We start from the raw sequence: 51641 nt of genomic DNA, 5'->3' as shown, positions 1-51641 counted from the left end.
CATTTATCATGAATATTAATTAAAGATACTGTGGATTCATTATTATTCATTGGATACCAATTTTCATGGGTTTTGTTGGTACAGGTGAAGCACAAATTCAAATCTTCAATGTATTCAACATTTTCTATAAGCTTTGTATGCAGAAATTAGCAAAACTAAGACCTCAAAATTCCATGAAAAATCAAGATTTCCCATGAAAATAAATGAATCCACAGTATGTTTTTACAGTTTAATAAGATGTGGTCTGCTGAGGGAACACATTGCAGTATAAGCAAACCAATTTATCCAATGGTCAATTCAATTATTCGTACCACACTGTGGCCACATAAATCTTGAAGGTGGGTCTCATTGGGGTCTAAGCGTGACGCAGGATTGCCGATTTTTTGTAAGCGTGACACGTGAAAGTAAAATTATTGTGTCGGGGAAAATGGGAAATGAGGTCTAGCGGGACCCGGGAAATGACAAAAAAATGAGAATTGCTTCCGTACATAGTGTAAGCGGGATACAGGAATTGGACAAAACAGTAAGCGGGATCCAGGATCGGAACCCCCCAATGAGACCCCCTTGAAGTATCTATCTATGCGCTAACTAGAGATGAGGAGTTACTTCATATTCATTTTCACCAATGTCTTGCAACATTGACATTTGTTCACACATCAGCAAATTGCATGACTTATACAGGATTAAATTTTCTGCATTGAAAAATAGGTTTTATTGTTGAAAAATAAAAATAAAATGGATCAGAATCTGGTTAAAAAGGTCACCATTTGGATTGCTGAATATTAAATCTTACAATTATAACATTTAATTTGAGATCATATGATGCATAATCATATGTCGAAGGAAGTACATAATGTTATCTTTTAATTGAGGTTTCCTTTTAAAAGAGGTGACTGCTCTGTTGCAGTAAATCATGTTTAAACTGAATATTTGTTGAAATCTTGTTTGCTTATTTTAAAATTTGAAATAACTGAAATATATATTTGAAAATATATATAACATGTTTTAAGGTGTATAGAATCAGAATTATGATTTAGTATTTGTATGTTGATCATATCTATATAATATATATGTAAAGTTTGTGCAATACAGATTTTTTATGATTGCTTGTTGTTGTGTTTGATAATTCCTCATATAAGTATTCAAAAGTAAAATCACAAAAATACTGAACTCCGAGGAAAATTCAAAAAGAAAAGTCCCTAATCAAATGGCAAAATCAAAAGCTCATTAACATTAAACCAATGGATAACAACTGTCATATATTCCTGATTTTGTACAGACAATTTGAACCGGGTTTTAAAGCCAGCTAAACCTCTCACTTGTATGACTGTTGCATCAAATTCTATTATATTGACAACAATGCATGAACAGAAAAAAAACAGAAACAATAGGTAAAAATGTCAAAAATAGGGGCAATGCAGTTAACATAGTGTTATAATCTTAATCACTTTAAAAACAAACAAATGTAACAAAGAAGCACAAAAAGGGAAACATAAGGATTTTGAGTAATTACATTATTTGTGCCCCAAATGAAACAAACTTTGTACTTGAATAACAATGAATATGAATAATCACATGGTATAACAAAAATGCTCACATAAATCTTAAACCAAATTGCAAGGTGCAAATATCGATATAGGAAGATGTAGTATGAGTGCCAATGAGACAACTCTCCATCCACAATTTATATAAGTAAACCATTATAGGTCAATGCACGGACTTCAACACGAAGCCTAGGCTTTCACAGAACATCAAGCTATAAAGTTCCCCCAAAATTACTAGGATAAAACCATTCAAACGTGAAACCAACGGTCCTCCCTATATAAAAAACAAACACTTATGAACCACATAAACAAACAACAACCACTGAACATCAAACAATTGCAGTGGGATTAAAACGTTTTAATGGTACCAAACCTTCTCCTTTTTCTGAAACAGTAGTATAACATCACAACATAGAAGAACTCACTATGAAATATCAATTGGAATGTCTTAACTCAATCAAAAAGATGTCAAATTTTGAAGAAAAAAAAAATATATTCGTGCATAGTCCATAGGTGCAAGAATATACAGGAAGTTGAAAAGTGATGAATGTGAAAATATCTATTTCCGTGTATATGTCTGAAACTAGAGGCTCTAAAGAGCCTGTGTCGCTCACCTTGGTCTATGTGCATATTAAACAAAGGACACAAATGGATTCATGACAAAATTGTATTTTGGTGATGGTGATGTGTTTGAAGTTCTTACTTTACTGAACGATTTTGCTTCTTACAATTATATCTATAATGAACTTTGCCAATTAGTAACAGAGAACTATATTTGGTAAAAATTTACATAAATTTACCAAATTAATGAAAATTGTTAAAACTTGACTATAAAGGGCAATAACTCCTTAAGGGGTCAATTGACCATTTAGGTCATGTTGACTTATTTGTAGATCTTACTTTGCTGAACATTATTGCTGTTTACAGTTTATCGCTATCTATAATAGTATTCAAGATAACCAAAAACGGCAAAATTTCTTTAAAAATTACCAATTGGAGGGCAGCAACCCAACAACCAGTTGTCCAATTCATCTGAAAAATTCAGGGCAGATAGATATTGACTTGATTAACAATTTAACTTCTTGTCAGATTTGCTCTAGATGCTTTGGTTTCATAGTTATAAGCCAAAAACTGCATTTTACCCCTATGTTCTATTTTTAGCCGTGGCGGCCATCTTGGTTGAATGGCCAGGTCATCGGACACATTTTTCAAACTAGATACCCCAAAGATGATTGTGGCCTAGTAGTTTCAGTGGAGATTTTGTAAAAGATTACTTAGATTTATGAAAAATGGTTAAAGATTGACTATAAAGGGCAATAACTCCTAAAGGGGTCAACTGACCATTTTGATCATGTTGACTTATTTGTAGATCTTACTTTGCTGAACATTATTGCTGTTTACAATTTATCTCTATCTATAATAATATTCAAGATAATAACCAAAAACAGCAAAATTTCCTCAAAATTACCAATTCAGGGGCAGCAACCCAACAACCAATTGACCGATTCATCTGAAAATTTCAGGGCAGATAGATCTTGACCTGATAAACATTTTTATCCCATGTCAGATTTCCTCAAAATGCTTTGGTTTTTGAGTTATAAGCCAAAAACTGCATTTTACCCCTATGTTCTATTTTTAGCAGTGGAGGCCATCTTGGTTGGTTGACCAGGTCACGCCACACATTTTTTAAACTAGATACCCCAAAGATGATTGTGGCCAAGTTTGGATTAATTTGGCCCAGTAGTTTCAGAGGAGAAGATTTTTGTAAAAGATTACTTTAATTTACGAAAAATGGTTAAAAATTGACTATAAAGGGCAATACCTCCTAAACGGGTCAACTGACCATTTTGGTCATGTTGACTTATTTGTAGATCTTACTTTGCTGAACATTATTGCTGTTTACAGTTTATCTCTATCTATAATAATATTCAAGATAATAACCAAAAACAGCAAAATTTCCTCAAAATTACCAATTCAGGGGCAGCAACCCAACAATCAATTGACCGATTCATCTGAAAATTTCAGGGCAGATAGATCTTGACCTGATAAACATTTTTATCCCTGTCAGATTTCCTCAAAATGCTTTGGTTTTTGAGTTATAAGCCAAAAACTGCATTTTACCCCTTTGTTCTATTTTTAGCCGTGGCAGCCATCTTGGTTGGTTGACCAGGTCACGCCACACATTTTTTAAACTAGATACCCCAAAGATGATTGTGGCCAAGTTTGGATTAATTTGGCCCAGTAGTTTCAGAGGAGAAGATTTTTGTAAAAGATTACTTTAATTAACGAAAAATGGTTAAAAATTGACTATAAAGGGCAATAACTCCTAAACGGGTCAACTGACCATTTTGGTCATGTTGACTTATTTGTAGATCTTACTTTGCTGAACATTATTGCTGTTTACAGTTTATCTCTATCTATAATAATATTCAAGATAATAACCAAAAACAGCAAAATTTCCTCAAAATTACCGATTCAGGGGCAGCAACCCAACAACCGATTGACCAATTCATCTGAAAATTTCAGGGCAGATAGATCTTGACCTGATAAACATTTTTACCCCATGTCAGATTTGCTCTAAATGCTTTGGTTTTTGAGTTATAAGCCAAAAACTTCATTTTACCCCTATGTTCTATTTTTAGCCGTGGCGGCCATCTTGGTTGGTTGACCGGGTCACGCCACACATTTTTTAAACTAGATACCCCAATGATGATTGTGGCCAAGTTTGGTTTGATTTGGCCCAGTAGTTTCAGAGGAGAAGATTTTTGTAAAAGCTAACGCCGGACGACGACGGACGACGGACGACGGACGCCGGACGCAAAGTAATGAGAAAAGCTCACTTGGCCCTTTGGGCCAGGTGAGCTAAAAAATGGTTAAAAATTGACTATAAAGGGCAATAACTCCTAAAGTGGTCATCTGACCATTTTGGTAATATTGACTTATTTGTAGATCTTACTTTGCTGAACATTATTGCTGTTTACAGTTTATCTCTATCTATAATAATATTCAAGATAATAACCAAAAACCGCAAAATTTCCTTAAAATTACCATTTCAGGGGCAGCAACCCAACAACGGAATGTCTGATTCATCTGAAAATTTCAGGGCAGATAGATTTTGACATAATGAACAATTTTATCCCCCATGTCAGATTTGTTCTAAATGCTTTGGTTTTTGAGTTATAAGCCAAAAACTGCATTTTACCCCTATGTTCTATTTTTAGCCATGGCGGCCATCTTGGTTCGTTGGCCAGGTCACCGGACACATTTTTTAAACTAAATACCCCAATGATGATTATGGCCAAGTTTGGTTAAATTTGGCCCAGTAGTTTCAGAGGAGAAGATTTTTCTAAAAGATTACTAAGATTTACGAAAAATGGTTAAAAATTGACTATAAAGGGCAATAACTCCTAAAGTGGTCATCTGACCATTTTGGTCATGTTGACTTATTTGTAGATCTTACTTTGCTGAACATTATTGCTGTTTACAGTTTATCTCTATCTATAATAATATTCAAGATAATAACCAAAAACAGCAAAATTTCCTTAAAATTACCATTTCAGGGGCAGCAACCCAACAACGGAATGTCTGATTCATCTGAAAATTTCAGGGCAGATAGATCTTGACCTGATGAACAATTTTACTGTGTGTCAGATTTGCTCTAAATGCTTTGGTTTTTGAGTTATAAGCCAAAATTTGCATTTTACCCCTGTGTTCTATTTTTAGCCATGGCGGCCATCTTGGTTGGTTGGGCGGGGCACCAGACACATTTTTTAAACTAGATACCCCAATGATGATTATGGCCAAGTTTGGTTAAATTTGACCCAGTAGTTTCAGAGGAGAAGATTTTTCTAAAAGATTACTAAGATTTACGAAAAATGGTTAAAAATTGACTATAAAGGGCAATAACTCCTAAAGTGGTCAACTGACCATTTTGATCATGTTGACTTATTTGTAGATCTTACTTTGCTGAACATTATTGCTGTTTACAGTTTATCTCTATCTATAATAATATTCAAGATAATAACCAAAAACAGCAAAATTTCCTTAAAATTACCATTTCAGGGGCAGCAACCCAACAACGAAATGTCCGATTCAACTGAAAATTTCAGGGCAGATAGATCTTGAGCTGTTGAACAATATTACCCCATGTCAGATTTGCTCTAAATGCTTTGGTTTTTGAGTTATAAGCCAAAAACTGCATTTTACCCCTATGTTCTATTTTTAGCCATGGCGGCCATCTTGGTTGGTTGGCCGGGTCACCGGACACATTTTTTAAACTAGATACCCCAATGATGATTGTGGCCAAGTTTGGTTAAATTTGGCCCAGTAGTTTCAGAGGAGAAGATTTTTGTAAAAGTTAACGCAGGACGACGACGACGACGACGACGACGACGGACGACGACGGACGCCGGACGCCAAGTGATGAGAAAAGCTCACTTGGCCCTTTGGGCCAGGTGAGCTAAAAAAGGAGTAAAATTACAAAAACTCGGAAGAAAATTAAAAAAAGGAAAGTCCCTAATCAAATGGCAAAATCATAGGTTTATACACAGAACGAATGGACAACAACCAATATTGGCTTTACTATATCTTGTGAAGTAGCTGTTGATCTAACAGAGTTCACAATCTAGAGCAGATTTAAAGCCATCACTCTGTTGTACTTACAACAGTGTCATCAACATGAGTCTAGTGTTTTATTGTAGACAATAAGAACGAGTTTAAATGTGTTTTGTTCCACTGGTTCCTCACTTTCCGACTACGTTTGATGATAGAAAGTAAATACCATTTTTGGCTGTTATTTAAGAAAATATCAGCAACAGAAGATTATCAAATAAGTCAGCATAGCCAAAATAGTCAGTCGATTTGTTATTGGAGTTATTTTTCTTAAATGGCATTTTTACCCTTACTGCGTTTTTTTACAAATGGGAGATCGGACTTCAGGACTCATATTTTCGTGTATTTGGGGACTTCAAGATCTCTTGTTTCCCTTGTTCATGAATGTGACATACCACATTAGACTATATTTGAACTGACACAAGCAACACGTGGAGCAGGATCTTCTTACTGTTCTAGAGCACCTGAGATAACCCACCGTTTTTGTAGGGATTCATATTGGCTAGTCTTTAGCTATCAGGCTAGTCTTTGGCTATCAATGTATAGTTGTGTATATTATTGTTTGTCTGTTTGTATTTTATTTCTTTTTAACCTTGGCAGAGTCAGTTTATTTCGACTTTGAGTTTGAATGTCCCTCTGGTATCTTTGGTCTTCGGTCCTTTTGTCCAACTTCTTAGACAGTTATTTTGAGGCCTGGTTTAAGTGAATAAAATATAAAGTTTTTATGTTTCATTCTAAAATAGCATTTGTTTCATGGATGGGTACCCCATATCCTTTGTTTTTTTACTAGAGAGAATGGAGTGTGATGTTTATTTTTGTTTGGAGCTTACAGTGTTCTCTTTGTAAACTGCACATTAAGTGATGATTGGAACCATTCAAATCACCAATGAAATTTAAGCGTTGAAATATTTAGAATTGTCTAATGTTACTTTTCGTTGGTCCATTACTCTTACAATTTCATAGATTTATAAGATTAACATATTTTTAAATTACCAGGCTTCTCATCCACAAAATATAAGGTTAATTAAATTTATTATGGCACAACTGATATATTTACAAATAAAGTAAAAGCACAATGAAACCAAACTACAAGGAAAATTTAACTCGGAATGTCCCTTATCAAATAACAAATCAAAAGCCCAAACACGTCAAACGAATGGAAAACAAGAATGTGTCCCCAGTACACGGATGCACCACTCGCACTATCATTTTCTACGTTAAATTGGGGTCAGAACTCTAATTTGGCATTAAAATTAGAAAGATCATACCATAAGGAACATATATACTAAGTTTCAGGTTGATTGGACTTCAACTTCATCAAAAAATACCTCGACCAAAAATTTTAACCTGAAACTTGACAGACGAACGAACGAACGGACGAACGGACTCACAGAGCAGAAAACATAATGCCCCTCTACTATCGTAGGTGGGGCATACAAAATTGTCATATTCTTGACAAAAAGAATCACAAATGATACCAGGCTCATAATAATCTACGTTTATAAATAGCAGGCATCCAAATTTTTGGAAAAAATAAATAAAAAAAATGATCTCGAAATACCGGAAAGTTCAAAACGGAAAAAGTCCTTTATAAAAAATCAAAATCGAAAGATCAAACAGATCCAACGAATGGATAACAACTGTCTTGTCCTGACTTGTTACAGTCATTTTCTTCTATCTAGAAAATGGTGAATTAAATCATCTGGCTTAATGGCCACCTAACTCTCTGATTTGTGTGACAGTCGTATGACGAATAAGTAAGCAAATAAGGAGACAAGCAATTAGAAATAAATCCCTAATGTAAGAAAACTGATCAAATTACATATTTGAGCTAGACGCGCTTAAGACATGTCTTGATCTATAATTACATTAAATAAAAATAATCAACAATTCAACAATATTTTATTCATTAATTTTCATTAATTGATTATTTTTATGTTAAAGCACTTTTTTCTGAGTTATTTATTTATATTTCATTTTACTGAATTTCATTTTTAATTTCCATCATTATATCTGCATGTAGCCCCATCATTATTTGCATTACAATGTATTCGAGATATATTGGAAGCCATGTAAATAAAAATGCACGCTTACTTTTCTTATGTTGTACTGTTACACCAATGTTCCAGGTTACGGCGAAAGTTTGCGCTTTTAAAAGAGTTTTACCTTTTTGAATCTTTGGTTCTCAGTGCTCTTCAACTTTGAACTTGTTTTGTCTCTCGAACTTTTTAAATCTGAGCGTCACTGATAAGTCTAATGTAGAAGAGACGCTCGTCTGGCGAATTAAATTATAAGCCTGGTACCTTTTGATAGCTATTATTTGTGTGTTTTTCTGTCCTGTATGTTCTACTATTTATTTGTATTGTTGTCCTGTCATGTAATGTTTTCATTTTAATGTTTTATTTAACATTGCCATAAAACAGGAGGTTTGACTAGCCGCAAAACCAGGTTCAACAAACAATCTTTCTTTAAATGTGCTGTACCAAGTCAAGAAAATGGCCAGTGTATATTATAGTTGGTTTCTGTGTGTGTTGCATTTCAATGTTGTGTTTCTGTTGTTTCGTTGTTCTCCTCTTATATTTGATGCGGTTCCCTCAATTTTAGTTTGTAACCCGGATTCATTTTCTTCTCAATCGATTTATGAATTTCGAACAGCGAAATGCTACTGTTGCCTTTATTTACCCATTATGTGTTCTACGTTTAGCTTTGCTTATTTGACTGTCAAAAATAAAACAAAATAAAACATATTGCTTCATTTCTGTTGATTTTTCTAATACCCGTAACGTTGTTAGTACGTGAAGTCATAGAAAATACTTTTAAATAAAATTCATCAGTAAAATTCATTCAGTATAATAAATAAAATACAACATAGCTGAGAGGGTGATAGAGAAAATTGGTACCACTTCGTCGCGGTTGACAATGTTTTCTCGGAATAACAATTTGCTCTATCACACTCTCATCTATGTATTATTTATATATTGTTATCATATGTCATTACATATCACTTCGCAATCAATGAATTATATAGCTGTATTTATTTTGTAAATACAACAGTTGTAACGATAATTACTGTAATTGGATTGATTCATCAATAAATCTTATGAAATACAATCAATGTTTTATTCACACGTTGTTGTCAATTTAATGGAATTTCATTCGACTGTCAAAGAGTGAGACTTTTAGCTAGCTATTAACCAGGTTTAATCATCAATTTTATACATAAGGAATTGCCTGTACTAAGTCAGGCATATGACAGTTGATTTCCTTTCGTGTTAAATGTGTTTGAGCTTTTGATTTTGCCATTTGATAAGGGACTTGCCGTTTTAAATTTTCCTAGGAGAAATGATATTATTTTACTTTTACCATCATATTTAAGACTATTCTTCAAATTTATAATTGCACTTACACAATGTATGTGTCTTAAGGTGGTACCTTACACTACAGGGAGATAACTCTGTAAAATCAGCTAAACATTTTCATTACGTTGTGTTGTTAAGGGAATTTTAAGCTTCTCAATGATCAAAATTAGTGTTTGTCAAACTGCTATATAACCAGTGTAATTTTTCTGATAAAGTGGTTGGTTCAAATTTTTTGAAATTTTTATATTTTTGTCAAAGGGTTAAAGTAAATACTTTGTTAAAATTTTATGAAAATTAAACGAGCCAAAATAATTTCAGTGAAGGTGTTTGGTACCACCTTACATGACTAGTTGGTTTTATCCAGATACTTTTGTCTTAATGAGTGCTACTCAAATGATGCGAATTGCTTCGCCAATATTCTTTTAATTGGAAATAATATAGAAACTTTCGATCGTTATGCTCTAATAATGAAAGCTTTGCTTGGTGTAATAATCACTACTTTTTGGCTAACATAACTTTCGAGAATATTCATGCAGTAACAATTTTTGGCAAATGTCAAAAGGCACCAGTTTATTTTGCTAGTTGCGATAGCTATTGAGTACCTGGCAAATGCTAAAACTACTACATAATCATGTTCATCGGGTATATCCCAAACTTTATACATCCAGTTAAATGTATATACTTATATGGTAAAAGCCTAACTTTTGGTTAAATAATTGTTTTAATATAGAATTCTGATGTGTTAAGAATTTAATTAAAAAAAAAAAAAAAAAAACAATTTTGATAACACTTTCGGTTCAGAATTGCACTTTAAATGAAATTGTGTACTTTAATCAGGTTTAGGAATTTTTGTCAAATGCTGAGAGTCCTTAGGTATTTTTCTAAAGATATAAGGTTGAATATTTTGTACATTTCATAGATTGCTTCAATGGGGCAAAGGTCATGTATTAAAATTGAATCAGATTCTAGATTTCTTCTTTACTTACGATTTGAGTCTCAAATAATGACATTGCTAAATAAAAGGTAATAGTCCGAGTCACAATTTTCCCGCCATTTTTAAAAAGTAAAATATCTTAAAGAGATGCATAACCTAGCAATATTTGAAGCTTATTTTGTTCCTTAACGGATGCTCTTCTGATTTATAGTATGCATTTTCAATTTTAGATTTTCTTAATTTCACTTAAGTACAACCTTTCTTTCCGCGCCATTTCAAAGTTATATGCAGATTAAAAGTAAGTCTTGAGTACCAATCTGTAAGCCTTCTTCGATAAGTTGTACAATCTCTGGATCGATTCCACTGCAGTTGGAAATTTTGTCACCACGTGCATCACCGGCCCAGAAGTCAGGGGTTTTGTGTTAACATGGATATTTTTTTTACTCTAAATGTCCTGTTTTATTTTTAAATCTGCAACATTTTGTTTGATTAAATCCAACTGCATGGGTAAAACAATGTGTCATTTAAGATTTCAACATAAATTCAAGGAATTGTTTTAAAAGAATATTATGTTGAATGAGAGTTCCTGTTGAAGGTAAATCAAGAAAAGCGTTTCGAACGCATGAAATTATTAAACGTGTTGTTTTCAATTTTTTACATCACTGGGTCGATACCTCTGCTGGTGGACTATCAGTCCCCGAGGGTATCATCAGCTCACTAGTCAGTACTCTGGTACTGACATGATTTAACAAACTTTTCTAAAATTGTCCGTTTATAAATTTTGAAATTATTAAGAAACTAAGGTTTCAACTCCCTCAGGCAATGTTGACTTTAGATGAATTTGGTTAGTTATTATATTTTCGAACGCATGGAATTATTAAACGTGTTGCTTTCATTTTTTTTTTTATTTCAATTAATATTTGAAAATAATTATATTATGATTACATTTCCATAGATATTAAGTGCCGACAAGTGTAGGAAAATTACATTTAACCTAAAATAATTATTTATAACATAATTATTTTCGATTAGAGTAAAAGCTGTTATCCGTATTACTATGTAACAGAGAACACAACGCCAATCGACTATATTGAAACAAAAATTTAGATTGAAAATAAGTATATATTGGCGTAAGATGTGGTAAGAAATGAATATGTCAAATTCTATTTTCTGATAAAATACACAATGAGTGATCTTTTATTTGCTTTATCCGAATGATAGGATAGAACAATCAACAGTTAAGATACATAATTCAACTCTTTTATCCGGGCAGAAAGTTGTTTGTTTTTAACATTTCAAACGCAATAGTGAAAGCCATACAATGACATAAAACTCAATATAAGGTGTTATATGACCATTGATTTCCCCCTATTAGTCTTTGTTAAATTTACACTTTTCAAAAATATACACCATTGTTTCAAAAAAGGAAATACTTATCATGAGTAGGATTAAGAACCTACAACTGTCAAATTCAAGGAATAGTTTTTTGACCTATTTTCGTATGCAACCGGATGTGACGTACACCTAAATACAGGAATAAATTAATAACAACAAAAACATAGTAAACAGCTTCACCAAAAGCGACTGATACGATCATCTTGCTCAAATAAAAAATGTTTACAGAATGGAAAAGATACCAAAATCTTCGTTTTTCACTTTTGGTTTTCATGATCTTTTGATGAAGGATGTTGGCAGCTCTGTTTTGAAATGTAAAACGTTTAAAAAGACTGTTATAAATTGGAAGACATAAATAACGGAACTAAAAAAGCAGAAAAATGAAAGGTCCGAGTTCTTGTTGAAGAGATATAAACCATTCAAATTTGATGCTAAATTAATCGCTCTAACTTTTAATACATTCAACAAAAAAAAAAAAAAAAAAAAAAAAAAAAAAAAAAAACAATAAGAATTTTACAAATGTTTTAAAATAACCTTTATAAATTTTATTTTTTCTAATTATGAAATGAAAATAGGGGTCAATTTGGTAAATTTTATTTTGACACTACTTCTAGGGGATTCTTTATAATTATCTGACAAAGTGTAAAAAAGATCAGAAAAGCTCCTAAGCGAATCATTGCTGCTACTAATTTGTTAATCACTTATGTAAAACTCACATTGAAAGGGTCGTTTTGGATTATAAAGTCAATATTCATTTGCTGCATCAATTGAGAGTTGACAGACTAGTGGTCCTTTTTGATGAACTTATTAGCTAGAATCCACTGAAACTGATTTGGATTAGTTTATGCTATTAACTATAATTAGCACTTTCCACTTTTAATGGGAAGGATTGCAATGATACGCTGATGCAAACAAGAGTTTGTTCTATATTAAACGATATATTTGATAATGTTTTTTTTTAAATAATTGATATAATATTATTGATACGAGAAGGAGGTTAAAACGTAAATGCGTTTGTTATAGTCAGATTGTCAGAATTTTGAATTATTAATGCTCTTCAACTGCATTATTGATTTTTTTATACTTTTATTTTGATTTCACCGTTGAGTCTTTTGAAGACAAAAAGCGTTTCTGGCGTACACAAAATTTATTCCTGGTATCTATGATGAGTTTTAAAATACTGTTTTGTTACAAAGAACATATCTATGAAATATATGATTCTCATACTAGTAGTTATGTTTTTTATATTTGTGTGTCTGGTGTGTCTACACTTCTAAGCATTTGAGAAAAGAGTATATTATCATTGATGTTTATGATTCAGAAAACAACTTGAGAAACACATTATAACTATTTGCAGTACTTACAAAGCATAAAAAAAATACCGAACTCAAAGACGAATCAAAAAGTAGAATTCAATATATAAAACTTACAAAATCATACACTATCAATCATCAGAACAAAAGAAAAATAATTGCCATACTTCTGACTTTGTACATCTTGTTCGAAGACAGCCTGATTTTCTGAATAGCTAAATAAAGGCAAAAGTTGTATACCAGCTGTTCAATAGTCCTTAATCATATGACTTTGAACATGTATTTTCTAAGAAAATGATTGGTTGAACTTGGTTTTATGAATAACTAAAGAGTAAAATCACAAAATACTGAACTCCGAGGAAAAATTGGAATATTCCTTACTTGGTACAGACATTTTCTTATGTAGAAAATGTTGGAATAAACCACAACGAAGTACTTTTTCCTGTCGCAAGGGATCTTGCATAATGATACAACTCCACCTACATCAAATTACGAAGATTTTCAGCAATTTCAATTGTTAATCTGATTGTAAATTTAATCAAATTGTTTTCACTGATTCTTTTAATAGTAGTCCGCTTGCGTAGGTGTGATAATTGAATAGCAGTTAAAACGATATATAACTACGTAGGACTATCTAAAAGTAATAAGAAGAGCAAATAATCAACTGTGAAATCTGATTTTAATTCAAATAAAAATATTTCTTTATGCTTTGTGAACATTCTAAAATGCCTGAAGTAACAATTAAAATTACAACGTCTGTTATATTTTGAACGAATCCTGCGATCAAAATGACATTTTTGTTGGTGATTATTGCAAGGAAATCGAATAAAACAATTAGAAGAGTTTTAATCGTCAAACGGTTGGTTTTCTGTAATAAGTTTGCTGCATACCTAACAGGTCTTATAGGGCCTCCTCTAAGTACAACGTCTGTTGTATTGTGAACGAATCCTGCGATTAAAAAGGACATACCTGTTGATGTTACTTGCAATGATATTGAATAAAATCATTATAAAAGTAAATCTACATTCAATTTTTCCATATTCCAGCAAAATATGCAGTTATCAATTACAGGTGTCACACGTGACTGCCTATTTGTTCCAACCTTGGAAAGAACGTTACATAACCTTTCCAATTATTATCTAGGTGCCTATTAACCGGCTACACTTCTGTCCTTATCCAACATACCAAATATAAAATTTTCAAGAAGTACTCAAAATTTCCCTTCTTACATCCCGGTCGATATGCCTTGCAAACCTTCTCAAAACATTGAAAGTGCATTATTAATCGTTTAATATAAAATCAAACAGACATAAACGCTATCTATTTCTATTTCTATTTATGTTTATAGATATAGGAAGATGTGGAATGAGTGCAATGAGACAACTCTCCATCCAAATAACAATTTATAAAAGAAAACCATTATAGGTCAAGGTACGGCCTTCAACACGGAACCCTGGCTCACACCAAACAGCAAGCTATAAAGGGCCACAAAAATTACAAGTGTAAAACAATTCAAACGGGAAAACCAACGGTATTATCTTTATAAAAACGAGAAATATATCGGATTATATGACCGTTGGCAATCTTCGCAGGTCACCTCTGTAGTAAACTAGATGGCGACTAAAATACAGACGAAATGCTGTTATATATTATTAGGTTAAAGCTTTCTAAATGTGTTTTTTTTAATTTTTATAATTTGGATATACATTTTTGTGTATTATAAATCAAATATAAGAAATAAATATGACAGCGAATGCCCTTTCAAATACATGTTGTTAAACATTTGTCTTATTCGGATTAATGCCACATCTCCGGATATTTAATTTAAGGAATGATTTTTTTTTTACTGTCTATGAAGAAATAACATAAAACTGTGGTGCACACTGAATGATCTGCGTAGCGGGTTATTTTAAAGTGTGCGCCACATTTTTTATGTTATTTCTTCACAGACAAATAAATATTACAGTCATTCCTTATAATCTAATTATAAATTTCATTTTAAGAAGAAGTAAATCATGAAAAACGTTAATGACGTCACGGTCACATGACAAAATTATGTCAACGAGCTGATAGACATAACGCCGTCAGCTAATCAGAAGTCGCGTAACATTCAAAATTAAATTATCAAAAATAATAACAATAAAAAAACCAACCATAATAGCTTTGAAAAAACATTGACTCCACATGCTTTCATGAGAAGCTAAATCATACGTGATAACTTTTAAAACAAATCAAATGAAGAGTTTGATTTAACTCTTAACTCTGTAATTTAGCCTGATATCTTATTTATAATGATACGATTTATATTCCTTTTTTGCAGTTTTATATATCATATATGTAGTGTGTACAAACTTATTTTAAGCAGAAATGCTGACACATGTGAAATAAAGTATCATAGATATATGAAGATGTTGTATGAGTGCAAATGAGACAACTATCCGTTAAAGTAATAATTTATAAAAGTAAACCATTATAGATCAAGGTACCGCCTTCAACACGCAGCCTTGGCTAACACCGAACATGTTATTATATTGTTAGCTTAGTATTTTCTTGCTAGATATTAAACCAACTAAACCTATAAATGCCAATTAACGGATCAAATAAGCCTTAGCGGGTGAATCGACTATGATTTAGTTATACAGGAAATTGTAAACTTTATGTCCAACAGGGCATAATTAAAAACAGCATGCAGATCTAGTTGTTTAGATTAAAACATAATCAAAACTGTAATAAGAAATTGTAATTATGGATTTCGTAATCTATTTTTTATTAATCGGAGCCTTTATTACTCTCCGTCAATGTATGTATGCAATACTTTCATTTTAAAATAACTAAGAAATCTTAGAGAAAGTAAGACCCAGTAAATACCGAAAGCAGAATCTATTATATGTCCCTGTATGTCCATCTGTCAGTTTGTTCACCACGTTTCTGAATTTGTTAGATTGATGAAGTTTACAATGCAGTTTTTGTCACATTAGCTTGAAACTAACGTGTAGTGCAATGTTTATCATACTATGGAAAATTACGGTTATCATGTCTATCTTACTGTTCATTGAACCTGGAAATGCAGATAATTAAGGAATGACTGTAATGTTTTTTTTCTGTCTATGAAGAAATAACATAAAAAAATTGGTGCACACTGAATAACGCGGGTAGCGGGTTATTTAACAGTGTGCACCACATTTTTTTTAATGTTATTTCGAATAGACAGAAAAAATATTACAGTCATTTCTTATAATTTAAATTCTAAATTCCATTTTAAACTATAGAAAACCATGAAAAAACGTTGATGACGTCACGGTCACATGACTAAATGTCTATTGGCTGATAACAAAATAACGTCAGCCAATCAGAAGACGCGTTACATCCAAAATTAAATTATTGTGTAATACTTTGAAACCAGTACATTCCCAGGCTTACGTTTTTGTTAAGGCAGCTAACCATAAAGTCGTTGTCACATTTCAAGGTTCACAAAACATGCAAATGTAGAAGTGCGAGCGAGACCTGTTATGGAAACCGATAATAATAAAATTATACTCTTTAGAAAAATTGCAGGTGAAGTTCATCTTGAAGTCAACCCTTCATTGAATTTTTCTGACATGCTAAGAAATTAGTTATGAAGCTTTAGAAATCCATCATTTAAAATAAGGCAAATTTCACCATTTGTTTTAATCAGGTGTAAACATCGGACAGATGAATAACAAAAACATAGCATTACTCCAGGGTTATAAAAACATCTCCGCTCAAAACACATAAGCGGCAAGCGATTATAACGATAATGACCATTATATGATTGTATGAAAAAACTACGTTAGGGACTATAAAAGAAATGATTTTTTTTTCAAATACAGAATTAACGGCTCATACTTTTCAAATAATTAGGATTATCTTTTAAAAATATCAGTACTGAAACCTTAAAATTGTTATTCTTTTTTGTTTCATTGTCAGTGTTATATTTGACAGTGCATTGGGGTATCATTAACTTCATCCGTGGCAAACGAAAAATTATTTGACTACAAAAGTATATGCTTTCAAATGATTATTCGTATCTCAGTAATGCAAAACATGTCATAAAACGTCAATAAAAGTTCTTTATACTGTACAGTTAGATAGTGCTATAATCGAAAAAGGGTTGTTTTATCATCAGAAACAGTACGCGTTAATCAATAATTTAGGAATATAGTCTTTTTATGATACGCTTAAGTTATACATGTTCGAAAATTCCGTTCAAACATAACATAATACATGTAATAACATGTAATAACGACCGTTTAATAGCAAAGCAACATACTCTACAAAAATATCGGCAAACTTCACCGAGTTAAATGCAAATACGATATTCAAATTAAGATATTACCAATGATAGTTCTTCAGATTTGTTTTTTAAGATTGGTGATGCGCATGCGTCAAAGACAAAACGACTGACTGTTTTATTGGAAGTATTCATTTTGCTATAACTTCTATATTACAGCTTCTTTAACCTTTACAGGGAATACAGTCAGTTTTTATTTACTAATTAAATCAGGTAGTGTGATCGTTGTGATTTTGATAACATAGCTGGAATCTATTCCTAAGGTAAGAACGACGTTTTTATTTCTATTTTTATTTTTATTTTTTTATCTTTAGCAGATATATTCAATTGAATGGAACAACATTTATAAATAAAAGTTCATCATGATAACACGACGTCCAATTCAATCATTCTAATGCAGTTTTTCCATTTGAAAGCTTGTAACCTAAATTTGAAAATATTATAAAAAAAGTCCCTAAAATATATATTTTTTTTAAAATGTATTTCCACTGAAGGTTGGGGAATAGTAATGACATTGCGTTTCTGATAAAAAAAAATTGTTCCTGGATAGTATGTCAAGAAAAGGTTCTTCTGTGGACAAAAGCCAACATTTACAAAAAAAAAAAAAAAAAAAATGAATGATCGGTACCTAACTTTAAATAAGCTTGCTACTTCCTAAATTCAAATTTACATATTGCAGTATTGACTATTCTGTTGAAGTTTGTTTGATTTATATGCTATAATACGTTATATACGTTTGGCTTTCGACATCATATATTTCAATATGACGTTTAGAGCGCTATTCCAGAAATACGTAACCTGCGAACAGATTGTTTGTGTTAGTTTTGGACAATAGATTTGTTTTCAATATTAAGAAACTGTTCAACATACACTGGACGTAAAATGTACTTATGTTTCTCGTTCACACATTTACGTATTTCGTTTATAAGATTTTTAATAATAATGCCTGATAAACATAAATTTACTCATCATAGATACCAGGGTTAAAATGTAAACGTCAAATGCACAAATCGTTTTCCCAAGACTCATCCGTTATGCTCCGATCAATCGTTAAATTAGTCTACAAATATAAGTCTTATTATTATTTACAGTATATACAAGAGATATTGAAAGCTAAATCTAAAAAAGAAATGAATATTGTTACTCTAGTAATGTGATTTGTAGAACACGTATGTGTTAGTTTTGGACAATAGATTTGTTTTCAATATTAAGAAACTGTTCAACATACACTCCACTCGACGTAAAATGTACTTATGTTTCTCGTTCACACACTTACGTATTTCGTTTATAAGATTTATGATAATAATGCCTGATAAATATAAATTTACTCATCATAGATACCAGGATTAAAATGTAAACGTCAAATGCACAAATCGTTTTCCCAAGACTCATCCGTTATGCTCTTATCAATCGTTAAATTAGTCTACAAATATAAGTCTTATTATTATTTACAGTATATACAAGAGATATTGAAAGCTAAATCTAAAAAAGAAATGAATATTGTTACTCTAGTAATGTGATTTGTAGAAAACGTATGACATTAGATTTTAAATCGTGTTGGTATGCATTTGTCTTATTACGTATCAATTCGAAACCAAGGAATAATAACTTTCAAATAAGTAAATAATTGTTTTAAGTCATGAAAGTTTTGAAACGATTTTGCATTATTAGTTCATCATGTCACACGATCGACGCTGTCGGGTGACATATTGCGTTTCCTCTGTTTCTGTTTCCGTATTACTATAAAAAGTGGAAGATATTAGCAAGCAAAATCGAGGGAATTGTTCAAATGATGATACAATCATGAAAATTACCACAAAGCATCATTATTATATACTTTTTAAGAAATGACTGCTGGCCATTAAAAAAAAAATTTTTTTCAAGATGGCCACGGCCATTTTTTTAAATGGCTGTTTTCTTCAGTTTGAAAATACTGGTTTTTCAGGAAAACTTTTCTTTGAACTTACTTTAGTAAAAACCAATTATCAGGTTTGGCGGCTGCCTTCCTTACATCACATATTTATTAAAAAATGAATATTTGACATATCTAGTATTTGCGCATGCGCGAAATGTTACAAAATTCTTTCAAAAACATTTGAAGTATTTACTATATATTTATTGTTTTTGGATTGCTAATGATATTATGAATTGGTTTAATAACATTTTTCAAGGTTATGATACATATGTGTTTAACACTTTTGCGCATGTGCAAACTATTTATAGACATCAATAGCGATTTGTATGCACTACCAGGCAATTCTCAGGTATTCGATGGATAAGTCGAAAAAGTGGTGAATCCCGGAGAAACATCAATTGTAACAGCAGATAAGCCACTTTTGGAAATGCCTAAGCAGATTCACTGGGAATGGCCTGATTTTTACGTAAAATATAAATTTATCGAAATGTTTGGTGGATTGCACATTGAAATGACTTGTTATAAAACTCTGGGTGATATATTGCGTGATAGGGGATGGACATGTTGTCTTACTGAAGCCAATATTGCAACACCAAGAACAGCAGATTATTTTTATGTATGTTCAAATGTACCTAGGACTAGACAGGCGCATCAGACAACTGCATGTATTTTGCTAAAACTGTTAATTTCGGATTACGAAAGCTAAACTCAGAATGTATAATTATGTCATGACTCTGTGACGTTCAATGATTTAAAAGACTGGTGTATAAAGTCATCTCGACCACAGTTTCATTCCTGGCGTTCAATTATAAATTGAGAACTTCTTCTGATTTTGGTATAATGCTCATTTCATGAGTGAGATTTCGTACTTTACAAACAGTCCATATAAAGCATGATGGCGTATTGTTTTAGGTCTTGATCGTGTAAATTATTCTCGATCGTTACCGACCCATCTCCAAGATATGACTTCCCTTCCCGAACATTACCCACAGGTGGCAATGGAATTTGAAAATGATAATTTCACTGTAAATTTCTTCCTTATAACACAATTGATCAGGCACAAAAGCAGAATAATGCAATTGTGAACGGCGATGTTGGTGCCATAGGATTAACCGAAGATCCAATTTAGACAAATGGATGGTAGCTGGACCAGGAGTCAGTATACTAGAAGATGAATTTGAAAAATCTTATGGTTTGGGTCATTCTATAACAGATGAAAGACCTAATGAAGACTCTACGAAAACACAAAACGATGTCTTTAAACAGCTTTAAAGACTTTATAAAGTGATGGGCGAGTTTGGAAATTTTTTTGTAGAAGAGTCGTCAGATTTGTAAAAAAAATACTCCATTTAGGAAAATGTTGAACAGGTTAGATATGTAAATAAACACCAAGATATTGTTCCAAACAATACGAAGATCTTTTGAAGCAAATGCAAAACTAAGGAGAACCTGCTTTTTATAACCAAATAAAAAATAACAACTTCTTTTTTTGGTCGCAATATGAAACTAGAGACGTCTTTGTCAAAAACAAAGCTAGAGAACCTTAAAAGTGATTGCGATATCTTTTCTAGACTTTTCATTTCTTGTCACAGTAGACAGTTTTACTTGGGATATTTCTTTATCCATAAAAACCAAATTTCTCCTCCGTCTTTATCTCAGGATGTTTCTTGAAATAGTGGTTTTAAATCGCTGCATATGGGTTTACTTGAAACATTCTGAGATTTTCTGATCCAAATTCGGACGCATTTATCGTTGATGGGGCAGCAATGGTTAATTCCAGGTCACAAAAATATGACGTGATTATGCAAATGATGTCATACTGCCTTACATAAAAAATCTTGCATCGAAAAGTATTCGAGAGTAGACATTGTATTTGATGTTTACTAAATGAATAATTTAAAGGCTGTGACAAGACAAAGGCAAGGTTTTTGTGACAGATGGAAAGGTGTTTGTTCTGGTAGAACGCCAAGGGTTTGGAGTAATTTTCTCTGTGAAGATGACAACGAAATGAAACTGTTGAAGATTCTTGCTGACAAAATTGCTTCTTAAGAGACTAATTAAAATGTGTATGTTACTCATGGTAAAAATGTTCTTTTGCAATTTCAATAAGAATATTTCCTATCTAACCCTTGAAATAATGAAGAAGCAGATACACGCATGTTTGTCCATGTTCGGCATGATTATGAAAAGTGTTGTAAAATAAAATTAGTACTGACACAGATGTAATAGTATCAAGAATAACAGTAATCGCAAAACAAGGTAGAACACATTGTGGATAGGTTTTGGAAGGAATAAAGACTTTTGATGGATTCCGGTACGTGACATATCAAATGCTTTTGGTCCTTGTGTAGCTGCTCTTCCTTTCGTCCATGCATTCATTGGATGTGACACTTTGTCGAATTGTCGTGGGAAAGGGAAAAGGTCAGCTAGGCTAACAATGTAAGGCTTTTCAGATGTAAAGGACGTTTTTTTTTGCTTAAGTATGAAGCGATGCACGATGTGAATTGTTTGCCAGGAAGCAGCGGCATTGTGATGCAATTCCGCCTACAAGAGGTGCTTTTCCAGAGCACATCAAAAGAGAAGTTAATCAAGGAGGAGTTGTTTGGGCTCAGCCTGATTCATGTTTTCGACAGGTACATGTACCAATTCATGAACACTGGGGTTGGATGAAAGAAAGAATCAATGACAGTTTGAAACCGAAATGGATTTCTGTGACTGCCGTTGCATCCTCGTGTCAGGAACTTTTGCAATGTGGAGGCAAAAATCCAGCTGTGTTGGTAACTGTAAATGCTACCGTTCAAAACTTCCTTGTACGGGTTGTTGTATAGGCAATTGTCAGGTAATTATAAAATGAGCAACCTGTCTTTCTTACCAAACTAGGCATTTAAACTTAACAAAGAGTGTTATCACTTGTTAAGTTGATGGTAATTATAAAAATATTTTCTACGTATTTGCCTCCATTTTTGAACCGGAAATCACTATTTTTCTTCATTTATGTGTTGTTTTGTCGTACTTAGGAACTGTTTTTAACGTTTTATCATAACTAACATTGGATTATACCTATAACACATGTTTCAAGGATTTACATCCCTTGTGAAGTTGCTTGAAAGTATAAAAATTGAAATTTTTGACTTTTTTGCCGGCATTTTGAAACCGGAAGTCACCTTTAGTTTCAGTAATGTATTGTCTAGTCGTAATTTAGGAACTGTCATTTACTTTTTATCAAAATTAACATTGGATTTTACATATAACACACCTTTCAAAGGATTAACGAATTATTGCCAATTTGTAATGACGTCATTTCCAAAATGTGTGATGGCCATCTTGAAAAATAGATTTTTTTTTCTGGCCAGCAGCGGATTTTTTATAAGTATCATTTAGTCAATCTTTAGACCAAATTCCATGCTTGTATCACGATTTGCACAATTATGTCCATAATATCTCCCACTAAAATCATACTTCCACCTATTTTGTCTGAGAGCTTTCTCAGAGCTAATACAACAAATCTTAATGATTGATTTCTTCTAAGATCTTAACTGCCAATAACCCTTTCCAAGCACATGTCAAATTTATACATGTTTATTGATTATTGACAGACGATTGTGACAATCTTTAAATAACTGTCATTAAAAGTTTTGAAATGATCACCACTGCCATGGAAACCAACAAAACATTTAAACATTTCTAAATATTCCAGACGTAATGAAAATTAATTTTAGACTGACAAGTTATGAGTCTTTTGATTTGGAATACCATTATTGGCCGCCGTTGAAATATTCTGATTTATTTCAAACTGATTGGAATATAAATTTAAACTGGCGTACTTATTTTTATACACACACATATATATATATATATATATATATATATCTCGCATTTGATATTGGAATTATTAAAATGGTTGCCATAACAGTGCCAATTGGGCGGCTGACATCTGCTATTACTTGCAATATCAACACTTGTTATAGTTATTATTTTTAAACGCAACTAATGTGCTAAAATCTTTCTTTAAGGTCACCTTCACATGTAATAGCCTTTACAAATATTTACCGAGAGTCTCCGTCTGAAAGTGTAGCATACATCAATAACCAATCATCTTAAATTGAAGTCGTTAAGTCCAAGATAATCATATAGATCAAGTGAAGCGATTTTAAAAGATAAATACTCAATAGTTCACAAATTGATAAGAAATAGAAATGCAGACCTGCTGTTTTTTTTTTAAATTGCATATATAATAGAATATAAAAATGAAATTTTCTGTGAAAACATAGATTTGTGTGTCCTTATGCAAACATGGGTTGACAAAATCTGGACATAATCTTGCTTAGTACTGAAAAGATGGCTTTGAACATTTCTAAAGGCATAGTAGTGAAAGGTAAGCGATTCAGGATCTCGTTTAGTTGTTAATTTATTATTAAGTGTTGCCCCTTGAATTTTCTCTGCTACCTTGAAGTTGTCTTTTCCTTTTTAACTGTACATGCATGCTTTCCCCTTTTCCCCTTGTCTATCATACACTTATCGTTTGTTGAACAAAATATATATAGATTACTTTAAAGTACATAATCTTAATTAATTTCACAGATTATGGGAAAGTGCGGTAACAATTCCTTGTTACTATACAACAGTTCCGGTGACGATCTGTGTAAAAGCGTAAGTATACTTAAACAAACATTATCAAGTAATAATAAACAATTATGGCCTTCATGCAAAAAGTGCAAAAATACCAAACTCCGATGAAAATTCAAAAAGTTTCTATGTATCAGAAAATCAAAAGCTTTAACACATCGAGCGAATGGATAAGAACTGCATGTCATATTCCTGGTTTGGTACATGAGACAATATCTGAAAAAGTCTAATTTTTGGAAATAAGAAAAAACAACAAATTTTTTTTTAGACCCAGTATTTTAATAGCACAAATCGAAGAACACACATTGGGGATCTAGGAACTGTTGTCTGTAATTCAAACAATTGTTTAATAAGGAAACAATGGCTATTTTAAAAATGGTACAAAAAAAATCCAGTTCTTTCCTGTTACCAAAGTGAATCAATTTTAAAAAGTTTCTAATGGGAATAAGGAATAAGTTTAAGACACTATTTGTGGTTTACTAGTATATCCTGCAATAGTTTATCAAATGCCAATTATTGATTTTAGCATTTGCAATACAAAAGGTTTAGAAATATACGTAAATATAGTCAGATATGTCGGTAACATGAAAGAATCTTGAGTAACAGCACAACGGTAACAGGACAGAGTTGGTAACAGAAAGGATTTTTCTGCTTTACTTTAATGTTTAAGAAAAACACACCATTTTAAATTGGTCACAATTGGAAGATAACAGCAAACAATGTCATTTATCCTTTGAAACTGTATTTGCAAGATGAAAAATCTGCCTAGGTAATGAAAAATTCTAAAATAAATTCCTTCCTGTTACTATCTACTATACTAGAATTGCACAATGTTCTCTGCTGTTATCAAAAGCAAAAAACCTATTTTTTTATTCAATATACTGTATATTATTTTGAAATTTATTTAATATGGTGGTGATAACTTATATTAAATGAAATGGTTGGCATATAGTAGATTAACTTTTCGATTCTTCAGTAAAATTGTCTTGAACATCCTTCCTGTTACTGATGATGATTATGCTGTTACTTTTTATCAGGTAACATGACAGAACGTAACAGAAAGGAATTACGCGATAGTTTTTGTCCTTTTTATCACATTAAATGTAAGTGTATTTCCTGTGACATATAACTTTTAAAAAGATGATATAAAAACACACTTAATGCTGTGGTGCACACTTAAAAATATTTTCAGAAAGTCTAAGAAAAGGCTGTAACAGGATAGAACACCAATAAGTATTTTTCTATAAATTCTTACCTTGGATGGGCTTGAATTTTCAAACCTGGCCGCCTTTCCAACTATTTCTTTGTACTAATGCATTCAGGAAATGATGCTCTTCACAATACATAATGGGAAAATAACTCTTGGTCTTGTAAACGTTTCCACAGGTAAAAAAAACCCAGTGGTAACAGGAGGGAAATCATCCCTGGGGACAAATTTTTTTCTGATAAAATTTGCAAAATTTTATTACATGCTATAGTTATAACATAAAAAGACAAATTAGGGGCAAGTTTATTATATAATATATCATATATGTGAGAATCGGACGCCTGTTTAATTAATTTGGATATTATTTGAATGATATAGTTTTCAAAAAAACACAGGGGACAACATGATTTTAGGGGGGTTGAACATTTAAATTACAATATTTTATTGGAAGAAAAAGAAGAATGAGTGTTTAATTGGCAGGCCATGGTGCATTATATAATTTAGTTTATACTGAAACTTAAAATTTTTAAAAAAGATGGTCGAATAAAAAAATAATTGCTGGTGAAGTGCGGGACATGGAAATTAGACTTTTTCAGATATTGTCTCACATGCATTTTCATATTTAGAAAACGGAGGATTAAACCTGGTTTTGTAGCTAGCTAAATCTCTCTCATGAATGACAGTCGCATACGATTCCATTACTAGTATATTGACAACGATGTGTGAACAAAGTAAACATTTAAAAATTTTGGATATAAACTTTTCATGATTGCCATAACTGTTTTATAAAAAGCTGAACTGAATGCAAATTTGGAAATTTGGAAAACAAACTAGTAAAAAAGGGTTAACGAAACGAGAAAGGTTTAACTACAAACGCATGGTTTTAACACACCAACAATTCGTCAACCAACCATATCATATGCAATCATTTACTGAAATTTATTTAATGAATAGATAAGTAAACTAGTGTTGAATATCTAGGACATACGTTTCGTGCATATCTGGATTAAAACATGTTGATATGATGTGAATATGAATATCATATTGTAAATGTTATATGCAAAAGCTTATTTGATATGATATTTTGCTGGGGACTACATTCCTTGAGATTTCCATTAGTACATTTTATGAAATGATTTTAAAATTAAAAAAAAAATATTTTAATTTTAATTTTATTACGGTATTTTTCAAATCTAAATACATTGAACTTTATGCTATACTTTTTTTTTATATATCTATCCAGGATTATTCGAAAGTAACAAAATGGATTTCATTATTGGAGATGATTGGTATTATATCATTGAATCTTGCAGTCATCATTCTTCTAGCAAGGCGTGACAAACAATCAAGAATGACTTTCTTTGTTCAACACTTAGCAGTAGCAGGTATATTAAAAATAACAAAGCAAAAACAAATGTAATGTTATCGGTACCCACACTTTCCTGGATTAAGCTGTATTACAATAAGTTGTAGACGTGTTTTATTGGTCTTTAATGGACGTTTTGGTTTAAACGCCTTTTTATGTTGCAGCGCTTGGGTAATAAATAATTCGAAGAACTTATCAAATGCCATGAATGCTTCTCAGACCTCCTTATACTTAAAAGTTTATAGAAGTTTCCGCCCGACATGCTCTCAGAATGACAACTTAAATGATGTAAACATTACACTTTTGTGTCAAATAACTTTTAAACATAGTCATGGAATAGCAAATACCAACAGAATCAATCTTTTTTCTAGGTGCGACAGCTGTTGAGTTCTTGAATTTGAAGATGTATAAAAGCCTTACATCCGAGTGCAGCCAAAAATTTATGTCTTTTCTTCAATTTGTGTCTATAGTCGTTACGTCATTCGCAGAACAATTTCCTTGTTAAACATTCGGCCTGAAATTTATGAATTCTACTTGAATTATCCACATTTTAATTATCTGTCCAAACTTGTGCCCAATCCTTGTGCTATCACTTTTATATTGTAATATTATAAACCTGTAAGCAATGACTGTCAGAAGATTAAAAGGATATTTTTCTCAACAGATATTTTATGCACATTCTCCCTTTGCAAACTATTTCCTTACCAATGTGGATTTTTTACAAATGGAGGACTTCGTTACTAAACCATTCCCAAGGATGACAAATCACGTTTTCAATATTAGCAACATTATCTTTCGCACGTCTATCCGAATAAAAACTTAAAACTTCCACAGATATTACTATGTCTGCTTTTTTTTAAAACCTATGAGATCCAGATGTTAAATCACAACAGGATGTAAAAACAAAACTCCTAATACTGATCAATATTCTCTTTCATCGCCCCTGTAGAAAGTTAGACCTGTCTTGCATATTATGACTGGAGCTATGGTATCCTATAAAATTGATAGTTTTCATAATTCCAAATTCTAGCTATTTATTTGGCTTATATTTGCTCATACAAAAGCTTCTTAAAGACAATAAGATAAAAGTAGACATTTTCAGTACGCTTAGTATTAATAATGTGGGGACATTCATATTTCAACATTTCTGATTGTGCTTATATTTCATTTGTTCCAGTGACTTAACATAAGCAACCTCCAACAGTATAAAAACCAGTTATATCCTTGATTGAAGTCAACTGTTTTTTTTACCATCAGACTTAACTGTTGTCATTCAGCTTCGAACAACAATCAGAAACAGTTGTAGACCTCATATCTCATGAATAGCTGCTTTCATTTTCTATTTGCCACCGTCCCGCTTCTCAGTATTACATAACACCTGTACCTTATATAGTATGACATATATATCTCTTTATTGGAACACTAATAATACTTTTTTTTTATCTGAAAATGTAAACAATCATGTCCTCAGGGTTCTTTGATTGAGTAAAGTTTCTAGTTACAGGTAACAAACCTGGATATGATTACAGTAAAACTTGACTAAACCGAACCCTTTAGGGACTAGAGATTTTGTTCGGTTTTGGCAGGTATTCGGTTTCATCAGGTTCACAATGCATAAAATGTGATATAATTGGTCTTCAGAACAAGTGTGGATTAGACAGGTTTCCGGTTTATTCAGGGATCGGTTTAATCAGGTTTCACTGTATCAACAATCATATCCCATCTTGGTATCTTTGTACCAATAGACTTTTTTTTCATGTAACCAACTTTTGACTCCGGATTATATATTTTTTGACAGGTTACCTTTTCAGTGGTAGGATATTCTGGTAGTTGTTCAAGTAAGAACCAAAATAAGTAAAATCAAACAAATAATCGGTGTAATTTGAGTGTACTGTTTGTCGATGATTTTGTCGTGTAAAGAAAATGTAAAGCAGTTAATTTTTCACAAAAATATATTGTACCGATTTTACTATTTTACTTTGCTCTTACTTGACTTGATAGAAGGATACCTCACCACGGAAAAGGTTACATGTCAAAAATTACATAATCCTAATTCAAAAGTCGATAATTTGTTTTTGGAGATTATATTCAATTATAGCTGTAACACATGAAGTATAACACCGATAATCCTCTAATAGACACAGAATGATTGATTATTAAGAAACGACTTTTTGGTTGGTTTTAGGATGTGCAAAGTATAAATATATCAAATTCCAATTACTGATGAAATACAAAATAAGAAATATTGTATGTGTTTGTTCCGAGTGATAGAATGCCGAATGGTAAAGACTGAATCTTTCTTCCCGACATAAATCGGATTGTTTTAGAAATTCCAAGAGTCAAATTCTATAAGGTAAAAATTAATTTCCCTAAAGGTAGCTGTGCTTTGATCAAATCTAACACTGTTTAAGTATTCAGAAATCTTGTATCAAGGCAAAGAAAGTCGAGTATATGAGAGTCATTTTAGAAACTTTTCATGATTTTGTTCCATAACTTTGGAATCGCAAAATAGGAAACGGTAAATATCGAAAGTAATCTTCCTCTTGTTTATTTTTATGCTTTGTTGAAACATTTCTTAAAATTGATTTTTTTTCGTTCTTGATATAAATTTTGATATTTGTAAAAAAGGAAAACAACATGTTATAAATTTGATGCATCCGAAGCGTTTTTCTTGGTTTATATTTACCAGGAACGTAGAATATATAACAGTTGTTGTTGGGCTCAAATATTTCAAATAAAAGAGTGGTGAAAAGATACCAGAGGGACATTTCAACCCATAGATCAAAAAGAAAATGAAAACGCCATGGTTAAAAAAGAAAAGGACAAACAAACAGTAGTATCCAAGGCACAACATAGAAAACTAAAACTAATCAACACGAACCCCACAAAAACTGGGATTTGATCTCAGGTGCTCTGGAATGGTAAGCAGATCCTGCTCCACATGTGTCACCTGTCGTGTTGCTAATATAATTACATATCCTGTAAATTAATAATCTTATTACGGTACGTCACATTCGAGGAAAGGGGAACGGGATTGTAGATACAAAACAAGGAACATATCCTATATCATCTGTGAAAAGGTATTTCATAATGGTCAACAACTCTTGAAACAATTCACTGACTTCAAATACAAATAAATAAAAAAGGAGGTTCTTATCCGATAGATATCCATTAGTCCAAATGATGTAGATATAAGACAAAACTATAATGTTTACTCACCATACGGTAGAGTTAACTCTCAAAGGCTTAGAGATGATAAGATGTTAAAAGATTTAAACTATAATGTTCACTCACCATACGGTAGAGTTAACTCTCAAAAGCTAAGAGATAATAAGATGTTAAAAGAGTTAAATTATAATGTTTACTCACCATACGGTAGAGTTATCTCTCAAAGGCTAAGAGATGATAAGATGTTAAAAGATTTAAACTATAATGTTCACTCACCATACGGTAGAGTTAACTCTCAAAGGCTAAGAGATAATAAGATGTTAAAAGATTTAAACTATAATGTTTACTCACCTTACGGTAGAGTTAACTCTCAAAGGCTTAGAGATGATAAGATGTTAAAAGATTTAAACTATAATGTTCACTCACCATACGGTAGAGTTAACTCTCAAAAGCTAAGAGATAATAAGATGTTAAAAGAGTTAAACTATAATGTTTACTCACCATACGGTAGAGTTAACTCTCAAAAGCTAAGAGATAATAAGATGATAAAAGATTTAACCTATAATGTTTACTCACCATACGGTAAAGTTAGCTCTCAAAGGCTTAGAGATGATAAGATGATAAAAGATTGAAACTATAATGTTCACTCACCATACGGTAGAGTTAACTCTCAAAGGCTAAGAGATGATAAGATGTTAAAAGATTTAAACTATAATGTTTACTCACCATACGGTAGAGTTAACTCTCAAAAGCTAAGAGATAATAAGATGATAAAAGATTTAAACTATAATGTTCACTCACTATACGGTAGAGTTAACTCTCAAAGGCTAAGAGATGATAAAAGAGGGACGAACGATACCAAAGGGACAGTCAAACTCATAAATCTTAAACAAATTGACAACGCCATGGCTAAAAATGAAAAAGACGAACAAACAACAGCACACATGACACAACATAGAAAACTAAAGAATAAACCACACGAACCCCCCCCCCCCCCCCCCAAAAAAAAACTAGGGGTGATCTCAGGTACTCCGGAAGGGTAAGGAGATCCTGCTCCACATGTGGCACCCGTCGTGTTGCTTATGTGATAACAAATCCGGTAAATAGTCTAATTCGGTAGGTCACATTTATGAAAGGGAAGGGGATTGTAGTTACGACGGAAGGAACATATCCGATATCATTTGTGAAACGGTTATTCCATAACGGTCAACGAACTCGTGATGGCGTCCGTAAAATTTACGAAGGGATGATTTCAACTTCACCATTTGGAACTCTTGGTTTAATAGCTTCCTTGTGAGCAGCAACCCTCTATCAAGAAAATCATGATAGGAAATGCAAGCACGGGAATATCGTATCAATTGGGAGATATATAACCCGTATGCAGGTGCTGCTGGAATGTTACTACTTAGAAATGGAAAGTTCACAATTGGAAAGCTGAAATCATCTCTTTTGTCGTAAAGTTTTGTTTCAACCGACCCTCATTGTCAATTTCTAGATGTAAGTCAAGATATGAGGCCGACTTAACTGTATCTGTGGTATCCTTTATCTCTAGCTCGATTGGATAGATGCGTTCCACATAGTCACCAAATTTTGAATTATTTAGTGAAAGAACATCATCTATATAGCGGAAAGTAGAGTTAAAGGATATTGCTAACTTCTTATCTTTCTTACTAAGAAGTTCCTGCATGAAGTCAGCCTCATAATAATAAAGAAACAAGTCGGCAAGTAGAGGGGAACAGCTTGTTCCCATTGGAATGCCGACAATCTGTTGAAAAACACGTCCTCCGAACATAACAAATATGTTGTCAATCAAGAAATCAAGCATCTTGATAATATCAGTTTCAGAGAATTTTTTGTTTGAATTAGAGTGGTCCTTTACAAAGTAGGATTTATCCCGTCCTAAGACAAGATACTTGTATCTACGTTGGCCATTATTTTTTATAAAGCAAAGCAATACCAACTCTTTCAGTTTGTCTTTTAGTTTGGAATGTGGAGTGCTAGTGTAAAGAGTAGAAAAGTCAAATGTTTTAATACTGTTACAAGATGAAAGAGAGTTAGAATGTATGTACTCTAAAAGATTTTTGGAATTTTTAAGTATCAACATAGGCGTTAAAAGATTTAAACGATAATGTTTACTCACCATACAATAGAGTTAACTCTCAAAGGCTAAGAGTTGATACGATGTTAAAAGATTTAAACTGTAATGTTCACTCACCATACGGTAGAGTTAACTCTCAAAAGCTAAGAGATAATTAGATGTTAAAAGATTTAAACTATAATGTTCACTCACCATACGGTAGAGTAAACTCTCAAAGGCTAAGAGATAATAAGATGTTAAAAGATTTAAACGATAATGTACACTCACCATACGGTAGAGTTAACTCTGAAAGGCTAAGAGATGATAAGATGATAAAAGAGTTATACTATAATGTTCACTCACCATACGGTAGAGTTAACTCTCAAAAGCTGAGAGATGGTAAGATGTTAAAAGATTTAAACTATAATGTTTACTCACCATACGGTAGAGTTAACTCTCAAAGGCTAAGAGATAATAAGATGTTAAAAGATTTAAACTACATGTATAATGTTCACTCACCATACGGTAGAGTTAACTCTCAAAAGCTGAGAGATGAAAAGATGTTAAAAGATTTAAACTAAAGTGTTTACTCACCATACGGTAGAGTTAACTCTCAAAGGCTAAGAGATAATAAGATGTTAAAAGATTTAAACTGTAATGTTCACTCACCATACGGTAAAGTTAACTCTCAAAGGCTAAGAGATGATAAGATGATAAAAGATTTAAACTATAGTGTTTACTCACCATACGGTAGAGTTAACCCTCAAAGGCTAAGAGATGATACGATGTTAAAAGATTTAAACTATAATGTTCACTCACCATACGGTAAAGTTAACTCTCAAAGGCTAAGAGATGATAAGAGGATAAAAGATTCAAACCAGAATCCTAGTGGCCAAATTTCTAATAAAAACAAAACACGAATATGACATAATGCAAGAAATCACCCGAATAACAGGTTTCTGACTTGAAATATGCGTATACAGAATGCGTGAGGGGGAAAGGGTTAACATTTATGTGAGCGTGTATCCTCTATCTCTTTTTCTCCTTACCTGGGATGTGATGTGTAACAGTACAATAACAAAACAGCAGCTTGAAAGAGAACAAATTAAGCTATATTTAAGACAAACATTAGTCATAATGATAATCAAAGTGCACGTAGGCTTTTACATTTACACTCTTCTTTTTCAGATCTTTGTGTTGGTCTTCTATATGTAATGCCGGAATGTATTTTTGATCGATTCTTAGAAAGCTGGGAGAAACATTCGTGTTTTATATTTTATGGATATTTCACAAATTTAGTCATCAATGCATCAACTTTTCTTATATTAGTATTAACCGTAGATAGAGTGTTTGTGATTGTTCGTCCGGTATCTTCATATACGACAGGGAAAACGTATAGATATGGACTTATAATTAGTGCTTGGAGTGTCGCTGTACTAATAGCCATACCTTACGCGATGCATATAACGTACTACTACAGTTCTAAAGACGGAATTGATGGATACATATGTCGACATAATTTTGGAAATGGTATTTATGTAAGTAGTATCTTAATGCTACATCAGCAATGAACAAATAACAATTGTTTCAAAAGTTCAAAATATATAAAGTAAAAAATAGCTTATCAGGCATATAAAATAAAAAAAAAAGAAATATCATTGTGTCACATACTGATTGAACATTATACAAGGATATACACAACTATACAATGAAACAATCAATCCCCAGCCACTAAGTTGCCTTATTAGACATAAATTTGTAATGATGATAACATAAACAGTACCATTTTAACTTCAGCAGATATGCATTTGACACTTAATTCTTAAGTGATGCTCTATGATAACATGTTTGATTATCCTAACGATAACGGTTGATTTCTGAGGGGGCAAAATAGACATGATAGAGTATACTAGCAGTATGATCCGAACGCTAGAATTGAAACAAATTCCATTCGCACTGGTGACATTCATTGTAATACCGCGTTCCTGCTAACGGCATCTAATAACACCCTATACACATATCTGTTATTGTTTCTCATGTTTTTGTGATTTTGTAAAGTTGTAATGCTTCTCTATATTAAAATGTATGACGTGTTTGCAACGTTTTTAACAAGATGACACATGTATGATAAACAAAATTAAAGGCTTTTAAGTTACAAAAGAGGGACGAAAGATACCAAAGGGACAGTCAAACTCATAAATCTAAAACAAACTGACAACGCCATGGCTAAAAATGATAAGGACAAACAAACAACAACACATACGACACAACATAGAAAACTAAAGAATAAACAACACGAACCCCACCAAAAAACTAGGGGTGATCTCAGGTGCTCCAGAAGGGTAAGCAGATCCTGCTCCACATGTGGCACCCGTCGTGTTGCTTATGTGATAACAAATCATCCAAAGACTATAAACATATATACATCATAAAAAAAAAAACAAGTATCAAATACTGTAAAACCAAATTATCTCTGCAGGCCAACCTTGTGGCTATTAGTTTTCGCGATTTTCAAATTTACTCGATACATTTCATAAAAAAGATTCAATTTTGACATATTCGCGTTAATTTTCTACTCGCAAAAATCTCAAAACTAGTTGATTAACAGTATTCAATTTAATACTTATTTTGATTCACAGGCTGTAGTTGTGTGTGCGGGGTTAAATAGTATTGTAATACCCGTATGTGTAATGATTTATTGTACTTACAGGCTGTAGTTGTTGGTGAGGTGTTTATTAGTATTGTAATACCCGTATGTGTCATTACGGTTTCTTATGTCTGGATGATACGGGTCATATGGCGAAGAGAAAAAGCAACAAATTTCATGACATTGAACCAGCCTCGGCTGTCAAAAGGTGAGTACCATATAATAACTATTAAGTAAATTGCAATAACATTGAAACGGTGGAGCCAATGTTAAGTTTTTTTAATAATTCAATCCATAAACAAACATTACTGGGCTGTTTAGTGACATTGTAAACCAGGTTTAATATAACGGTAGAATTATACAAACACAAAATATAAAGAAGAACACATAGTAATTCTTATACAAATAAGAACATTTGAAAATGATCATGCATTTGTATGTGCCCTATCAAATTTGAACAGGGACCATGTTATTTCACAAATGAAATAATGTATGTTCATATATATCATCCTATATTTTGGTCCAAAGCTCAGCAAGGGGGACGAAATATACCAAAGGGACAGTCAAACTCATAAATCTAAATCAAACTGACAACGCCATGGCTAAAAATAAAAAAGACAAACAAACAACAGCACACACGACACAACATAGAAAACTAAAGAATAAGCAACACGAACCCCACCAAAAAACTAGGGGTGATCTCAGGTGCTCCGGAAGGGTAAGCAGATCCTGCTCCACATGCGGCACCCGTCGTGTTGCTTATGTGATAAGAAATCCGGTAAATGGCCTAATTCATGAAAGGGAAGGGGATTGTAGTTACGACGTAAGGAACATATCCGATATCATTTGTGAAACGGTTATTCCATTACGGTCAACCAACTCGTGATGGCGTCCGTAAAATTTACGAAGGGATGATTTCAACTTCACCATTTGGAACTCTTGGTTTAATAGCTTCCTTGTGAGCAGCAACCATCTATCAAGAAAATCATGATAGGAAATGCAAGCACGGGAATATCGTATCAATTGGGAGATATATACCCCGTATGCAGGTGCTGCTGGAATGTTGCTACTTAGAAATGGAAAGTTCACAATTGGAAAGCTGAAATCATCTCTTTTGTCGTAAAGTTTTGTTTTCAACCGATCCCCATTGTCAATTTCTAGATGTAAGTCAAGATATGAGGCCGACTTAACTTTATCTGTAGTATCCTTTATCTCTAGCTCGATTGGATAGATGCGTTCCACATAGTCACCAAATTTTGAATTATTTAGTGAAAGAACATCATCTATATAGCGAAAAGTAGAGTTAAAGGATATTGCAACATGTATTTAGGCGCTTTGGTTAAAACTACAAACTCAAATGTGACACAAAAATGAGATGTATCACACAGAGCAAGAAGCATTGTTCAAAGATAAATACAACACATTTTCTTATTTGTATAAGAACTATGTTGTGATCTTGTTTATATTTTTTTGTTTTTATAATTCTACCATTATATAAAAGATGATACTAGTATAAAATAACCCTAAGCAGCCCAGTATCCTTGTTTTGGGGTCCACGTTCAATTTTGGTAGGGCACTTACAAATGCAAACACATTTTTATATTGAACTTTAAGAACGAACTCATCATAGATACCAGAATTACACCTATTTACGCCAGACGTGCGTTTCCTCTTCAAAATATTCATCAGTGACGCTCGAATAAGAAAAATGATAAAAAGGTCAAATAAATTACGAAGTTGAAGAGCACTGAGGACCAAAAATTACAAAAAGACCAAATGTCTTCAAAAAACATTGTAGTGCTGAATTAAATTGAAACTTTTTTTGTACAAATATATTTGTCCAATATGACCGTATAAACTTAAATCAGTATTAATAAGACGTTTAAAAAAATCAATTCCAGGAGGTGTTAACAGATTTCTGATTTGTACACTGAAAAGATATTTCAACTTAACCTGGCACTTCGGCTGCCAATGTTACATAAATGCAAATAGGATAGAATCAAGATATCTGAAAAAGTAAAATCACAAAAATACTAAACTCCGAGGAAAAAACAAATTGGAAAGACCCTAATAAAAATGTAAAAATCAAAAGCTCAAACACATCACGCGATTAGACAACAACTTCATATTCCTGACCTGCAACAGGTATTTACTTGTGTAGAAAACGGTAGATAAAACTTAAGATTCAAAGCTATGTGTGAACAAAATAAACAATCATTATGACACATATGAAAAGAGCAAAACATCCCTGTCTGAACTCTGAATTTTATTGTTATGCACCCTATTAACACTAAGTCCGTCTATGTGATCCAAAAAACACAAACATAAACAAATTATTCATTCAACCACATATTTAAATTATATACTAACTACAAAAAATGAGAAATCAGAAAATGTATTTTAACTTGTTTTAGGTTCAGCAAACATTAACCCGCAGACAATAAGAGTAAACCAAACAAAGGTAATTTCAAGAGCCAAAAAGAAGACAATAAAGCTGCTATTAGTAGTAGTTATAGGTGAGTTAAACTTTATTGTCAGTAGAATAAATGTGCACATAATTTAAGAATTGAATATAACCTATAAACAGTGATGTGAAATAATTCAAGACCTTTACAAAAATGAACGAGTTCTCATGAAAAAAGCATATCACACCAGCAGTGGTCTGACAGATAAAAAAAGAGCTCATAATTCATCACTGCCAGGTTGTTGGTTACATATGACGTCATTTTATTAAAGTTACTTGTGTAGAGCAAGGCAAAATATACAAATAAGGATATGCGGTATGATTGCCATGAAGGGCCAAATGAAGTGGATGTAAGCAAACAATACAAGTATCGGCATGCAGAAATAAATTGTTAGACATAATTGAAAAGCGCCCTAATGAAAACAACTCATCATTATTCTAACCATGATGTCGTTTCTGAAAAGTGAGGCGAAAATATGTGTTAGGTGAACGAGTTGACATGGTGAATGCAAATTCCTAAAATGCATAACAACATTCAAATTTAAAGACGTAATTTTTAATTAAAATTAAAAACAAAACAAAAAACAAACGAACAGAATTAAAAGAAGTTAACAATGGTATGTGTGTGTGTGTCGACGTTTTGTTGACATGCAAATAAGTTTATTTAGCCTTTAGTTGTATAATTCTAAATCATTTCATTTGTCAGAAAGCAGTTTTTTCGATATAAGCTAGGCTTATTTTTTTTTTAGCTTTTATTGGGTGGTGGTGGGAGTGGTGGTCTTGCGGTGGTTGTTTTTTTAAGTAACATTTTTTCTTCTTAAAACCTTATATCATGTGAGTTTGACATATCTTTTTATTGATAAAGCTTCTATATTTTTATAACTTTTATATATCTGTCATACAAGTGAGTGGTTTAGGTAGCTATAAACCAGATTTAATCCACTATTTTTTACATAAGAAAATGCCTATACTAAGTAAGGAACATGAAAGTTGTTTACCATTAGTTTGATGTGTTTGAGATTTTGATTTGATTAGGAACTTTCCGTTTTGAGTTCAGTATCTTTTTTATTTTACTTTTTCCTTACCATTTCAGTTTACATATCCAGTACAGCACCACTAAATATTGCACAGATATTGAGTGTGTATGATCTTATAAAACCAGGAAGTACAATATACAAATTCCTCCATGTTCTGGCTCCCGTCAACAGTCTGATGAATCCTCTGGTTTTCTTAGTGTTTAACAAACAAATGTTTAGTCAGAAACGTGGACTTGGCAATCATACATGTACCTAGTTATTGAACAACAGCAGGCGACTTTCGAAAACGTGCGCTTTCCCGGTAAATGCTATGTCACAATGAGTAGGGTATTACGTACAATGACCCCCGTTTTTCAACCGGTGTGACTCATTTATAGAAAAAAAACTTTGAGATACAGTGGTGAATATCAATAAGTTAATGTAGAGATCAATATGGTAGATTGAGGAATGATCACATAAACAGATGAAAATCAAAGTCAAATCTGAATTGTGAAATGAGGATGCAATTGACACTACAGAAGTTTTATTATCATTATAAATGACTTGTAGACCGATAAAGCTTGTCTGTGTTTCAATCAATTAGAAACATGTTTCCTTGTTTATAGATATGTTTTATTGATGTATCGAACGTGTCCTTTATCTTTGACTTTACATTACCAAAGACTATATAATTTATGTAGTGAGTAGTGGAAGCATAGAAAGATACGCCTAAGCTATCGACGCATATTGCGTTTTGTTCATGTTTTCTCGCTTAGATCCAAGGGCAATAACCAGTTTAGAACAAAGGAAAACTGCTGAACATTTTTATTTGTGTAAGCAATTTCATATAATGCATATCAATAATAAATTATGAACGTTCCAAGTTTTAGGTGAATACTGTTTTTATAGGATTGATATGTATAACAGAAAAAAACCCAAAATACTTTAAATAAATTTCAATTTAAAAAAACTTTACTTTTTTTTAAATTCAGATTTATATGATATACTAGTAATCAATTCCATGAGGATGCTAATTCATCTTAAATATTGTATTGTGACAAAACGTTATGATTGAATAATAAATAAATAAATAATAACACAAATAGTAAAAACAAAAAAACAAAAAACAAACAATGAAAAATAGCATGTTCAATTCAACAAAAAAGAAAATTATCAAACATACAAGATAAAGAAAACCATGTCAGTCTGAAATAATACGAGTATCTTATAAGATCAAAACGAATTACTGCGACCTATATCTCGACTGACTATTACCTTATAAGCATATGATTGTACCTGGTTTGCTCTAAACAAACCGGAGACACCAGAAGTTGTAACTAATCAGAATAAAACACTTATATACAATTATGGCCCGCTGAGGAGGTGAATATCCAAAATGGTCAACCCGAGTAAAGGTTATTCTATGAGGGCTTCAGCATAGAAATTCAACTATGACACGTGATTCAGTATTAGCCAGTCAATTAATTACTATGTAATGCAAGGTTAACAATAAATGACGGTGCATACTGCTACCATTCATAAACAATGAACTGAACAAGACTAGGTCATCTGAATAAAGATCTGAACCGATGTCAAAGCAACAGGTGACAAACGAAACTTCCCTGCAATCTACAGAACATGGATAAAGAAGAGGAGGCAGCATTCATAATTATAAATAATTCTTATATGATTTGCATATTAGGGAATACGTTGATATGATTGGTGGAGAGGACTTCTGGAAGATGTTTCGGACTTTTATTTGTTTGTTAGGGAATTGGTTGAGTTTATACACCAACAAATTCATTTAAAAGGCGTTTAATCATAAAATATCAAATTTTCATAATAAAGGGTGTTATAGGTTCAAAAGCGTTTAACTATTTTTACTTTAAAATTTCCTCATTAAGTTTTGCTTTGCGACATGTATTATCTGTATTTGATCGAGTGTTGACAGATTCAAAAGTAATGATAGTTTTCTTTTCTTATTTGTTCTTTTTGAAGAAATGCAAACTTCGTCAATTAACAATAATTTAAAATAAGATTGAAAAATACCAAAGAAAAAGTCAAAAAGACACCTTGACGGATTGAAAGACAAAATACATTAAAAACGGATTCAAAAGTTATGATAGTAATGCAAATTTCATCAGTTAACAGTAATTTAAAAAAGTTAAGATTAAAAACATACCAAAGATTAAAGAAAAGAAAACACACTGACGGAAAGAAAGGAAATAAAACCTAAAAAACAAAGGTTGTTTAAACTAATATCAAATGCCATGTTGTTTTACAACGATGTTGCTTTTACTGCCTTTTTATCATTCGATGCTTCCTGAACATCATTAGATACTTCCTCAATATCATTCGATACTTCCCTTTTATCATTCAATAATTCCCTTTTATCATTCGATACTTCCTTTTTATCATTCGATACAGGTGTACTACTGTCCTCGTGTTGCCTTTCGGGGTTTCTCTTTAAACTTAACCTTCTTTTGATTCTTGTTACTAATCCAACTTGTGGCTGGGTTAATTGTCGGTGAAGGTCTTTAGTAATCCATTCCGTGTCGTGTTCGAAATTATATCCAGCATCAACTACTTTTCTACATAGGCTTAATGGCAGTTTTTCATTTGAATTTACAACGGTATAAAGTGCACTTTGACCGATATAGTCAACAACATTTACGTCAGTTCCGTTCCGTAAAAGGAACGAGCTTATTTCTTCGTTTCCGTCTTGTAGAGCAAGAAGAAGTGCAGTTTTCCCCGTGCAATCAGTGAGGTCTAAGTACGCACCTATGTAAAAGAAAATTTTACAATCAGCGTTCAGGTATTTCACATCCAATCTTTAATGATAATATTCTTTACAAAGCACAAAAATGTCGGCAATCATCTCAAAAGTTAACAAAATCTTTAAACAGACTTATTAAGATGGGATACATTTACGATACTGTTGTCAGGTCATTAAAATGTCATATTTTGGCTTTAATATTTATTCCCTCATAAGGTCTTTATATCGGAATAAAACCCCATTTATTCTAAAACCAGTTGTTGGTATGATACGGGTTATTTTCTTCTCATCATAAATGATACGATCGATACTAAACACCTAACTGGAGGATTTGTGTTTGATATTCATATGATGAAGACATGTTAATCTTTCGATCAGTTTAATTGATGTGTAGATCTGGAGCTGACATGTCAGTAACAGCTAGTAGTCCTTTTTTAATGCATGTATCATTGTCATTTTGTTTAGTTTTTTGTGTTATCTATTGTGACATCGGACTCGGACTTCTTTTAATCTGACTGTTACTGTGCGTGTTGCTGTGTGTTTGTTTTTTTTCTGCATTGACTAGAGGTATAGGGGTAGGGTTGAGAATTTAAAAACATGTTGAAACCCGACGAATTTATGCGCATATCTCATATTAGGGGCCGCTGGCCTTTATTAGTCTTGTATGATTTTTAATTTTAGTCTATTTATATATTTTGGAGTTAAGTATATAGTAGTCATTGCAATACGCCCCTCTTAACAAGTCTTTCCGGTGATAAAAAGTAGCAAGTGTCTATTGACGTACACATATATAATTTATCAAATGTCGATGATAATTTAACAAAAACAACAAAAAAGAAAGAAAGAAAGAACACAAACGAATTAATAAAGTAAAATCCAGACAAAACAGAAAAAAAAAAACCATTGACAAACAAGCTCTAAAAAATAACAAACAATTAAAACCTCAAAGCCACAAAACCAAGATACTTAATAAAAAAAATCAACAACACAGCAAAAAAATAAAAACCCAATGTAATAGATCAAAATTAAAAACATAATTCACTTGATTTGAATGAAAATGTTTCTTAAACATTTGCGGACATCACATGGTTTGAAAAAAAATGTTTCTCAAACATGTGACGACATCTACTAATCAATTATGTTTCATGTATAGCAACTTTTCAATAAAGTTAAACAATGAACTTGTGTTTTTAAAGGTGGTTGGAAATGCGGTGTAATTTTTGTACATGAATTAAAAAGGGCGGAGGACTAAAAAGAACATAAATCAAATGATGTCAATCATATTCAGATATGTATTTATTATCAATTAACTTTTAACTTAGAAGCATGTCAATTTAAAGTTTATTGCACATGAACTTCTCTTTATTTCCTCGCCCTGCCATTCTTTTCCCTGCAAGTAATGTTCCCCTTGCTTTAAAATCAATTTCGTCATGTTTAATGTGTATAATTTGAAAGATTTAATTAAATCTGTATTTCCCCGGAGGTTTTTTTGGGATAGTTTTCTAATAGTGCTGACTGTAGAATCTAAATAATCAAAACGGCTTGCATTGGCGGATCCAGCCATTTTTAAAATTGGGTATCAACCCAACATCAAAGGGCGGGGATCCAACTATACGTCCCCATACAAATGCATTGATCGTACAAATAATGGGGTTTCCAACTCCCGTCCCCCCGAGACGATCTGCCCTGTTAATATAAATCTTGTCAATGAATCGTTTGGATACCTTAACGTCAGTAATATTTTACCCAGTTGACATTAAACATACAATATTGAGTTTATTACAGAAATTTAATCGTTTTCTATGTTGTATCATTTTAATTATTGAATTGTATACAAATGCATTATATTCTAATGAACTCTTGGAAACTGTACTTGAAAATTGTCAGGTTTGCTTGTAAAGTATCGATAATTTAAAAGCTTTTTTCTGTTAAGAAAAATGAGACATTCAAGCCATGGGCACACAAACAAGGCATTTAATACAAAAACTTTAAAGAAATGCTACCATGCAAGTAGACTTGACTATAGTCTAGAAAATAATAGGATAAAAACAACTTTACGGGTGCCAGAAAAAAAACAAAAACAAAAAAAGGTATATACGCTTTCACTGTTCAACACACAGCAACGTTAAATTAATTAAAAAAAAAAAAAAAATTACAAAAAAGTGAAACATATTTACATCAAAATAAAATTATATTGTAACCGGAGAGTATGATTCTTGTGAGAAAATCACATTGTCTCCATCGGGACTCGAACCTGGGACCTCTGTGTTACAAGGCAGCTCTCTAACAGACTTATCATAATAGAATGAAATTCAAAACAGTGTGGCTGTGGCCATTGATTGACACATTAAATTCATCCATTGACTGGGAAAATTTAGGTGAACGTTTGTATGTAAAGACCACTGCTCACTATGTACTTTTTAAAGACACTTAAACTATGGGGTCACCAAAGGTTCTAAACACCTTAATAAAGTAATTCGAAAAATTAATCAGAAATATCAATTATATAAATCAAAACATAAAGGTTTTTCCTGATTAATTTTTCGAATTATTTTATAATGAAAGGCGTTAAGAAACCTTTGGTGACCCCACAGTTCAAATGTCTATCGTAGGTACGTCGTGAATAGTGGTCGTTACAGACAAACGTTCACGTAAATTGTCCCAGTCAATGAATGAATTTAATGTGTCAATCAATAGCCACAGCCACACTGTTTTTAATTTCATTCTAAGAACTTTTGTAGCTCTATCTTTTACGAGTGGTTAAGTTAGTATCTACTACATGTATACTAATGGACACAATCACAGTGGAGGATACAGGGGTGGAGGATCAATGCATTTGAATGGGGACAGGTGGTTGGGACCCCTCCCCCTTTTGTCAATGGCTAGATCCGCCCCTGCAATCCGTCACAATATTATATTTACCAGCATCATAAAGCACCGACACTGTTTCTAGATCATCGTACTTTGTTAGCTCAATCACTTACGAGTGGCTAAGTTAATATCTACTACATGTACTAATGGAAACGATCCCGTCACAATATTATATTTACCAGCATTATAAAGCACCGACACTGTTTCTAGATCATCGTGCTAAGTTAGTATCTACTACATGTAGTAAGAAGAAACAACCCCGTCACAATATTATATTTACCAGCATTATAAAGCACCGCCACTGTTTCTAGGTCGTCATACTGTACAGCTTTCATTAGTGCTGTCTGTCCTAAAATATTTCTGGCGTTTAGCTTGCATCCTGAAATAAACCGTAAAAGTGTTTGTAGACATAAAATTTAGAATGGAAATGAGAAATGTGTCAAAGAGACAACAATCCGACCAAAGAGCAGAGACAACAACCAAAAGCCACCAATGGGTCTTCAATGCAGCGAGAAACTTCCTCACCCGGAGACATTCGTACTATTATTGATATGATTGGTTAAAAATAGTAAAAGCATCAAGATAATTTGAAACGAAGAGGATATTACCTGTACTATAAATGGTTAATCGATTGATTTGTTGGTTTTAACGCCACTTTCAGCACTATTGTGTCTGTAAGTTATTTATATGTGTGTATTGTCTCCAGTTTTTTGTACGTTTGTCAAAAATAGGACAAAACACAGCAACATAAGCAATAAAAAAAGCAACGATTAAATAAAGAAAATGAAATAAATTGAATAAAACAAAAAGATTAGATCGAGAAAAGGCATAACAAAATCGTATTTTCAGAGAAACATGCCTTGTTTATCTAAGATTGCTAATCAACGTGAAAAATACATTATACAAAAAGAAGTTAAGGTATGATTGTCAATTAAACAACTCACAGTCCAAAGTCCAAATGACATATAAGTTAACACCTGTTGGTCAAAGTAAAGGCCCTCAACAATGAGCAAAACCCATACCGCATAATGAGCTATAAAAGACATCCAAAAGACAAATGTAAAATAATTCAAACGAGAAAACTAAAGCCTGATTTCTGTACCAATCAATAAACCAAAAAAACAAGTTTACAATTTACAGCTACAAACAATAACCGCTGAATTACATGATTCTGACTTGGGACAGGCACATACAGAATGTGGAAGTGTTTTCTGGCACCAAGTCCTTCCACTAAGTTGGGACAATGGTGCAACAGGACAACATCAGAACCCGTTACAAAAAATCATTTTAAAAGGGATTTTTTTCATCAGACCACAACACCACAAAAACATTTTTTTTGTTGTAACAGAAACATGAAATATAAGAAAAAAAGAAAAAGAAGATGTTGTATAATTGCAAATGAAACACCTCCCTTCCAAAGACCAAATGACACAGTGGTTAACTATGGGTCACCGTATTGCCTACAAATATGATCAAAACCCATACCCCATAGTCCGATATAAAAGGCTAAATGGTAAATGTAAAACAAATCAAAGGAGAAAAACAAACGGCCTAATTAAAAAAAAAACAACAATGAACGAAATACAAATATTGTATACAGCAAGAAACGGCAACCATTGAATTGCAGGCTCCTGGTTTTGGGCGGACACACATAGAATTTGGCGGGGTTAAACATGTTAGCGGGCAATAAGCCATCCGCTTAACCTGGGATAGTTATGTAACAGTACAAAATATGAATAAACAAGACAAATAATTTGAAAATGCTTCACTCATCATATCAATACAAAGCACATACAAAAATCAAACGAAAAACATAAAAACGAAGTAGATTTGATTTACCTTGAAATCTATATGATATACGCTTAAAAAAACTAATTGAATGCTTTGTCTTAAAGAGCCATATAATATTTGTAATAGTTTGTGAACAAATTAAAACGTGTAGGTGTTTCTTCAATTTTAGTAATTAATTAATGCAGACAATTAATATCCATTAATTCAAAAGCAAACTAAATGTCAGTTATTATGTAACAAATACATGCATTTCAAGAGCTGAACTTCCGTGTGTTCTGTGACGTTATTTAATTTATCATTTTTCAGAAGATCAAATAGTCCTCTTATATAAATTTCTTAAATTCTTTGACTGTTATTTACAAGAATTCATTAAGACAATGTTAAAACTAAAGTAATTTTAAACAATTAAAACTTATTCAAATTTCAATTTATTTTAAATACTTGAAATGATCAAATTCAATTAATTTGAAACAATAACCAATATTTAAATTTCAATTTATTTTAAAATGATTGAAACGATCAAATTCAATTAAATTGAAACAATAACCAATATTCCAATTATATTGATTTAAGTTAACAATTCAAATGTATTTACCGTATTCTACCAGCATATGAATTATTTCAATATATCCTCCATCAGCAGCCATGTGTAGAGCCGTGTTCCGATTAATATCGGACAACCTCGGGTTACATCCAGCTTTCAACAATTGCTTCACTCTCTCTGTCTCACCATTTTTGGCGGCAAAATAAAGAAGGGTTCTTCCTGTGCTATCTCGATATGTAACATCAGATTCGGTAACTGTCGTTCTCTGCTGTCTGGGCATAGATTTCCATCGTCTGATGAGTTTTCGCGGATCAATGTCCGTTTTCAAAGATCTGAAGCTCATTTCGGTGGGTTACGAACAACTTGTCTATAATACATTAGATGTGTATACTTGTATGTGTGTGGTGAAACTATAATAAACTATTGAATCTACAATGAAATGACTCAATTTTTAAAATGTTACATAACACTGGTCAAACTTTTAACCGATTGAATCATTTTCAGTCGACACACATTATGAGACACACTCCTAAAATAGGAACACTTAATTATATATCTAGTCAATCAAGCATAGCAATATACAAATTATCTGTCATTTGTCTTAATCATTCAAAAATAAAAAATGGTGGAATACACTAAGGCCAAACTTTCATCATAAAGGTATTTTTTACTTTATGTACATGCCGAAATAACTATTTTGTTTAGCACATTTGTTCATTATCAAATCACTCTTTATATTATCATTAATTCGTGGTCTTTTTATTAGAATTATTAGTATTGTTATTAATATTATTTGAAATTATTTTTACCGAAACAGCCATTCACCAGAGAAAAATATTATTTTTTGATATGATAATTTTTTTTCTTAATTTTTTCATTTTCTTTTAACTTCATGTTTGTTTTAACAGTTAAATTCTGAAAAAAAAAGAGTTCTCCAATGATGTTCATAGATCAGTGTTATAGAAAACATAGTGAATTATAAACGTTTTATATTATTTCAATTATTTTAATATACTTAGTATGTCATATTCCTCAATAAACAATATCCAAGAAATCAAGGTGCAAACAACAAAAAATACATTATTGTGGCCTAACAGTATGCAAATGAGATCTTGTAATTTGAACGTCACCATTGTCAAATCAGGACGACTTTGACATATTTAATTGCTATACCATTTAGAGGAAACCATCTATCATTACCTAAGTGTTATTATAAACAATAAAATACATTCAAAGGAGATCTATATGATTGTCCTAAAAACAAACGGGAAATCAAATAAATGACTTTGTGGTTGGGAAGGGTCAAGATATTAGTCTAGCAAAAATTTATCATCTGTTCTGCGAGATTGAATGGTAGAACAAGTGTTTCCTTCATCGATATGACTAACATATTATATCAAATGGTTTTATTTTTTAATCCCAGTGAAACTTTTTTTATGAATTGAAAGAGCCATATCAGCATACATATTGACCATGTATGTCTGCAAGATTGGGATTTTCCTTTATAACTATAACTAAAAGATTATACCAACTGGTGTTTTTCGTTCTTGATTTCCAGTGACAAATATTTTATCAGTTCGTTGAAAGAACCACATTTAAAAAAAAAAGGTGACCAACTGCATGATTCTGCAAAATTCAACTAGAAATAACAAAAAGACTATATCAACTGGTTAAAATTCTGATTTATTTCGTATTTCTAGTGACTAATGATTTAAGCATTTAAAGAAACACATTTGCAAAAGATTATCTCGTGTTTCTAAGAGATTGAACGCAAATGAGAGATTTTCCTTTATCGATATAATTCTAAAAAAATTATATCAACTAGTGTTTTTTTTCGTAATGTCCAGTGACAATTATTTCATGCCCTTCAAAAAGAGAATAATTTTAATTACAAAACCAATCAAGTACTAGTATATGTTTCTTCAAATTACATCGATCAGAGAGGTAGCCAAAACACTTGAACTGACCCTTAAAAGGACAGATACAACGTATGCTTAGCGACAGATGAAGCAAGGGTCCCATTAAAAGAAACCTAAATTGAACATTCATATTTTGTTTAACTTAAGTTTTGATCCATCTTATCATATTTTGTTTTATTCTATTACAAGAAGCTCATCCCCCTTTCCTCTCTCTCTCTTTCTCTCTCACCCAAACGAAAACACAAATCGGTGGTCATAAATGACATATATGTTTTACTGAATTTACACGTTCATAGATAGAGTCAGAGTTCTTTTCGTATCCGAAATAATTCATGTTTCACAAATAAGTCTTGTAATTCGGACAGAAAGTTATCAAAACATTTTGTCGGCATTATATATCAACAGATGAGTATTGACACGCGGTCATCTAAGCATATCTAGTTTTTGATCTGTAGGTGTATGATTAACGTTCAGTGGCAAACAGTTCGTGTATGTTGAGGATTGATTGATTGTTGGTTTCTTAACTTCCAGCGGCAAATATTTCATGCATGTTCAAGATGAGAACATGTTAACAATAAGTACAATAGGTAGGTCTTGAAAAAGAGGCCATTCGGGATAATGGTCGGAGAATTTTGGACTGCCACTGGAAAATAAGTGTATGTTAGATAAGGAACAAATATTTTGCCTTGCAACAGGCTACCTTTGGACCCCTCAAAGAGTTTTTGCAAGGGTTCTTAACGTGCAAAGTGAGTGGTATTTTCTTTACACGAGGCATCAGATTCAAAGATCCCATTCTGACAGGACTTGGCTGCAACTTTTACCTCCTGCACAACCAAATGGACTCCCCACTTTGGCAAGCGTTTTACTGCCGGTCGGAAGAAGACCAAGTGACCACATTTCTATTCCCTAATCGCCCTTGGGGCTGCATTTTGATGAAGAGAATAAATAATTACTAATTAATACAATAAATAGATTTTGCAAAGTCGATCGATTGAGACTAAAGATAATAATATCGACTGCCAATGGAAAATCATGTTTTGTTCTATGGTTTTGTTTTCTTTTTATCACACAAAATTGGGGTTTTCATGCATAATCTATACATCCGAAATCTGACAATTTTGCACACCCCGTAGCATAAATAAATCCTATATCTTTTTATTATTTTTTGAAAGGAAAAAAATTATGATATAAACAACATTTTGACTCCCCACTCCCCAATCACTTGAACGTTCACACTACTTTGTGTCAGCATTATTCGCAGTGTTTTCCAAGCGAGATAAGGAGTAGCAGTCACTAAAACCAAACCCTAATACTAAAGATTTTCTTATCCCAGACATAGATAACCTTAGCCGTATTTGGCACACCTTTTTGAAATTTAGTGTCATCAATGCTCTTTGACTTTATACTTGTTTGGCTTTCTAACTATTTTGATCTGATCGTCACTGATGTGTCTTATGTAGATGAAACGCGCGTCTGGCGTATTTAATTATAAGCCTTTGATAACTATTAGCATGTCGAAATGTTTTATTGTGTTGTTTATTTGTGTGTTTCTCTGTCCTGAATGTTCTTGCATTTATTTGTACTGTAGTCCTATCATGTAATGTAGTCCTTTTAGTGTTATATTTAACAGTGCGACAAAAACACGAGGTTTGGCTAGCCACAAAACCAGGTTCAACCCACTATTGTATTCTTAAAATGTCCTGTACCAAGTCAGGCAAAATGGCAGTTTTTATCTTATAGTTCCTTTCTGTGTGTGTTGCATTGTCGTTTGTTTATTTGTTGCACTTAAGCGTTTCTGTTATTTCGTTGTTTCTCTTATAGTTAATGTGTTTCCCTCGGTTTTAGTTTGTAACCCGGATTTGTCTTCTTTCAATCTATTTATGCCTTTCGATACTACTGTTGACTCTATTTATAGCGAGCTCAACCTCCCACTTACAAACATGTTAAGCCACACTTTTTATAATGTGCAGAAGTACAAATAAGCGGTGTTACTTGACGGAAAGCATTTCCTAACCCGTATGACAACAATAAAGCAGTTTAAACTAGGAGTCATACCAGATAAATCTGAGAGTATACAAAAAAAAACCCCGTGATATACTCATTTGTGACCTATATGTGTTAATTTCTGTGTCATATGGTCTCTTGCGATAAGTTGTCTTATTGGTAATCACACCACATCTTTTTATTTTAGTCTATGAAAAGGAGGCCATAATAAACATGGGCGGATCCACAGTCATTTTAAAACAGGTGGGTTTCAAACCCAGGATAAAGGATGGAGGGTTATAACCATATTTCCCCATTCAAATACATTTATCGTTCAAAGAGGAGGGTTTCCAACCCCGGAACCTTTCGCCCCCTTGCCCCGGGGAGGGGGACCAGCCACTTCTCTCACTCATTACATCAAAGTTGTTGTATTAAATAACGGTATTACATTGTTGTATCTTTCTAGACAATTAGAATTAATATAAGGTAACGTACAAGTGTTTACCTCCAAAGTTTACTCCCCGTCGTATGAAGGTTATACATGTAGGTACAGTATCATAAAACGAGGCGAAAGAGAGGGAAATACTCGCACATGACCTTATGTTTTTCCTCAAACGATAAGAGGTGACACTTATATAAGGATATATTTGTTTTTAACCTTATACCAATCCACCTTGACTTGATTAAAGTAAATGACAAGTGCGACATACAGAGCACGAAATTAAATTAGAAATAAGCAAGTTTAACCTTTTCAAAAAAGTATCACGTGTGTTCGCAGTTTTAGAAATTTAAGTAAGTTTTATATTTGCGATTCTTGATTTAAAAAAAGATGATTGTTCATTTTTTTAGAGGATCTTTTATGTTTTATTTCTTATTTCATTTCATATACTTTTATTTCGGTTTTAAAAAGAAGGAAAGGACAATAAAAAATAAGATAGATTTTAACTAAAGAATTCCTTAGACCAAGGACATTATATTTGGACCTCTTTGATAAGATTGACACGCGTCATCGTCAATTCTTACTCTCATTAGTGAATGAAATAATTTCTGAGTCAAATGACTATCGCTATCTTAAATACTCATTAATAATACAAACTTTATGTTTGAAACATACCACAATATAATAGGGTATAGTAAACTACAAATGACTAAGACTGCCACTGATAAATATGAAAACACTCGATACATTCCCTGGTTATTCAGTGATTAATTCACAAGTCAGAAATATGACAGTTGTTTGATGTGTTTGAGGTTTCGATTTTGCCATTTGATTAAGGGCTATCCTTTATGAATTTTCCTCGGAGTTCAGTATTTTTGTGGTTTTACTTTTCACAGGGATACTTGGCCAACTGCTGTAGGTCTAGTAATTTGTCATTCCAGCAAAGAAAAGTATGCAATACAAATATTTTTAGAGAAAAAAAAGAATGCCAATGTAAATGAAAGTATATTGGTACGGACACAAATTTTGTAAAGCAACATATCAAGTTATTGACACCTCTAAGAATAAATAGACCATTCAAATTAAACTCTCAATCAATGCCACAATGGTGATTACCAAACGCTTAATAAAATCAATAGTAAAATGCAGACACACATTCCATGAAGGTTTGACAGGTGCTTTTTTTTTTTATGTCTAACAAAATATTTTACCCCAGACTGTATCTAAATGTCTTTTAAAGGATCTCTTAAAAGTCCAGTGTTACACTTCGTCCAAACTGAGCAACACACGAAATAAAACACAAGTGTTGAATCAGTCTTGTCAAACGAATTCAGCAAGGTATCTTTATAAAAATAGATATTAAT

The 51641-nt window shown here is 32.3% G+C and overlaps 1 protein-coding gene across 1 annotated transcript; it reads left to right on the top strand.

Moving 5' to 3' along the window:
- Nucleotides 1-23956: 23956 nt before the first annotated feature.
- On the top strand, nucleotides 23957-39286 carry LOC143059396 (cardioacceleratory peptide receptor-like). Its single transcript, XM_076232885.1, has 6 exons — nucleotides 23957-24033; nucleotides 26460-26601; nucleotides 33016-33365; nucleotides 34538-34682; nucleotides 36889-36990; nucleotides 38032-39286. The coding sequence occupies exons 1-6, from the start codon at nucleotides 23968-23970 to the stop codon at nucleotides 38229-38231; spliced, it is 1005 nt and encodes a 334-aa protein (XP_076089000.1). The 5' UTR covers nucleotides 23957-23967; the 3' UTR covers nucleotides 38232-39286.
- Nucleotides 39287-51641: the final 12355 nt, after the last annotated feature.

This window comes from Mytilus galloprovincialis, chromosome 14, assembly GCF_965363235.1.
Source record: "Mytilus galloprovincialis chromosome 14, xbMytGall1.hap1.1, whole genome shotgun sequence".
Taxonomy (NCBI): Eukaryota; Metazoa; Mollusca; class Bivalvia; order Mytilida; family Mytilidae; genus Mytilus; species Mytilus galloprovincialis.
The sequence above is the reverse complement of the archived record's forward strand: the minus strand, read 5'-3'. Positions and strand labels throughout refer to the sequence as shown.

Coding starts and splice junctions, on each gene's coding strand:
- LOC143059396 (XM_076232885.1), top strand. CDS start 23,968: ATGGGAAAGTGCGGTAACAATTCCTTGTTACTATACAACAGTTCCGGT. Junction 24,034..26,459: donor GTGACGATCTGTGTAAAAGC/GTAAGTATACTT, acceptor ATATCTATCCAG/GATTATTCGAAAGTAACAAA. Junction 36,991..38,031: donor GCTATTAGTAGTAGTTATAG/GTGAGTTAAACT, acceptor TTACCATTTCAG/TTTACATATCCAGTACAGCA.